The sequence below is a fragment of the Nicotiana attenuata genome, chromosome 10 (assembly GCF_001879085.1).
Source record: "Nicotiana attenuata strain UT chromosome 10, NIATTr2, whole genome shotgun sequence".
NCBI classification, from domain to species: Eukaryota; Viridiplantae; Streptophyta; class Magnoliopsida; order Solanales; family Solanaceae; genus Nicotiana; species Nicotiana attenuata.
Window position 1 is genome coordinate 13,986,247 of NC_031998.1, and position 72,089 is coordinate 14,058,335.

At 39.3% G+C, this 72,089-nt stretch overlaps 2 protein-coding genes across 6 annotated transcripts; both read left to right on the plus strand.

The window, feature by feature from the left end:
* LOC109233042 (B3 domain-containing protein REM2-like) lies at nucleotides 15,603-32,056 on the plus strand. 4 transcript variants are annotated; one of them, XM_019398784.1, is made up of 11 exons: nucleotides 15,603-15,878; nucleotides 18,615-18,921; nucleotides 21,281-21,355; nucleotides 21,962-22,092; nucleotides 22,173-22,401; nucleotides 28,705-28,779; nucleotides 29,385-29,515; nucleotides 29,596-29,824; nucleotides 30,541-30,615; nucleotides 30,720-31,047; nucleotides 31,772-32,056. In XM_019398784.1, exons 1-10 carry the CDS (start codon nucleotides 15,813-15,815, stop codon nucleotides 30,815-30,817), a joined length of 1,416 nt encoding a protein of 471 aa, XP_019254329.1. In that variant the 5' UTR covers nucleotides 15,603-15,812; the 3' UTR covers nucleotides 30,818-31,047; nucleotides 31,772-32,056. The 4 variants fall into 4 exon arrangements, with proteins under 4 accessions (XP_019254329.1, XP_019254330.1, XP_019254328.1 ...); XM_019398783.1 differs by having other exon boundaries at nucleotides 15,604-15,878; nucleotides 30,711-31,047; XM_019398785.1 differs by lacking the exon at nucleotides 28,705-28,779 and having other exon boundaries at nucleotides 30,711-31,047.
* On the plus strand, nucleotides 35,455-43,331 carry LOC109233043 (B3 domain-containing protein REM17-like). Of its 2 annotated transcripts, XM_019398787.1 has the most exons (10): nucleotides 35,455-35,720; nucleotides 36,459-36,756; nucleotides 36,986-37,060; nucleotides 37,447-37,577; nucleotides 37,736-37,964; nucleotides 39,522-39,596; nucleotides 40,254-40,328; nucleotides 40,581-40,711; nucleotides 40,863-41,137; nucleotides 43,039-43,331. In XM_019398787.1, the coding sequence occupies exons 1-10, from the start codon at nucleotides 35,655-35,657 to the stop codon at nucleotides 43,040-43,042; spliced, it is 1,359 nt and encodes a 452-aa protein (XP_019254332.1). In that variant the 5' UTR covers nucleotides 35,455-35,654; the 3' UTR covers nucleotides 43,043-43,331. The 2 variants fall into 2 exon arrangements, with proteins under 2 accessions (XP_019254332.1, XP_019254333.1); XM_019398788.1 differs by lacking the exon at nucleotides 36,986-37,060.

Below are 72,089 nucleotides of genomic sequence, written 5' to 3' on the forward strand. Positions count from 1 at the left end.
ACTTTCTTAGCATAAAAGAACAAAAATAAATTTAAGGATATATGTTTCATACTACGATTTTTCGCACTCATCAAACACAAAAGGACAAACTTAATTAAAAAAAAAAGAGGGGAAAAAATAAGAAAGTGATAAAGAAAAACATGAGTGGGGGAAGGGGTTTCACAGCTGAATGGATGATCAGATTCCTAAGAGTTGATTCGTCTTTGTCATTAATACCCACTTCACGATTTTATGTATAAACACTAGTGCATCTGTTATAAGAAAAAAATTGAATTGAATGGGTACAGTGAATTCAGCCTTTTATGGATGAAACAGAAATATTTTTGATACGAATTGGGGTAACATGTTTACTCTTTAATGGGTACAGTGAATTCAGAAATAACATGTTTTAGAAAAAAAATGGGTAAATAGTTTGGGCCCCATGGTTAGGAGTAGTAAATAGTTTGGGCCTGAACATTAAAGGGTAAATAGTAAATTACCAGCTATGTCCATTTATAAGTAGCTCACTACAAAAATTGGCCAATTGATAAAATATTACTAATATTAGCCAAATTAGCCAATTAGCTATTTGTAGCAAAAAAATATCAAATTTTTGCTTTGTTTTGAGTGGGTGTTATTAGAATAAATTGGGCACAACTTAAGGAGCTTGAATCTCAGTTTTGGGATGATTTGGTAAAGTTTTGAGGTGGTTTGAATTGAAAATTCGAAGTAAAAGTTGAACATGAAAAAAAAAATGATATGTGTATCACACTGTGTATCATTTGTGTATCACATATGTATCAATTGTGCATCACATGTATATCCATGTATACCTGTGTGTGAGATACATGCGTGATTTCATGTTTGATACATGTGTCGCAGAAGACTTTTTTTGAACTCGATTTAATTACGAATTTTGATGCAAAACTAGTCCAAATCACCTCCAATCTTTCTCAAATTTTGTATATTGACTTATTTATATATTTTTAATGAATTTCAACTATACCCACTGAAAAAGTTCCTTTTTTGTTTAGATTTTTGGAATATTGTATAGATTTTTGTATTTCATCACCTTATTTGCTACTCCGTCCATGAAATTTCCTTTCCGTCTTGTATCTAATATTGCTAATCACGCTTAAAAATATGGAAGGTGATTTTTGCATGTGATTCTTTGAGAGAAAGAACCCTATTATTTGGTTTTTTAATTTTTGTTAGCTAGTTTTGGTAAATCTATGACTAATGGCTAGCGGTTGGTAAGTTGAGATTTATTTGGGACATTTATATAAGTTTCCCTTAGAATTAATAGGCATAAAGTGAGATTTTCTCTTAAAAGTTGTAGGCAAATAATCTTGTAAGGTGCATCATAGCCACTGGCAAAATTAGCGCTGAAGCATATGAATGTAATGTTTCCTGATCAGTTCATATTTTATTTTTCTTAGTTGTTACATGTAATGCAAATTAGTCCCTTTTAACGTTTATATCCTTAAATTGGAAATCTCTACTACCACAAATAAGATGCTAATAGAAAAATGCCAGTTATATATCAAAAATAAAATTATTCATATTAGTTCACCATTGAAGGAATGGTGAAATACGAAGTACCTAAAGGAAAAATCAATTAGTCCAACAAGCTACATCATGAATTTTCATTACTGCCACGAGAGCGTTTTTGAGTAGTTTGTTTTGAGTTTTAATTTATAATGAATGGAATATAGTTTTCTTCTTTTTGTTTTTATTGTAATATATTGAAACACTATTAAAAGTTATTAAGTTTTATAAACGCTTTCTGTCTAACAAAATATTTTTAACTTGTAAATATTTTGTCACGATTCTAAACTCAGATCCGGTCGTGATGGCGCCTCTCGTGAAGACAAGGCCAGCCGACACATTTCCAATTCGAAGTTAAACAGCTAAACAAAATAAAACAGACTAAAAACATGATTTAATAATACTAAGTAGCAGATAATATCATAACAATGCGGAAGTACAACCCAAATACAGCCCAAACCGGGGTGTCACTAGTCATGAGCATCTACGAAGTCTAAATACAACTGACATAATCTGAAATGTACTCAGTACAGTCTAATAGAATGAAGAGAGAGAAAGCAGTGCTTCGAACGCCGGCAACTACCTTGCTAACTCCACTGACAACTGCCACCAAGCTCAGAAAATACCTGAATCTGCACACAAGGTGCAGGGAGTAAAATGAGTATTGCCAACTCAGTGAGTAATAATCATAAATAAAGACTGAGTGGTAAGAAATCACGAAAAGAGTATCAACATGCTGTATAGAAGCAGTTTCAAAACCAGTAAGAAAGCAATGAAGCTGTAAAATCCTTTAAAACATCTTAGCTCAGTTTAAACTCTTTTAAAAATGACTATTTCAACAGTTGCGCAAATGAATGCAGAACAACTAGTGCAGATAAGCACAGAAATCCGCCCCTCGGGCACAAATACACAATTAAGCAAGTAAATGACAGGCAAATAAGAAAGATAAGCACATAAGGTTCGCCCTTCGGGCACAATATCCACAAATCCGCCCCTCGGGCAATATCTCAGAACAGTACCAGCCCCTCGGGCAATCACATAGAACAGTATCAGCCCCTCGGGCAATCACATCGAACAATACCAGCCCCTCGGGCTATATCTCACATCACACTGGGTACCCGCGCTCACTGGGGGTGTGCAGACTCCCGGAGGGGCCCCTTAAGGCCCAAGCACAATAACAAGCAATCTCGTGGCATCATAAACAGGCTCTCGGCCTCATGTCAACATCAAGCCACCTCGTGGCGTACATATCTCAGGCCCTCGGCCTCAAATCAGTATCAGTGTATCACCGTTGCGGCGTGCAGCCCGACCCAAAAGATATCCTCACAACACAGGCCCTCGACCTTACTCAGTCAAAAATCACATAAGCCTCTCGAGCAACAGTAAAACAGTGTTTCTCAGCCCAAAACATCATTTAAATATCATTTGAGTATTAAAAACTGAGTGAACATGGCTGAGTTTTAAAAATAGTGGAAAATAACGTGACTGAGTTCAAGTATAAAGTCAAAACAGTGAGGAAACATCAACAACAATCCCTGAAGGGTTCAAATAATTGGCACGGAGCCCAAATATGGCATTCAGCCCCTAATGATGATAGAAAATAGATTTCAATCAAATACGCGGTAAAATCATCAATCGGGACGGACCAAGTCACAATCCCCAATAGTGCACGACCCCACGCTCGTCATTAAGCGTGTGCCTCACCTCAATATAGCACTACGATGTGCAATCCGGGGTTTCAAACCCTCAGAACATCATTTACAACCATTACTCACCTCGAGCCGGCTAAATCTCTAGCTCGCGACGCCTTTGCCCCTCGAATTGGTCTCCACATGCGTCGAATCTATCCAAAATCAGAACAAGGACGTCAAGACATGCCAAGGGAACAAAGCCCAAGCGAAAACAATCAACAAAGGGCACAAATCCCGAAATTAGCAAAACCCGAGCCCCGGGACCACTTCTCAAAACTCAGAAATTTTTACATCAATAGATTCCTTGTCTTCCCACGAGTTCATACATATCAAAAATACTAAAATCGGAGTCCAAATGACCCCTCAAATCCCCACTTAAAGGCCTCTTAAACTCAAGCCCTAATCCTCCATTTTTGCCCTTTAATTCCTTTGATTACAGCCCTAAATTCATGAAATACAACCATAGAATTGAGTTTTAGGTCCAAAATTCCTTACCTTAACGAAGTCTCTTGATTCCTCTCTTCAGAATCGCCCAAAAAGCTCCAAGGTCGAAGACAACAATGGTGAAATAACCCAAAATCGCGAAATGAAATAACATATATGGTCTGCCCAGGCCTTTCTGCATCTGCGGTCCAAAATACGCTTCTGCGGTACCGCATTTGCGGCCAAACCACCGCTTCTGCGGTTTTTCACTTAAGGCCCCAAAATCGCATCTGCGATAGAACTTCCGCATCTGCAGCTTCGCAGATGCGGCCATCTTGACCGCTTATGCGGAAACTGCTCATCTGACCTCTTTTCGCTTCTGCGATAAACAACCCGCATTTGCGGCGCCGCATCTGGGGTCCCCAATCCGCAGATGCGAAAATACCAGAAGCAGTAATATCAGCTGCTGCAACAAAATTCCAACCTCTCCGTTGACCACCCGAAATCACCCGGAGGCCCCCGGGACCTCAACCAAAAGCACAAACATAACCCAATACCTTATTCAAACTTGTTCCAGTCTTCAAAACACCTCAAACGATATCAAATCAACCAAAACACATCGGATTCAAGCCTAAGTTTCTAAAATCTTCCGAATTTCGCTTTTGATCGAAAATCCAACCAAACCATGTCCGAATAACCTGAAATTTTGCATACACATCCCAAATGACACAACGAAGCTACTGTCACTCTCGGTTCCATTCTGACCCTCTTATCAAAATCTCACCTAACAACCGGAAAACGCCGAAATCTCAATTTCGCCAATTCAAGCCTAAACCTTCCACGGACTCCCAAAATGCATTCCGATCACGCTCCCAAGTCTCAAATCACCTAACGGAGCTAACCAAATCATAAAAATTCCGATCCGAAATCATATACAAACAAATCAAATCTTGGTCAACCTTTTAAATTTTAAGCTTCAAACTGAGAACTGTTCTTCCAAATTCATTCCGATTACCCTGAAAACCAAAACTAACGGTTTACATGAGTCGTAATACATCACACGGGGGAAGTCATGCCAGAGAGCTGACGATCAAAGTGCAAAAGCTCAAAACGGAGGTCGTTACATCCTCCCCCACTTAAACATACGTTCGTCCTCGAACGTGCCCAGAGTTGTTCAAAAAGCCAACCAATCGCTGAATAACCTTACCATGCATATACCCGGGGGTGATCCCACGTCACCCTATCTCATATAGGTCCGATAACACAATGCAACTGAAATTTCACAATCCAACCTAGCCCATAAACCTTAGAACCACATTTTCACTCCTGACCATCCACAAAATCCAAATCTCACGTCTATACTCTGCACGAGCCCGAACAAGCTGTAATAACCCATACTTGCTATCTCAGGTGTAATCACATGATATACCACATAACTCAAACGCTTGCAGCGATAACCTCTAATCACAGCAACTGCACACAACAACCGAATACCGATAGAAAACCTCTTATCAACTAAGGCCTCATTTCCAACACTTTCATGCACTGCCAATGATAAAATGAAACACGCACTAAACCATAATCATTTCTCAGATCCACAATTCATGGAGCCACTCCTCTTTTGGCCAGGACCATAGCAAATTTCTGAGCCGAACCTCGATATTTATCCTTCCAACATGCTGAAATCAAATCCGTTCATATTCATTAATGATCCCAATGACCTCATCTAATCCAACACAACCACTCTGGTGATGACACCTCAATACAGGCTAAAGCCACAACTTGCGCAATACGCGCACCAATAAGCAACAGTCCGAACATACTCAAATCATGAAAAAAAAATGACTCAAATGAAAGAGTTGTACCTCAAGCTCACCACTACCACCACAATACAAGGCTGAGAACCCGTCTCACATCATAGGAACTGAACACACGAATCTAACCCGCAAGGTCATACCCCCACATAACTTTGCTGCAATGTGCGATCCTATCCAAACACTGCTCCACATGAAACACCTCAGGTCACTATGCTCGAAATCGACAACCACGCGCAATTTGATGTCTGGAATCAAAGCAAAACATCATACCCACGGTGAAGCAAATAACATACACCACACCAACTCGAAAGGACATAATCGATATGCCATTCACCGAGCAACACCCAATTACTCTTCCCGCTCGACTTCCACTATGAAACCCCAATAGAACCGCACCATATGTGCCTATAACCCACAAATCATAACACCTCGCAACACAGAAAGGTAACTCATAGATCTCCCCAGATTACTAATAAGCTCAATAACAATCGAATCAACACATCCCTCAACAATACAATCCGGAGCCAACCAAGCCGACTCAAGTTAGAACACACATCCACATTGGCCTGCCAACGAACTCCTTATCAAGGAAATCCTGAAGCTGCTCATTCCACTCCTTTAACTCCATTGGTGCCATACGATACGGTGCCCAAATAAGGAAGACAATCCTTCCCAGCCCTCCGCTGGGTCTTCGAAACATGAAACCACTCTACCAAGAACATAATCCATCGAACTTCGCCACTCAATCCGCTGTATTCCCGGCATAGCCAACATTGCCGCCTTAGCGCAATAGTCCAGAATAACACAACACGAAGACAACCAGTCTATACCCAATATTACATCCAAGATCTAACACACCAAGCAGCAAATGATCCACTCGAGTCTCTAACCCCGATAGTCACTATACAGCGCCGATACACACGACCCGTAACCACAACACAGCCTGAATACGAGAACTCCCAATCTCCAAGTCCATAACGCACATGAATTACCATATCTGATCCCAGTTTCGCCGCTCGAATATACAACACACCTCTAATACTCAATCATCCCACGAGAGGTACACCTATAATTCTTCTGTGCCACCTAGCAAACTCGCATATCATCAGTCGATAAGATAAGATAGTGCCACAATATCAATAAAGCATCCAAAACTCAAACACATCGCCCTTTCTGAAATGTACACCCTCATCAAGCCACACCAATCGGCAGTACCTTTTTCTTAATCATCTGAAATTGCCCGTGCTGCCTAAGAATTTGATGACCTTCCCTTCAAAACTGAACCGCAACCTTGCACGCGCAGTCTCAATCCTCCACTCATACCGCATATACCATACCATCCTAGGATAACATGAGAACTTCATATCCCTTCCGAACCACAAGCAACTATGTACTCAACCAACCAAGAACTGTCCATTGATCCCATTCTAGAAGAAAATCACTATACATCCCAAGCTCCTCATGCCAGCAGAAAATATACATCTCTAGCCACAATAGAAAATAACAAGAACTCTCTGACTCCCCTTGCACAAACAAGCCTGTCAGGACTGAATCTTCCTAGCTCAACCAACCTACGCAGGACACTAAAACCCAAGAGCATTACCGCGAAATACCTGAAGAAACTCATTACCTCGTAAACACCCAAAGAACTAATCATATCCTTACCATACCGATCTGGCCTACTACCAAGCTATCCCATCTATCCGTGCTCCCTTCTGATTTACCTCCACTTGATAATCCTTCTTGCTATAACATCACAATTTCTCAACCCAGACTTACCACACGAGACCCAAGCACAAAACCACACCGTCTAAGACTCATAAGCCGCTGAATACTCTCTTAAATATCCCTAAAAGCACCACCTTCAAAATACTTTACTCTGAAGAGACTTCCTACGAATCTAAATCCGTTACCTTTACCTTCCTAATACTGATACATAGAATCCCACAATTTATAGAAAATACCATAAGTCTTGATATCTTCCAATGAAAACTCAGTTTCTAACCACATATGCAACTTTACAATACCCAATTGTTATGTGTAGAATCTTGAACACATTAGAACCATTCTCGCAAGTCATCCACTGTACTCAAACCGCAATCGATCAAAAGAACCGAACACTCTGTGCCTCATTAGCACTTCAGACACTGCAGAATGCAACCTCATCCCAATACAACCAAGCAACTACCTGCTCTATGCACCGAGCATCTCTTACCAACAACAACTCAAGACATTCTGAGATTCTCTTACACCGATAAAGCATGACATAGCCTTTGTCAAAGTTTTCCTTTACTCGAGACATCCTCGGTCTCAACCTCCATAAGCCATAACTGATTCACCAGTACGCTTCAAACTAGAACTAACATAGCACATAACCGTACAATCGCCTAATCAATAGCAGACTCCCCCACTTGGCTCGAAGCCATAGACCAAAACACACACAATAACTCATAACGCATATACTTAATTACTGCCATAATACCACAATGAGATTAACTCAATCCTTCATAAGCTCGTGGAACACAGACCATCTGGTACTCCATATCTTCTGCAACTCTCGCATTTCCTCACGTAACAATTAAACCCACTCTCTTAAGCGACCCAATTTTAAATTTCAACACATATATTTCACTTGTAAATGGGATCTTCTAACAGACAACATAAGGATCACACAACTCCAGAACACTTCGCAAGAGATAACTCACCTGTTTCGCCTTAAACTAACATTTATGTATACCTTCCACCGTCATAACCGTTACACAGTCACTTAGTCTTCCTGAGTCTGAACTCATACAGAAACATGAAATTTACTTTACTCCCAACTAGGAAACATGAAAAGATTCTTCACACGCCCATAACTCGGGGCTATACATCCAATCCAATGGAAATCAAACACCTAATAGATCATCTATCCTCTAGCAGACCCTTCTCGATACATCTCGCGGTACTATCATACTCGTCACATAATCATCCAGCCATCACTTCCACTAATAGGGACACCACCAAACATATAAGTTCAAAAGCACTTGCTCACACAATTAGCACCTCAGTGCTCAAGCTATAGGAAAAAATCCGGCCTCAAGTCCTCCATACTGGCCCAACATCAACTCACATAGATCACATCTCGCCCCTCGATCGGGGGAATCACAAGCCATCGATGCACATTTGACACTAAGCGCTCGTTCGCGCATACGAATGCGTGGAAGGAGTTCAAAGAGTTATGTTTCCAGCTGAATCAAAGACGCACGATAAGAATTTCAAGAATATGGAGTTTTCCTAAAGGTTCTGCAGCCTCTCGAGGATAAATACACACGTCTCTGTACCGATACGCGAGACTCTACTAAACCTGCTCATGACTCGTGAGACCTATGTAACCTAGGCTCTGATACAAACTTGTCACGACCCTAAACCCAGACCCGGTCGTGATGGCGCCTCTCGTGAAGACAAGGCCAGCCGACACATTTTCAATTCGAAGTTAAACAGCTAAACAACAATAAAACAAACTAAAACATGATTTAATAATACTAAGTAGCAGATAATATCATAACAATGCGGAAGTACAACCCAAACACAGCCCAAACCGGGGTGTCACTAGTCATGAGCATCTACTAAGTCTAAATACAACTGACATAGTCTGAAATGTACTCAGTACAGTCTAATAGAATGAAGAGAGAGAAAGCAGTGCTGCGAACGCTGGCAGCTACCTTGCTAACTCCATTGACAACTGCCGCCAAGCTCAGAAAATACCTGAATCTGCACACAAGGTGCAGGGAGTAAAATGAGTATTGCCAACTCAGTGAGTAATAATCATAAATAAAGACTGAGTGGTAAGAAATCACGAAAAGAGCATCAACATGCTGTATAGAAGCAGTTTCAAAACCAGTAAGAAAGCAATGAAGCTGTAAAATCCTTTAAAACATCTTAGCTCAGTTTAAACTCTTTTGAAAATGACTATTTCAATGGTTGCGCAAATGAATGCAGAACAACTAGTGCAGATAAGCACAGAAATCCGCCCCTCGGGCACAAATACACAAATAAGCAAGTAAATGACAGCAAATAAGAAAGATAAGCTCATAAGGTTCGCCCTTCGGGCACAATATCCACAAATCCGCCCCTCTGGCAATATCTCAGAACAGTACCAGCCCCTCGGGCAATCACATAGAACAGTATAAGCCCCTTGGGCAATCACATCGAACAATACCAGCCCCTCGGGCTATATCTCACATCACACTGGGTACCCGCGCTCATTGGGGGTGTGCAGACTCCTGGAGGGGCCCCTTACGGCCCAAGCACAATAACAAGCAATCTCGTGGCATCGTAAACAGGTTGTCGGCCTCATCTCAACATCAAGTCACCTCGTGGCGTACATATCTCAGGCCCTCGGCCTCAAATCAATATCAGTGTATCACCGCTGCGGCGTGTAGCCCGACCCAAAAGATATCATCACAACACAGGCCCTCGGCCTTACTCAGTCAAAAAATCACATAAGCCTCTCGGGCAACAGTAAAACAGTGTTTCTCAGCCCAAAACATCATTTAAATATCATTTGAGTATTAAAAACTGAGTGAACATGGCTGAGTTTTAAAAATAGTGGAAAATAATGTGACTGAGTTCAAGTATAAAGTCAAAACAGTGAGGAAACATCAACAACAATCCCCGAAGGGTTCAAATAATTGGCACGGAGCCCAAATCATTCAGCCCCTAATGATGATAGCAAATAGATTTCAATCAAATACGCGATAAAATCATCAATCGGGACGGACCAAGTCACAATCCCCAATAGTGCACGACCCCACGCTCGTCATTAAGCGTGTGCTTTACCTCAATATAGCACTACGATGTGCAATCCGGGGTTTCAAACCCTCAGAACATCATTTACAACCATTACTCACCTCGAACCAGCTAAATTTCTAGCTCGCGACGCCTTTGCCCCTCGAATTGGCCTCCAAATGCATCGAATCTATCCAAAATCAGAACGAGGACGTCAAGACATGCCAAGGGAACAAAGCCCAAGCGAAAACAATCAATAAAGGGTACAAATCCCGAAATTAGCAAAATACGAGCCCCGGGACCACTTCTAGAAACTCAGAACTTTTCACATCAATAGATTCCTTTGTCTTCCCACGAGTTCATACATATCAAAAATACTAAAATCGGAGTCCAAATGACCCCTCAAATCCTCATTTAAAGGCCTCTTAAACTCAAGCCCTAATCCTCCATTTTTTCCCTTTAATTCCTTTGATTACAGCCCTAAATTCATGAAATACAACCATATAACTGAGTTTTAGGTCCAAAATTTCTTACCTTAATGAAGTCTCTTGATTCCTCTCTTCAGAATCGCCCAAAAAGCTCCAAGGTCGAAGACAACAATGGTGAATAACCCAAAATCGCGAAATGAAATAACATATATGGTCTGCCCAGGCCTTTACGCATCTGCGGTCCAAAATCTGTTTATGCGGTACCGTGTTTGCGGCCAAACCACCGCTTCTGCTGTTTTTCACTTAAGGCCCCAAAATCGCATCTGCGATAGAACTTTCGCATCTGCGGCTTCGCAAATGCGGCCATCTTGACCGCTTATGCGGAAACTGCTCATCTGACCCCTTTTCGCTTCTGCGATAAACAACCCGCATTTCCGGCGCCGGATCTGCGGTGCCCAATCCGCAGATGCGAAAATACCAGAAGCAGCAATATCAGCTGCTGCAACAAAATTCCAACCTTTCCGTTGACTACCTGAAATCACCCGGAGGCCCCCGGGACCTCAACCAAAAGCACAAACATAACCCAATACCTTATTCAAACTTGTTCCAATCTTCAAAACACCTCAAACAACATCAAATCAACCAAAACACATCGGATTTAAGCCTAAGTTTCTAAAATCTTCCGAATTTCGCTTTTGATCGAAAATCCAATCAAACCATGTATGAATAACCTGAAATTTTGCACGCACATCCCAAATGACACAACGAAGCTACTGCCACTCTCGGAATTCCATTCCGACCCTGTTATCAAAATCTCACCTAACAACCGAAAAACGCCGAAATCTCAATTTTGCCAATTCAAGCCTAAACCTTCCACGGACTCCCAAAATGCATTCCGATCACGCTCCCAAGTCTCAAATCACCTAACGGAGCTAACCAAATCATAAAAATTCCGATCCGAAATCACATACAAACAAGTCAAATCTTGGTCAACCTTTCAAGTTTCAAGCTTCAAACTGAGAACTGTTCTTCCAAATTCATTCCGATTACCCTGAAAACTAAAACCAACGGTTTACATGAGTCGTAATACATCACACGGGGCAAGTCATGCCCGAGAGCTGACGATCAAAGTGCAAAAGCTCAAAACGACCGTCGGGTCGCTACATATTTATTCTTTTACACTTTTAGATTTTAACTTAAATTTAAAAAAATGTTTATAAAGAATTGTGGACCGGCCCGTCGGAGCCCGTGCCCCACATAGGAGTAGAAATGGCGTGGGATAGCCACTATTTAGCATGCTTTTTAGTTTTTATCCAGTTTTTTTAATGTTGTGCAAAAATAGCCACTACTCTATTAAAATTAATACGTAAAAAAGATATTTTTACCCTTTCTTCATGAGTGCTGTGAAATATTAAGGATATGGTGTCCTTAACATTTACACTGCACACATGAAGTTAAGGATGCCATGTCCTTAACATTTGCACTGCACATATGAAGTTAAGGACATGATGTCCTAAAGTTTAACAACGGAAGGTGCAAATACAGGGTACTTTGTCCTTAATATTTACATAGCATTCATGAAGTTAAAGAGACCATGGGTGTGTTTGGTATGAAGGAAAACATTTTCCGGAAAATATTTTTAAATTTTCCCATGTTTGGTTGGCTTACATATTTTGGAAAATATTTTCCTTATGAACTCATTTTCCTCTAATTGGAGGAAAATATTTTCCTTATCAAGAGAAGGGAAAACATTTTCCAAAACTCCTTCTCAACCTTCCGCACCCCACACCCCCACACCCACCCACCCCACCCCTCTCTCCAAAAAGGCTTTTTTCTTCAAATTTCAGTTTTTTTTTCTGTCACCACCCACCTTGCTACCCCTCCCTCCTCCCCCCGCCCCCACTGGGCCCCCTCCCCCCACAAAAAGACTGTTTTTTTAATAATTTTCAAACTTTTATTTTTTTATTTTTCTGCACCACCCATCCACCCCCGCACCGCACAAGATATTTCGTTTAATATAATTTCACTTTTAGCTTTTTCATCTTTTGGTTAATAGGTTCGAAATTTTACAAGTTCCAAATTTATGAGTTCGGAGGTTTATGTGTTTGAAAGTTTACGGGTTCGAAAGTTCGCGGTTCCGAAAGTTTATAAAATTTGTGGGTTCGGAAGGTTGTTGGTTCGAAAGTTTATGTCTTCATGTTTATTATATCTAAATTATTTATGAATACTCTTGAGAAGTTATTTTCCTTAATTTTCGTACCAAACACTAGAAAATGAATAAGATTACTACTTGTTTTCCAAGAAAATATTTTCTTGAAAAACATTTCCACGAAAAGCATTTTTCGTTATACCAAACGCACCCCATGTCCTTAATATTTACACAACACGCATAAAGTTGAGGATGCTTTGTCCTTAACATTTACACTGCACACATGAAGTTAAGGACACCATGTCCTTAATATTTACACTGCACATATGAAGTTAAGGACATGAGGTCCTAAAGTTTAACAACGAAAGGTGCAAATACATGACACTTTGTCCTTAATATTTACACAACATTCATGAAGTTAAGGACACCATGTCCTTAATATTTACACAGCACCCATGTCTAGCACAGAGGTATTTTCGTCCGGACGGGTAAAATTTAAACACTGGCTAAAGAGTAAATACATTTTAAACAGTGGCTAAAAAATAAAGACATCTCTAATTAGTGACTAACTGGGGGCATTTGCATCTATACCCAGTTTTAAGGTTACTATTGAACATATACCCGCTTTGCATAAAAAATTACAAGTCTACCCACTTTTCGGATAACTTCAGACATAAGGGCCTGAAGTAGCAAAAAATTATATCTGAAGTTTGAACTTCATAATTTTTGCCCAAAGTGTGACCTTATCAAAGTCTTCAGATATTTTCGCCTCGAGTTTGGCCTGATTTGCAAAGACAATCGGAAAACTTCAGTTCATAGTGCAAACTTCAGACAAATTAGTGTGAAGTTCTTCAGTTTGTGGTGCAAACTTCAGACCCGAAAAGAACTTCAGACTTGGAATTAGCTGAAGAACACAACCAAATTAGATAAAAAATCAAGATTTTTTCTAACCCCTTGAATTCATTTCTTATTGTAATACTACAATATAATCATACAAAGGATTACAAATTCTGTGTCTTCCTCCTTAAATAGCTTCGCGCATATCCCTCTGTATATCCCAAACACTACCACTTCTTTAAGAGCATATCTCTTTCTCTCCGAGCAAAAGTGAAAGAATCGAACTCAAGACATCGTAGCAATTTTTTTCTTAATCACGCCCTAAGTTTCATTGCCTCCTCTAATGCGCAGAGGAAAAGTTTGACTTTGATCACGACATGGGCATCGTACAATGTACTTAATGCAAAACTGTATATTTCATATTCAATCAATAATAATTACATAGAGTCTCATGTGTTTGAGAGAGAAAGAAGAAGAAGAAGAGGAAAAGAATTGGAGGAAGAAAGGGGCGCACATGTCGCAAGAAAAGAAGAGGAGGCGACCACTAATCTGAAGATGTAAAAATTAAGGTATAGATTAAACAATTTTAAAAATATGGGTAAAGGTTAAATGGGGGCCACTAAATAGGGCGCCCCGTGCAATTTTTACGGCTAACTGTGCACTTCTCAGGGGATTTGCATCTATACCCGCTTTTTTGGTCATGTTTTATCTTGTGCCCGCTTTGCAAATAAAATTGCAAGCGTACCCACTTTTTCGCGTAACTTCAGCATACGGGACTGAAGTAGCAATGACAATCATGCAAAACTTCAGCATTCTAGTAGACGGGCAAAACATCACGCTGAAGTTTTTTTGTCCTGGATAAGATGCTGAAGTTATTTAGTTCATTTGCAAAAACTTCAACACTAAAATAACTGAAGTTTTTTTGTCCTGGATTCATTAGTTTTGTCATAAAGCTTTTTCAAAAACTTTAGCAGAAGATGCTGAAGTTATTTAGTTCATTTGTAAAAACTTCAGCCCTAAATAAGTTGAATTTTTTTTTTGTCCTGGATAAGCTTTTTCAAAAACTTCAGCAGAAAATGCTGAAGTTATTTAGTTCATTTGTAAAAACTTCAGCCCTAAATAAGCTGAAGTTTTTTTGTTCTGGATAAGCTTTTTCAAAAACTCCAGCAGAAGATGCTGAAGTTATTTAGTTCATTTGTAAAAACTTCAGCACTGTATAAGCTGAAGTTTTTTTTACTGAATTTAGGTTTTCTCCACTTTTACACTGACCTTCCAAGAACCAAAACCAGGAACTAAATACATTGCAAATTGTTGCAAAACACAAAGCAGATGAACAATCTCATCCAAAAACCAGTAAACTACTACAACGTACGCTTGCTCCCAAATCTGAAACAGTTTCTACTATAGATGAAAACAGTTTCTGCTGTTCATGAAAGATAGAGATCGAGTATTTAGATCAATGTCTTCCAAACTTTTTTCCACATTGTTAAGATTTATGTATATCCATACACGAAGAAGTCTTCACATTGTTTTATGTGATTTATAATTTATTGTCTACTAACTTACATAATTATTTATAATCTATTTTTAAATAATTTGATAAATATACTTATGACAATCATCCCATGAACTGAAGTTTTATAGCAGCACCAACAACAACAAAAGAAAGAAGAAGAAGAAGAAAACGAATGAGGAGAAGGAGGAGGAGAAAGGGGGCTGAAGTTGTTTAAAAAGTGGGTACAAGATAAAACTTTTAAAAAAAATAGGTATAGGTTAAATGGGGCCGACCAAATAGAGCTCCCGTGCAATTTTTACCCACTTCTCCCCCCACACAGGACTGAGTTGAAATTTTAAGGCCCATAGAAATGTTGGACCGACCCGGCCCCAGTCCGTCAAATACAAGGCCTGCATAGGCTAGCCCATATTGACTGGTTTACCCGCCAGTTCCCAGTTCCCACGCCTGTAAATAAAATATTTATCCCAATTGCTTCGGGATTCATTGAAAATTTCGTCAAATTTCACACAGTCCCACAGTGAAAGCTGACAGTCCTTTCAAGTTTCAGTTACCAAATAATTGCATCCTCTCAACTGAATTGAAGTTTCAATCTTTCAATTCTATCAATTACAAAGTAGAAAAAGATAGTTAACTGCATTTTTGTGACAGCTGGCTATGAAAGTCCGTCCAGCGAAGCCTCAATTTTTCAAGCCTATTCTGCCAGGCTTCAAACGCGCTCTGGTGAGTCAAAATTAACCGTTTTTAGTAATTATTTCATCTTTGCTTATATATTTATATACTACTATATGATATGGATGTAACAATTTGTCCCAGAAAAGAAAAACATAGTCCATATGAACATGCAAAAAGGTTAAATTTGCTCATGAACTATGCAAAAATGTCTACATATACCCTCCGTTGATAGTTGGGGTCAATCATGCCTTTGCTGTTAGTTTGTTACAAAACTGGGTTATATTTAGCCTCAATGGCTAACTGAACTGATTAGCACGGTTTGCTGTCACATGTCCAAATTTTAATAACAGGAGAAGGGTCAAATTTTGCCCGAGAACTGTGCGAAATGGCCTAGATATGACATTCGTGGCTTAAAAATTAACTATCCCTTTTTATCCTCTCCGCCTTTAAACACCCCCACCTATTTTAATCTTTTAAACCGACGAACAACGACAAATTGGAGATATGGAAATAGTGAAACAATGTTCCACTGCAACAGATAATTTATACCATTCTCGGGCAAAACAGATACCGGCTAAGGGATAAGGAGTCTGGGTAGTGGGCGAAAATGACCAAATAATTGGGGTTTGATAGCTGAGACGGTTCTATCGGAGTAGCTAGGGGGAGAGGAGATGAGACAAGACGAGGATGGTCATTGAAAATTCAGGCAACTGTAAAAGTTACTGGTAGCAGTGTTGTCAAAGGCGCACTTAGGCCTTGATGCGAGGTGCAAAACATGTTTTTTGAGAATGGTAACAAATTTTATTCATCAGCACAAAGATTATGCTGGCAACAGTATTTACAAGGTACTATCCTTGTGAACTTTACAAGGCTTCCAAAAATTGTAGAATAGATTCTGCATCTCCTACAGAAAACTGTTTACACCAAAAGTGAAAATTTAAAATACAATTCATTTTAACTACTTGTATGGAGCTACTCCTTTCTTCAAAACATCTGCTATTTCTTTCCTTCCATATGGTCCACCAGATGCAAGCTGGGATAATCCTCCACCATTTTTTCTGACTGACCATTTTACCAGCATAGTTCCAGAGGAAGCATCTGGAGGTTAATTGCATACCCCTTCTCTGAAGAATATCCTGAGTTAGACAAGCCCTCCTTGCTACTAGCCATGTAAAGCAGTTAACCTTGTAAGGTATCTTCATCTTCCAAATTTGCTTCCAAGGCCAGTTGATGATTTGTTGTCCATTATTGGAGAAATAAGTATATGCATCTCTTACTGTGAATACCTTACTGCCCCTACCATTCCATACCATGGTATCCTCACTATCATTGGGTCTTCTTAATCCCTCCAAAGTTAGATAGAATGCAGTCACTGTCCCCATTTCCCAATCATTTAATGCTCTCCTGAAAGCGAGATTCCATCCATGTTGGCTCCATACTTCACTGATTGTTGACTTAGGCAGAAGTGCTAACCTAAATATTTCTGGAAACCTATCTCTTAAAGGTTCATGCCCTATCCATTTATCAGACCAAAATGCTATTTTTCTACCATTCCCATGGCAGAATTCAGTATTAGCTGTAAAGTCTTCCCATAATGCTCTGATGGACTTCCAATTGCTCATCCCATAGGCTGTGTTGATAGGTTTGGTGCACCAATGACCCATTTTCCCATATTTTTGAGTTACCACCTCTTTCCACAGGTTATTTTCTTCCCTGCCATACCTCCATACCTCCATAGCCATATACACATTAAGCTCTTGTTATGAATTTTTAAGTTCCTTATTCCCATGCCACCTACTATCTTACTTGTGCTTTGCCTCGCCTAGTGGGCACTTGTCGTCATCAAGGCGGTAAGAAGACATACTTTCCTTGCCCAATGAGCTTAGTCCGGAGGAAGCGACATTAAACAATTGATATTTCACTTTATCGTTAATATTTTTCAACTTCTTTGCGCATATATTTATTATTCATGCTGTAAACTTGTAATTATTTGTCTTCGACGACACAGACATATTTGTATATTTTTCTCCATTTACATCTTTCTTAATTAAAACCCACGCTGTATTTGCGCTTTGCGCTTAAAGCCCCAACGAATCTTAGAGCTTGTTTGCATTGGTAGTGGTAGTTCTCAGCTGTAATGGATCTGAAAATTCACTGGGCTGGGTCTGAATATTTTCAATCGGAAAGATACTTGATAGAAGAGCTCCGAAAAGCAGCACATCCCAAGGTCCACCACAAGGGTGGTGTCAATGGACGATCTTTTTAGCAGATTAACCATATCATGCAATGAATCTATTACCCTCTCATTCTCTTGTTCATCAATTTGTGCGAAGGGTATGATGAAGAAGTCCTTATACCTTCTTCCTCAATTCCGTGAAATAGAGCAGCTCTCTTGCCACGTTTCCTTCGAGAATTCATATCTACCGGCATGATTGACCGAAACTATTAAAGGAGGCAATATCTAGACCATTTCGCTTAGTTCAGGGCAAGTTTGACCCTTCTCTCGTTATTAAATTTTGGACACGTAGCAGTAAACTGTCCTAATCAGTTTCATTAGTCAATAAGGGAAAAATATTACCCATTTTTGTTACGGCAAGGGCATATGATTGACCCCGACTATTACCAAAGGCAGACATAGACCATTTCTCATAGTTCAGGGGCAAATTTGACCCTTTGCCCTTTTTAATTGTTGATCTGGGTAGAAAAACATTACTGTTTCACTTACTAAACAAAATTGCTTGATGGTTTCTAACAAGACAACTCTAAGTTGATGTTGTACTGCAGAAAATTCCTAAAGGTTTTCTGAAGTATCTAAAGGGACATGAGCATGAACATGCAGTACTGAGAAGGGGTAGTAAGAAGTGGCTGGTGAAGCTGAATGGCCAGCGACTGGAAGAGGGTTGGGAAAAGTTTGCAGAAGAGCATGATTTACGGTTAGGAGATTTATTGATTTTCAGACATGAAGGAGAGATGGAGTTTGAGGTTACCATCTTTGATTCAAGTCACTGTGACAGAGAGTATGCGGAGTATTTGCAAGACGAAGAAGAAGCGCATACTGTTAAAGATCCTTCCAAGAAATTTGAAATCAAAGGTGATATCTTTAGAACCCATTAGCTTAAACTTGATGAATTTGCAACTTAATTCCCTTAACATTCAATTTGTTTAGATTAAAAATTAGCTCAAAGATGGGGTGGATGTTTGTATCTTATTCATGTTTTGATCATATTTAATTTATTGATATGGATTTGTCTACAATTGACGATGCAAGACTTCTCCCCATGCAGAAGCTGCTCCTCAAAACCCTATTGGTCAATCTCATGTTGTATGCACAGTTAGATCCTATTGCTTTTCGAAAGGTTACTTTGTAAGTTTCGAAATTCATTTCGCCCTAACCCTTCAAGAATCTTCGGGCTAAAGGAGACTTGTGCACCATTTTATTTTTCTTCCCCTTGGTTTATTGGCGTTATTTACTGCAAACGGCTTCAGAAACAAGAAATGTGGTTTGATTATTAGAGATGAAAGACAAAGGTCATGGAATTTAAAGCTATATACCTCCTATGTCAAGTCTATATTGGAGGTAAATGGGGTGAATTCCGTGATGCAAATGACATAAAGGTTGGAGATCATATAATGTTTAAGGTTGTTGCTAATGGAGAAAGACCAATATGGAAATTCCATCGTAAGTTTTCTCATTTAAGCTATCTCTTAATTTTCAACAATCTTTTTACTTTGTTATATATACCATAACACTGTATTACATCTTCAATCAAATTATTTAGCACCCGTTTGGCCATAAATTTTGGGTATATTTTTTCAATTTTTTTTTTTTGAAAACACGATCAGTTTTTGAAAAAAATTTGAATTTTTTTCTCAAGTTAAACCAGTTTTTGGGTGAAGTTTTTTCTTCCACTCACAAAACTTCCATTTTTTTTCAAATAAAATGCATGTCCAAACACAACTTCAACTTCCAAAAATTATTAATCAGCACAACTTCAAAAACTTTTTTTTTTCAAGTTTCAACCAAATTTATGTCCAAACACTATCTTAGTGTTTGATTGTCCAAACTCCAAACTGTAAAACATGATTCTCATATCAACTACACTTCTAAAAATTTACCCAACCAAACAGTTGGAAATTTGATTTCAAATGGTAAAGATCTTTAGAGTCACATTAGAGATGCAGTGTAGTCCTCAACCTTTCCGGAGATATATTGATGACATGAGTATATACTAAAGCAGTAGTTTATGATCTTCTAAAGGAAATTAGAACTTTAAACAGTAGCACTATACTGCTACTACACTGTAATTACTGAAACAAACATCAATAGCATCACAAAATTAATCAATTGATGCTTATTATAGTACAATCAGTTTATACTTGATGAATTTGCAAGTTATTTCTCTTAACCTTATAATAAGTTTCAACTTTTATTAGATAAACAATTAGCCAAAAGCTGAGGTGCATGTTTAGATGCTATTCATACTTTAACTGTAATCTTTTCAGTCATATTTAATTTCTAGTCATGTATTTGTGTATAATTAATTATTCATATGTTCTTTTGTTCGTATATTGGAAGTATCAGTTCCACAAAATATTTCTATTTCTTACATGGCTTTATGTGTAATTAGCAAATGTAACAGAAAAACCAAAGTCCAACCTCATGACATCACACAAGGCTTTCCTTAACGTAGAAGCTGCGAAGAGCATGCCTCTCTCTCACCCTATTTTCATTTGTACCATGAAACCATATTACCATATTACCTCATTTCATTTGAGATAGTTGCCAGTGGAGAAAAACCTATATTGAAGTTTCATGGCAAAATTTTCACCTAAGCCCTTCTCTTAAATTTCATCCAGTTTTCACTTTTTATCTATTTCTTTCTTTGGATGATAAATACTTTAAAACTCTCGTGGTTACTGTTCTTATCTTCATATTTAGTTTCTATGGTTTGAATTTTAAAATACTGGACATACATTTTGTTGGTGAACAGTAGTGTCCTGGTGAAACAGACCACACCATATCTGTTCATTTTTTAGTAATATATCTTTAATGTTTTCTCAAATATATCTTAAATTTAGTATTTTACTAAAGTATCTACAAAAGATTTTCCCCTTTCTTGAGAGTAACAGTTACTGAGAAATGTTTTGAGTTTCGTAGAAGGCCTTTTGAACTATTTACAGCAGCTCTTCAAAAAGTTCTTTCTCAAGTTTTGGCTTATTCAAGCACTTCACTGAGTAACGCATACTACGAGATAGGATTTCCTAACAAAAAAGCTATATGTTTCTGAGAGTCGCATTAACCCTTCTAAAATAACTTTCATCTCTCCTTTTCCCCTCAATTTATTTTCTTTCTTTAATGTGATTAAAGAAATTCTTTTCTACTTGATTTTAGATTCATATTCTGTTGCAATTCTAACAATGTTGATTGTTTGTGTCGATTTAAAAACTAGATCTGAGAAAAAATGCATCATTCCAGCCCGAGGGAAAGAAGACTAATTCGGATACTGAAAGAGTTTCCACTCCAGGTCTGGATTTAACGAGCAAATCCTTCTTGTTGTATCTACTACGTTTTTTGCATTTCATTTCTAATACCTAGGCTAATAGTAATGGTAACTAGAGTTAACTCCTACCAGATGTGTGATAGTAGAACATAGCTAGTACGGTCTTGTTTGAGCTTTCCCATAGATCTGATACACTACAGGTATTACATGATGAAAAATGTTGTGCTAAGATATGATTCACAATAACTAATTGAGAATTTGATTTAACTTACATGACTTTTTTTCTTTTCAGGAAGGATGTATTACACAATGAATACTGTATATAGTTGATTAACCGAATTGAGAAAATATTCGACTTTTTCACAAATAATAAGCATTTGAATTTGAATAAAACCATGATCTGATAGTGCAAGAGAGAATATGGGAAAGTAGATTCATCGTCTTCATAGCTGAAAAGTAGTTTTACTATGCAAGAAATCTGCATACAGTAGGATAGATCTATAGCCTCCAAGACAGATTCTATCATGTTGAGCTATTGATATGTTCTTCTGTTCGTATCTCGTAATTCGTAAGTATTCTTTCCATATATATTTCTTACATGACTTTTTGTGTAATTAACAAATGTTACAGGAAAACCGAAGTCCAACATCATATCATCATGCAAGGCTGTTCCCAATGTAGAAGCTGCTAAGAATTTGCATCTTGGTCATCCTCATTTCATTTGTACCATGAAACCCTATTACCTTTCAAAGTGCTTTCTGGTGAGAACTCATCTCGTTATGAGAAAATTCAGAAAAAACATATGAACTGCTTATGTGAAACTGGTTATAAACTGTTCCAGCGTGTTCCTAGCCCATTCGCACGACAACATGGTCTCAGAGACAGGAAATGTACGATAATGATAAGAGATGAGCAAAGGTCATGGACATTTACGCTATATTCATGTGGCATAGTCACCTACATTGGAGGTGGATGGCATGACTTCTGCATTGCAAATTGCTTAGAGGAAGGAGATCGAGTAATGTTTGGGATAGTTGCCAATGGAGAGAAGCCTATATTGAAGTTTTACGGTTAACTTCTCATCTAAGCCCTTCTCTTAAAGTTAATCCAGTTCTCCAATTTTTTGTCTAGTTCTCTTTTTTTTTTGGGATGAAGTAAGATAATTTCATTAAATGGCATCATCTTGATGCGTAGCAAAAATAGACAAAAGAGTGACCGCGCACATACAAAAACTTACTGAATAACTAAAGAGCAAACACAAAGTTCAATGCTAGTTACAGGAACTTGGTTGAACCAACTAAATAAATTGTTTAGACAAATTGCTTTAACAGAGTGACTAGGAGTTGAAATTCAATCTGTGATTCCTCTCATTCCAGATGCACGAAAAATAGTAGGCACCATTTGCCAAGTTTGTTTTGATGTTAGTAGTATATCTTTTATGTTTTCTCAAGTTATTATGAAGTCTTTCAAATGACCAATTCCATCAACTGATAATAAAATACAAACTCATCATTGATGTTTTTATTTATTAAAGAGTCTTAAATGTAGTAATTTTATTAAAGTATATTTAGAAGTATCTATGAAAGAGAGAGTACTATTTGCATCTTCTTGATGCCAGCAATACAACACCTTACTTCATCAAAAAAAAGAAAAGAAGTATCTATGAAAGGAGATGGAGGATGATCCTGCTTGCATTTGGTGGACAATTTGGGAAGAAAGAAATCACATATGTTTTGAAGACAAGGCCAGTAGCATCCAAAAATTGAAAATGAAATGTCTTGTCCTGTTCTATTTTTGGTGTAAACAAGAAGTCTTGAATCTATTTTTGATGTTTTAGAATCCTTATGAGAAGAACAAAGACTAGGGGTTTGTTTTGGTTCTTGTAAATATGGGGGACTACACACCCTTTGTGTAGTGTGTTTTTAATATTTTTTTTTTGGTAAATAAAAGATTTTATTACCAAAATGGGTGTTGAATTACAAAGCATTTGGTGACTGAGAGTTGGATAATAGTCCCAACACTCCAAGTCAGGCTCATGATCAAAATCACCTATGAACTAACCTACGTAGGGTAGAAGTCAAAATTTGCTAACCACCTTGCTACTTTGGGTTTCTGACTACCTCTAAAATACACCTCTCGGATTATATGTTTGGTCATTAAATTCACAGGCTGTTGATTACTTTGAAATACTCTCATATTCCTTTCTCTCCATTTAGCATAGACTGCAACTGCAAAACACATTCTGTACACCTCTGCTCTCGCACACCTTCCATTAGCAAACTTGATTGCCATTGTAGTTCATCTTCCCAGTTCCTAGGCCTCCTGTTGATACCTTGACATTTGAGAAGTTTCTGCCAGATTTGAGCAACCACTTCACATGCAAAGAACAAGTGGGAGTGACTTTCATTTTCCTGGCCACACAAAGGGCATGTTGTATCGCTAGTCATCCCCCATTTACTTAGCCTATCCCTTGTATATAGCTTGCCATGAGCTGCTAGCCTTAATACAAAGATCCATTTGGGTAGTCCAAGGTTGTTACATACCATTTTCCTCCAGGCCACCTTTGGAAACTCACCTCTTAGCCTCTGGTAAAACTCCCTTGAAGAAAATCGATCCATATTGTATATGTCACTTAGTTCATATCCTGCTTCGATATAGTACTTTGATGCCTTCATAATCTTCTGAATAATCCATGAAGTCTGCTTTGGAATGTCTTCCAGGAAGTTGCTATTAGCCCCATAATAACAGTGTATCCATTTAACCCATAGTTTGTCTTTCTTTTGGCATAAGTTCCACAGCAATTTACTAATAGCCATTTTGTTCCAAGCTGTGATGTCTAAGATGTTTAGGCCCCCAGCAGTTGTTGGTTGACATACTCTGTCCCAGGCCAATAATGCTTTCTTTAAGAGTTCAGCACCACCTGCCCACAGAAAACTTCTACATGTAGCTTCTATGATTTGCACAACTTTCTTAGGGAGCACAAAGATTTGAGCCCAGCAGACTTGTACAGAGAATAAGACAGACTTGATGAGTTGTGCTCTACCAGCATAGGACAGGAGCTTGATAGTCCAAGATTTGATTCTCTGTAGAATCTTATAAAGCAGAGGTTTACATTGCTCACATGAAATTCTTTTAGAGCTAAGGGGAATCCCTAGATATTTGAAGGGAAGTTCTTTTTTAGTGAACCCGAGCATCTGCAAAATTTCTTGTTGCACATCAGTGTTCATGCCTCCAAAGTAGATTGAGCTTTTGGCAGGATTAGCTATGAGTCCAGAAACATTTGAGAAGTGCTGAAAGTGCTCAATCAAGTACCTTACTGATGTAACATCACCTCTACAGAAAAGAAGTAAGTCATCTGCAAACCCCAATTGGATGATATTCAACTTGGCACAGTTGGGGTGGAAGTTGAAATCCGGATTTTGCCCCAGTTGTTTCAATACTCTGCTCAAGTACTCCGTCACTAACACAAATAGGAAGGGGGACATAGGGTCCCTTTGCCTTAAACCTTTTTTGGCATCAAAAGGTTTAGAAGGCTTCCCATTTATAGTGATTGAGAAAGAACTGGCCTAAGGCATGTCATTGTCCAGCCCACAAATACACTAGGGAAATTCAGACCAATCAGCACTTGTTCAATAAATGTCCACTCCACAGAATCATATGCTTTCTGCTTGTCAATCTTGATCATACATCTTGGAGAGATGCTCTTTCTCCCATAGCCCCTTACTAGTTCATGGCTCAATAAGATGTTATCAGTTATAACCCTCCCAGGAACAAAGGCAGCCTGGCTACTGTCCACTAGATAGTCCATGACATTCTGCATCCTCTTTGTAATAACCTTAGAAATCAGTTTGTACAGTATAGTGCAGCAAGATATGGGCGTAAACTCCTTAATAGTAGAGGGGGATTGTACCTTAGGGATCAATGTAACAGTGGTGCAGTTGATAGCCTTATACATCCGTGTGGTTTGAAAGAACTGGATCACAGCATCAGAAACATCCTCACCAATAATAGGTCATGCTTTCCTGAAGAAGCAGGCATTAGAACCATCACATCCTGGGGACTTTAGATCAGATATATCTTTCAAGGCTAAGTAAACTTCTTCTCTTGTGACTGGAGCTATAAGGGACAATTGTTGCTCTCTATTCAGAATGGGGCCAGCAGCTAGCACACTAGGTGTAGTTGCAGGTAGTTGTGTAGCACAAGTGCCTAGCAATCCCTTGTATAATCCAATGACCTCTTCTTCAATTGCCCTGTCAGTGTATACCACATCTCCAGTAGTAGTGGTCAGCCTATTAATGTGATTCTGAGCAATCCTATTCTTGAGACAAGCATGGAAATAGCTTGAGTTGGTGTCTTCTAGCCTCAACCATTGAACTCTAGATTGTTGCCTCAGGATACTTTCCTCTACTAGGATCCATTTCTCTATATTGAGTTTAAGTTCTTTCTCCATATCATATAAGTTTGGATCACTGTAGCAGGTTCTTAGCTTCTCTTGAATATCATATAAGTCTTGCCTGGTATTTTGTATCCTCTGCTCGACTTTACAGAACCCATGGTCGTTTAAAGTTTTCATCCCTACCTTCATTAGTTTGAGCTTATGCCAGATTTGCTCCATATACTCCCCTTGCACAATACAATTCCACACAGTAGAGACAGTATTAAGAAAATCAGTACGAGCAGCCAAGTGATTCAGGAACCTAAAAGGTCTTGCAACCATTCTTGGGTTCCTACTGAATGTGATGCAAAGCATGGAATGATCAGAAAAATAGGGGTCTTTAGCTTCAACTGCAAGCTGGGGCCATAGAGACATCCAAGAAGGATTAACTAGAGCTCTATCAATTCTGCTGTGAATGTGTGAGTTAGTCCAGGTATAGAACCTTCCCACTGTTTTCATCACTGTTAGGCCAGTTGATTCCAAGAATTCCTCAAAATCTTTCACCTCTGTATCTTGTATTGCACTTCCTCCCATTCTGTCATCAGGTTGAAGTACTGCATTGAAATCTCTCATAATGAGCCATGGGCTCTGAATATTGGGCTCCATTCATGTCAGATCCTGCCATAGATGCTTCCTATCAACAATTGTATGAAGGCCATATACTGCAGTGAATTCAAACTCAACAGTACAATCTGCACTTCTGATAGCATAGTGAATGAACTGAGAGCTAGTACAAAGCACTGTAACATCAACCTGCCTGTGATCCCATACTAGCCAGATCCTTCCTCGCCCATTAGTATCATAGTTATCATGCCAACTCCAGGTAGGAAAGACTTTCTTCATAATCTTTAAGGCATTTTGTTTAATGACTCTATGTTCTGTAATGGCTAAAACTACTATTTTCTCTTTATTTACTATCTTCTTCATCTCCTTGTGCTTAAAAAGCTTATTGAAACCCCTAATATTCCAAGTATCAATAATCATTGATGATTGCTGTGGGGGTCAGGAGGCTTTCTTCCTTTGCTAGAGCTGCATCTTGTGTCCATCTTTCCTAGGGCTGCTTGAAACACCCGCTGGAATGAGGTTCCTCTCATAGGGGAGAAACCATTCTCATCATCCACCAGATAGTGACTACTTTCATTGACTACCTGGGGCCTTGCAACTGGTTTCCCTTTTACTGTTGTCCATCCATCTTTTTCATTTTTCAGGAACACCCTCCACCTCCTTAGATGGCATCTCAGGTATTGGTTGTATTGGGGCATCCTTGCTTTTCCAAACTTGCTTAGTCTTCCTTGTCTCAATCTTGGCTTACTTAAGTTGGTTCTTTACTTGCTCGGCTTGAAAGATATGTCCAAGTTGGCAGCATACTGGACAATACTGAGGCCACCATCCATATCTAACTTCTTGATCATAGGGCTTGCCAGATGAATCCAACACTATGACAATTTCAGGTAATGGGACAGTGATGTCCATTTCAATTAGTACTCGGGCATACGAGATCCTCTCTTTACGAGAGGTGCATTCATCAGCACATAGAGGAGTGCCTAATACACTAGCTAGTCTGCTCAGAGAGTTGGGGCTCCAGCAACTCAGAGGTAAATTAGGAAACGTTACCCATAGGGGAATTGTTTTGAGTATCTCCTCACTGAAATTGAAATTGGTACTCCAGGGTTTGACAATCACAGGTTTACTATTCATCATATGAGGCCCAGACATCAAGACATCATCCCTATCACCACAGCTATAGAATCGTATCACAAAATAACCGTCATTATGGTAGTATATGTGAGGCTTATGCTGAAACGTCCACTTGCTCCCTAGGAATCTGGTGATTGCCCCAATAGTTGGAGACTCCCCAACCACGTAGAGTATCAGTGCATATTTCCAAGTCTCTGATTCCTTTTCGATCTCAGCTTTATCAAATTGGACCATTTTAACACCATTTTTTATTATCGGAGCAATAAATTGAAGATTGATACCTTTTGAAGCTAGCCGATTCCCTGTAAATAAATTCGCCCACGTCTTCTTCTCTTCCATAGGTGGTGGTGGCTGCTTTGTAAGCTCAGATTTTTGTGGGTTCACAGCCGCAATCTGCAGAGAATTGAGTTTCCCAACGAGTGGGCCTGTTTGCATCTTAGCCATTCCGCTTTGATTCACCATGCTAGGGTTTCCCCTCGAAGTCCCACCATTAGGTGGAGTAAGCATCACACCTAATCGTTCCATTTCCGCCTGAGCTTCGAGTATACTCGATTGTTCCACTTGAGCAGTGGCCACATGCATAGCAGCAGTGACAATCTCATCCGCAACACCAGCTGGTCTTCGTGTTCCCTTAGCCAATTGAACCGGAGCCTGTGCCGCGTTCTGTATCTTCCGTGACCGGCCTTTCGCCATGCCGGCGTCGGTGGCGTATGCTGGTTGCACCACTAACGTGCGCCTATATAGTGAAAGAGTACTCTGTTATCGTGCGCCGAGAGAATTTTTTGCTTACAGGAGAATTTTGTTCATTCAATTGGCATCTTAGTGTGTTTTTAATATACAAATATGTTACCTTCTCAAAAAAAAAAAAAAAAAGAAGTATCTATGAAAGATTTTCCCCTTTCTTGAGAGTAACAGTTACTGAGAAATGTTTTTGAGTTTCGTAGCACGCCTTTTGAACTATTTACATCAGCTCTCCAAAAAGTTCTTTCTCAAGTTTTATGTTGGGATTGTTCAAGCACTTCACTGAGTAGCGCAAACTATGAGATAAGATTTCCTAACAAAAAGGCTATATTTTTCTGAGAGTCGAATTAGCCCTTCTAAAATAACTTTCATCGCTCCTTTTCCCCTCAATTTATTTTCTTTTTTTATTGTGTCTAAAGCAATTTTTTTCTACTTGGCTTAGATTCATATTCTGTTGCAATTCTAAAATTGTGGATTGTTTATGTCGATTTAAAAATAGATCTGAGAGACAATGCATCATTACGGCCCCAAGGAAAGAAGACTAATTCGGATACTGAAAGAGTTTCCCCTCAAGGTCTGGATTTCACGAGCAAATCCTTCTTGTTATATCTAATACGTTTTTTTCCTTTCATTTATAATACATAGGCTAATTGTAATGGTAACTAGAGTTAACTTCTAACAGATATGTGATAATAGAACCGAGCTAGTAAGGTCTTGTTTGAGCTTTCCCATAGATCTGATACACTACAGGTATTACATGATGAAAAATGTTGTGCTAAGATATGATTCACAATAACTAATTGAGAATTTGATTTAACTTACATGACTTTTTTCTTTTCAGGAAGGATGTATTACACAATGAATACTGTATATAGTTGATTAACCGAATTGAGAAAATATCCGACTTTTTCACAAATAATAAGCATTTGAATTTGAATAAAACCATGATCTGATAGTGCAAGAGAGAATATGGGAAAGTAGATTCATCGTCTTCATAGCTGAAAAGTAGTTTTACTATGCAAGAAATCTGCATACAGTAGGATAGATCTATAGCCTCCAAGACAGATTCTATCATGTTGAGCTATTGATATGTTCTTCTGTTCGTATATCGTAATTCGTAAGTATTCTTTCCATATATATTTCTTACATGACTTTTTGTGTAATTAACAAATGTAACAGGAAAACCAAAGTCCAACATCATATCATCATGCAAGGCTGTTCCCAATGTAGAAGCTGCTAAGGACTTGCATCTTGGTCATCCTCATTTCATTTGTACCATGAAACCCTATTACCTTTCAAAGTGCTTTCTGGTAAGAACTCATCTAGTTATGAGAAAATTCAGAAAAAACATATGAACTGCTTATGTGATACTGGTTATAAACTGTTCCAGCATGTTCCTAGCGCATTCGCACGACAACATGGTCTCAGAGACAGGAAATGTGCGATAATGGTTAGAGACGAGCAAAGGTCATGGACATTTACGCTATATTCATGTGGCAGATTCACCTTCATTGGAGGTGGATGGCGTGAGTTCTGCGTTGCTAATTGCTTAAAAGGAGGTGATCGAGTAATGTTTGAGATAGTAGCCAATGGAGAGAAGCCTATATTGAAGTTCCACGGTTAATTTCTCATCTATGTCCTCTTAAATTTAATTCAATTCTCCAGTTTTTTGTCATTTTTTTTTTTGGTTTTGATGAAGTAAGATAATTTCATTAAATGGCATCATGAAGATGCGTAGAAAAAATATACAAAAGACTGAAAGAGTGACTGCTCACATACAAAAACTTACTGAATAACTAAGGAGCAGACACAATCCGAAGAAGTTCAAAAGGCACCAGCTCTCATAAGCATCCTTGATACCGTAAGGCATGACTAACGCAAGTCCAGAAATTGATAAAAACATATTCCAAATGTCATCTGCTAGTGTACGTCTATTTCTTTCTTTAAATCGTAAATACAATGACATAATATTAACTTATAAGGTCCTTCTCTAGTTATTAAAGCTTTTCTAAGGACGACATTTTTGCTCATTTATTGGTAGCATATATTTTATGTTTCTCAAGTTTTATGAGTTTTTCAAAAATTCCATCAACTGAGAATAAAATCTGGAGCTACTTATGGTCAAGTTAGGCTTTGGCTGCAGTTGACCTTTTTCAGGTCCTTGAAAGAAGCCCTATAAGTCTGGGAGTTGAATAAGCCCTTCCTAATTTCTTTTCATATCTTCTTTTCCGCTAAAAATTTATTTTCAACCTTTAATGTGACAATAACATTTCTAACCAAATTCTCTTTTTGGTTTTAGTTTTGTTTCTTATATTGTTGTGTCTTTAAAAACTAGATCTGAGAGGAAATGCATCACTTCAGCCCGAAGGAAAGAAGATCGATTTGGATGGTAAAAGTGTTTCCACTCAAGGTCCGGATTTCAAGAGCAAACCCTTGTTGATGTATTCATACATTTTTTCCTTTCATTTCTCTGATTCTGTCTTTTCCTTCATGTACTTTTAAAAGGAATAACAGGCCTTAAGATTCATACCTCAAAAGTGACTGCTCCAAAAGCACAAGTACCTGCTTCAACATCTGTTGATGATGCTAATGCTAACACGACATTGGTCTAAACAATGTGATAAACTTGAGCAGTATCTTCCATTGGCTTTTGTAAAATCAGATGGCTTGATGAATAGACGTTGTGAGATAATTCTCGAAGTTCAACTAGGGCCAATGACAAATCATGTTTGGAGTAACAGGGGATGGCAACAGTTCAGAGAAGCAAATGATGTCCAAGTAGGAGATACTTATAAGTTTGAACTCATCAACAACGTAAAAGTGCCCGTGGTGTATTTCCGTTGTGAGTATTGCTTTGCTTCCCTATATTTTCATGATAAGAACTTATTTGCACAAAGTGTTTACACCAAACCAAAAAATGCATGACAAGTGTCTTTCATACATACAATTATCATTAACCACGGTTAAGTGATTTGTATTTTCACTTTATTTTTTAATTGCTTAGGTTAAATACCTTGATTTTGTGTAAAAAGTAAAAATTGGGTGCGGGTAAGTATTTACTTATTTTCACAATCTTCCTCCATGCAATACCTGCTGTTGTTTTTCTTCTTTCCTGTCAGGCTATTAAAATGGAGAGAATGGAATCGTGAACAAATTCTGTGTTAGTGATTTGAAAATATTATGCCACGCTTTGAAAGAATTAATCCCTGCAAGTTGTATTTTCCGTCGAAATAGTATTCTTGCTTATTTCAATGATCCTCGCTACAGAAAGATTATTTTTGATATTAAAAGGATTTGGAAAGGTTTTAAATAATCTGGATGTACTGCTTTACAAAATCGGATTATTTGCACTATATGGCCTTTTTTTATGTCTACTCTTTAAATACTACCCCATTAGTCTAGTGGCGTAAAAAAAGGCCATTTCTGCAGATGCCCCGACTAAATCTACCCCCAACCCCAGAGAAAATCTAGCTTAGGGTATTAGACTTTTATTATTATATAGTGGTTGTCTACAAAATTTTGATTCATTGTGAAGAGAGTATGTTATGTTAAAAGAAAATTTTCAGGTAAATATTCTGGGAAGGATGCCAAGCAAAGCCCTTGACAAGTTAGTGAAGCAGTTGGTGATGGGCAAGGAAAGGAAAACTGAAGAATATGATGTTCTTGGATTTACTACTTGTTGCCTAATCTCAACAGAAGATTTAGTTTTTTTGTTCTTCAAAAGCCAACCCTTTTTTTATATGCTGTATTATATTTGCTTCAGTTGCCTTTCATTTGATTTGACATGTACATGTTTCTTCAAAATTGTAGTTGTATTCAATGATGGTATAGTTGTCTTGTAATTTAACCGATTTTAATAGGTTACTTGCATACTTTTTTGGGGTATTATCACTTTTAGCTGCGCCAGAAACGATTTATATTTGGTAGTCGAAAAAGTATATAAAATTTGTATTGTTTTTTTATATAACATACAGAATGTGTGTATATATACAAAAAAGTATACAAATCTTATATACTTTTTTCGACTATTATTTTTATAGCGGCTGTACAATGTCATTTTCCTTATTGTGATATCAACTCACCTTTGGTATAAACACTTATTATAGTTGACTTAAAAATGACTTAGTTTGATAGATGTTTTTGTACATTTTGAGAAGCTAGATTATGTCCTACCTTAGGAGTGACATTTACGTTTTGCCAAAATAAATTCAACGTGATTTGTTTTTTGACTTGTAAAGTAAAATACAGTCAAGCATTTTAGTAAAAATGCAAAAAATTCATAGTCATTTCATAAATGAGCTCAATCTTATTCTACTTCTGTTTCAATCGCCCTTCTTTGATCACATGACATGCACATGTTTTTTCAAGATTTTAGTGGAATTCAATGATCATGTTGTTGTAATTTGACCCATTTTAACAGGCTTGTTACGCACTTACATATATTTTCATACTTTTCAAAAGGCAAATTCAGGATTTGAAATCAGGGGCGGCTCAATCACATGTGTGACCTAAAGCCAAAGTTTAATATGACGCTTAAATTTAAAAAAAATATTATAATATATATTTATATTTGAAGTCCATTCTTCTAGATTTTTGAGATGCAAAGTTGAATAATACATTTATAATCATTTTTTTTTCAAATAGTATCTTTTCAACTAATATAGCCAACCCATTTAATCTTTTTGATACATTATTGATCATCGCTAAGATTTTTCTATTTTATTTTGAAAAACTTCTTTTGCTGAGACAATTATTATAGAAACCGTCAACATTATTCTATAAGCAAAATAAGCATTTGGAAAAGAAAGTCTTTTTATTTGATTGGGTATATCGATTTGAGTAGTATCTTCTACTTGTACCATTTTCCTTGTCGAATCAATTTCACCTTAACTTTCCATACTACCCATTTTTAAGTAAGCTAAACAATTACTTTATTTACATAGCTAAAAAAATTCTTTCCTTCTATATGAGAAACTCTACTTTTGTACTAAAAGTACTAAATATTTTTTTTTAAAATACCTATAAATCATTATTCTAAAAAATGGGGCCTCCCAAATTTGGGGGCCTAAGGCACAAGCCTTACTAAGTACAACATTAGAGCCGCCACTGTCTGAAATTTATAGGATTTTACAATACTTAATAATAATTGAGTTCAACATTATATATTTATAGATATTTAGTAGTTTTTTAATACATATACAAAATTTGGACAAAACTGGGAAATTCACGTGAACCTATAGATTACAGGGTGGACTTTTATATGAAGATACTCCGTGTCATCTTGCATTTTGATTTGTATAGTACATTCTACCTTTTTTTCCGAAAAGTGCGAAGATTTCATCCTGTCTTTTCATAAATGAGCTCAACTTTGAATAACTTTATGAGAAAATGTTCTTTATTTATTCAGCTATTATCATTTCGATATAATCAAGGTTTTAAACTTTCTTGCTTTATACTTAAAAGTACTCCGAAGGAGTCTTTTTTTTTTTTAAAATTATAATTTTGATAAATGTTCCACTTTATATGATACTATTAAGTTTAGGAAATCAAATAACTTATTTTTTGTATTACAACAATTTAAATATATAATTTAATTGAGAATTATTCTTTTACTTTGGAGGACTTTCTGTCTAATTTCTATTTATGTAAATTTTATTTCTAAAAATATTAAAAAAAATATTGCGACTTTACAAGGTTTAACCTTTCTATTATGTGCTCTTTCATTCTCTTTAAAATGAACGTAGCAATTTTTCATGGCTTTCACTTTTTCATTACCGTCAAAAATTCTTTTAAAAGATAAAAGATAAGGTGATTAAACCTATAGTAAGTGATATTAGTGTCTAGCAAAATATATAGGTGGTCTGCCTATGTGTAAAACAATATAGTGATAGTTTAAATACTTTATACTGTATCCGTGTCAATCAAATTATTTATTACTATTCATTTTGCCCTTATTTATGCATAAGAATAGGAATAAAGATACCGGGGAGAAGGTGGGCGTGGCTCCCATTGATGACAAGATGCGGGAAGCGAGACTCAGACGGTTCGGACACGTACAAAAGAGAAGCCCAGATGCTCCAGTAAGGAGGTGTGGGCGGCTGGTTTTGGAGGGCACGAGAAGAGGTAGAGGACGACCTAAGAAGTATTGGAGAAAGGTGATCAGACAGGACATGGCGAGACTTCAAATTGCCGAGGACATGGCCCTTGATAGTAAGCTGTGGAGGTGTATTAAGGTTGTAGGTTAGGAGAGACTTGAGTCTTTCCTTACTTCGTCCCTTTGTGAGGCTAGTCTGGTAGGTTTTTTTCCCCCTAGTCAGCTAGTGGTAATGTTGTGTTTTACTACTGTTTTACTACTATTTCGTTTTTCATAGCGCCGGGTCTATACACTGTCTATCATTTCTCCTTTGCATCCACTTTTTCATTTTCATGATGTTATTTTTCCTATGTTTCTATTGGAGGTACTGATATTGTGTCTTTGTGTTTTCGTAGCCGAAGGTCTTTCGGAAACAGCCTCCCTACTTCTTCGGGGTAGGGGTAAGTTCTGCGTACACACTATCCTCCCCAGACCCCAGTAGTAGGATTTTACTGGGTCGTTGTTGTTATTGTTGTTGTTGTTATATGTGGCACTCTATTCTTTTTAGTTTGTTCCAAAAAAAAATCATTTTACTTTTTATATTTAGAAAAAATTCTTCTAACTTTTGATGAGGTGGTTTTTAGCCACAAATGTGTAACTCTTGTTTTAGACGATACAACAACAACAACATACTTAGTATAATCCCACATAGTGCGGACAGCGGATTTGGGAGAGAATGTGTAGGCAGACCTTATTCCTACCTTGTGAAGTTGTGAAATAAAGACAATGTTTCCAATAAGCCCTCGCTTCAGAAAAGTATAAGCACAACATTAATAGAAAGAAAAAAAAGCAAGAAACAACAATAAGGAGCCTTGGAAAAGATGCGTTAATAACAACAAGATAATAGGATGGTCGAAATGAAAGAAATAACAACTAGTAATAGAAACCTAATACCAATAAAATATGAGAGTATGTACTAATACTATTGGTGTGAACAAGGAGAACACTATGTTACTTAATCTTCTACCTTAATCCTCGACCTCCACACTTTTTTATCAAAAATTAAAAAACTTCCGATTTATTTATTTCTTAAATTTCAATGATGCCACATAAATTAGGGCAATGGGAGTACAAGAATTGCTATAGTTGAGACAAAATTGTAAATGATCTTTAGCTTTACTGTGCGAATACTGAGAATAGCACATCAACTTAATACTTAAATGTTTTAGTTCATAGTACTACTTGTTTACAGAGTCCCCTAACATGAAAAGACCCCTCTACAACTCTATTGTTTCTCCTAAATTCTTTCTTTTTGCATGTAATGGAAAACAAATAGAGCACTTTTTCTCTACAATAACTACCTTTCCTTGGACGCCATGAAAATCCCTCCAAAGAAACCTCACTTTTTCAAACCAATTATGCCAGGTTTCAAGAATGGCCTTGTGAGTACTTCTCAATTTTTCATCTTTAATTTGTCTGCATGTGTGATATAAAGGTTGTGTGTGTGTGTGGTTTGGGGGGGGGGGGGGGGGGAAGGTGACAGTTTATCATAGAAGAAGCTGAACATCAAAACCATAATCTAAAATGAATCTTCTTTAATTGATTAGTTGGGTAGATAAAGTATTGTCACAGTAGAAGGTACCAAAGTTTAAACTTTACGAGACCAACCTTTTAGGTTCTTAGTACTGAGCTCACATCACCTAAATCAGAAGCTAATACCTCTTCGTTTCAATTTATATGATAGTACTTTAATTTAGCACCCGGTATAAGAAAGAAAGACAGACTTTTGAAATTTGTGGTCTAAAACAAACCATAAATATTTGTGTAGCTTGAAATGGGATAGACTAAAAAGAATATAAATTGAGACAGATGGAGTATTTGCTAGATATTTTAGTAAATTTTCACATGTATATATACTTTGTGTCAAAAATGTTAGGTTCGGTTGAACCCAATCAAATGCATGCCCCATTGCCATTGCACTTTTGAATTTATGAGTCTAGAGTATTTAATATTTGTTGTAATATTTTACTAAATTCTTACATGTATATTTGGATGTTCCGTAAAAAATGATGGGTTCAGTTGAACTCGTCAATTCAGCCTCTGGATTGCACTTCCCAAATAAGGATGTCAGTCATTCCGGGACAAGGTTGTTCTAATTTTACATATTTGTTATATTGCAGAAAATTCCTTTAGGATTCTTGAAGTATCTCAAGGATCACGACCATATTGAACATGCAATACTGAGAAGGGGTAGTAAGAAGTGGCTGGTGAAGGTGAACGGCCGACGTCTAGAAGAAGGTTGGGAAAAGTTTGCAGAGGAGCATGATTTGCAATTGGGAGATATGTTGGTGTTCGGACATGAAGGAGATATGGAGTTCGAAGTTTCCGTATTTCATTCTAATCAATGTGATAGGGAATATGAAGAAGAACAAAAAGTCCACAATGTTGAAGAGACTTCCAAGAAATTTGAATTCAAAGGTGAACTTCTTTAAGGCACATTTGTGATCCTGGTTACTTATTAAACATATACTGGATGCATAAACAGAATGATGTTTGAAGACTAGAATAAGTGAAGAAAACATAATTTAATTGGTTTAATTAGTTTCCTGTAGAAAAGAAATAGAGCGACTACAATACTCAATCCCTTGTTACTTCAATAATGTTCTTCGGTTTCAGTTTTGATACTGTTGTTTCCTTTAAAAACTAGATTTGAGGGGAAATGCATCTCTTCGGCTGGAAGGAAAGACGACTAACTTGCACGCTAAAAGCATTTCCACTGAAGGTCTGAATTTCAAGAGCAAATCTTGTTGCTGTATCTTTGTCATAGGATTAAGACCTTAATGTTTAAGATTTTAACATCTCCTAAAGCTAATCCTCCTATCTTTTCTACTATAGTTAACCTTCATCCATCAGTAGCTCTGTTTTGGTAAGTAGTCTCAATTAATTTTAGGTGAGACTCACAAGATAGTACAAGAGAATTTGAAATTAGTTGATTAATCAAATTTGTAGACTTAAAAGTAATTGTATTGTACAAAAAATGCACATATAGTAGGAAAGTTAGCCGTTCAGACAGGTTCTATCAGGTTGAAGTATTGATATGTTCTTTTGTTCGTGATGTAGTTTTCAAATCTTTGACATGAAATTTTGTGTAACTAACAAATTCTACAGAAAAACCAAATCCCAACATCATGTCATCGCTCAAGGTTTTCCCCAATGTAGAAGCGACTAAGGACGTGCCTCTGGGTCGCCCTCATTTAATTACTACTGTCAAGCCCTCTTGTATTTCAAAGTGTTTGATGGTAAGTGCAAATCTATATTCTACTTTAATTGTAACACTTGAAAAAAGGAAAAAAAGATGAACTCATTTTGTTATCAGAAATATTTTTTCCTTAATAATTCGAAAGTGTGAAGTATAAATATGAACTATATACGTGCAACTGGTTATAAACTGTTTCAGCATGTTCCGAAACTGTTTGCATGCGAAAACGGCCTCAGCAACAGGAAATGTACAATAGTGATAAGAGATGAGCAAAGGTCATGGGAATTTAGGCTGTATTCCTGTGGAGGCAGCACTTTCATTGGAGGTGAATGGCGTAAATTTTGCGCTGCTAATTTCTTAAAGGAAGGAGATCATATAATGTTTGAGATATTTTCCAAGGGAGAGAAACCTATATTGAAATTTTGCGGTAAATTTCACATCTTAGCCCTTTTCTTATATTTCATCCGCTTTTCCACTATTTATCTACTTCTTATAAATCAAGATTACAATGAAATGACATTCTGTTTATAAGGATCCTGTCTAGTTATTAAAGCTTCTGTTTGTAACTGTTGCTATGCCATAGTTTCTCTGTAACTGATTTATAAGTTGTATGCTATAGTAGATGGACACCTGTTCCATCATAAATATCTGAATCTGATACTGTTTTATGTGAACTGGATGGACTATCAAGCCATCAATAATAATCTGATACTGTAAAACTAGACTGGATTGGACGCTGGCCATCCTCAGTCACCTGATATTGCTTTCATGCTATCGCAAATGTGTAGGAAATCTACATAGTACTTGTATCTATGCATCTCATATGGTCTTAGGCATCCTTAACTCATGAGTTAACTTTTGAAATTGAGTTAAGCTCGATGTCCATTTCTTATCATGGTATAAGTGCCATGCCCATCTCTATGGGCCCTCATGAAATTGAGTTGGCAGGCATGGGCGTGCGGGAGTGTTAGTAGTCCCACATCGTTTGTGGGATAAGCAATGAGACTCTTTATATGATCTTGGGCAATCCTCACCGTATGAGCTAGAGTTAGGCCCAAAGTCCATTTCTTATCGATATATATCATGCACAATCAATTGAGCTGTAATATATATCACCACATTCATAGAGTATATGATACATATATCTGAAACTAAAAACTAGTACTCATAAAGTCTCCATGTATACACTCATCTCCTAATGTACATTTCACGCAAAATTTAATCATACATATATAGCTATCTGGTACGCTTATCTTTAGGGAAACCTCTTTTTGAGATCTGCACTTACCTTGCATCCAGCTAAGTGTACAGCTTCTCAACTATTTTCGTCTCCAACCTTAATTGAACACCTCCAATCTTAGTAGAAAATAGTAGCTTCTCTACTGGTTTCAAAATACTAGCTAGACACGAGTTTTGTTAGTGAAAAATAGCGTATTCCTTAAACAGACCACACCATGTTTGTCCATTTATTGGTAGTGTATCTTTTATGTTTTCTCAAGTTTTTATGAAGTCCTTCAAATGCCCAATTCCATCAACTGATATTAACATGTCGAGCTCGTCTTTGGTAGGTTTTTATTTAAAAGAGTCTTGAATCTAATAATTTTTTAAGAATCTTTGAAAGTAAAGCTTTTCCCGTTTCTTGAGAGTAACAATTACTGCGAAATGCTCTTGAGTTCGTCGAAGGCCTTTTTGAGCTACTTATAGCTCTTCAAAAAGTTCCTTCTCCAGTTTTTTATTTCGCTTATTCAAGCACTTTACCGAGTAGTATACCGTGAGATACGTCATCCTCTAAAAAAAAAAGCTCTATATATGTTTCTGAGAGTTGAATTAGCTGTTCCGAGATACTATTCATCTCTCCTTTCCACCTCAATTTATTTTCTTTCTGTATTGTGACAATACCAGTTCTTTTCTACTTTATTGGTTTTCGATTCATCTTCTCTTTCGATTTAACATTGTTGATTATTTCTGTCGATTTAAAAACTAGATCTGAGAGGAGAAGCGTCACTCCAGCCCGAAGGAAAGAAGACTAATTTGGATTCTGAAAGAGTTTCCACTCAAGGTCTGTACTTCAAGAAATCCTTGTTGTATCTAATACATTTTTTTCCTTTTCATTTCTAATGCCAAGGCTAAATGTCTAATGGTAAATAAAAAACTTCTGTTGAATGTGTGGTAGTAGAGCAGAGCTAATAAGGACTTGTTTGAGGTTTCCCAAAGATCCGATACTCTACTGGTATTACATGATGGAAAATATTGTGCTAAGGAATGCTGTATATAGTTGATTAACCAACATCAAACCCAGGGATATCCCACAAGTGGGGTCTGGGGAGGTAGAGAGGTTGTTTCCGAAAGACCCTCGGCTCGAGAGGAAGAGAGAGATATATACAAACAGTACTTGTACAAAGAAGAACTTCTGGAAAAGATATCTCGATGCAGCAATATGGAATCGAGGCTTCAATATAGTTGATTAACCAAATTGAGGAAATTATATGACTTTTTCCACATATAATAATCATTTGCAATTTAGCAAAACCATGATCACATAATGCAAAGAACCTGCAAATAGATGATTAATCAACGTAATGGCTCGAAAAGTAGCTTTAATATGCAAAAGATCTGCATAAAGTAGGAAAGATAGAAAGCTCCCGAGATAATGTTCTTGTGGTTTTAAATCATCTTCATCTTCTGATCTGACACTGTTGTTTCTTTTTAAAACTAGATTTGAGGGGAAATGCATCTCTCCAGCCGGAAGGAAAAAAGGCTAATTTGCACACTAAAAGAGTTTCCTCTGAAGGTCTGAATTTCAAGAGCATATCCTTAGCTTGTTGCTGTATCTTTGTCTCATATTTAACTTCTATTCCTTTTTCTGAAGTGTAATTTGTCATATTTAACTTCATGAAGAACAAAGGTGGGTTGGATATGTAATTTGTCAAACAACAACTACGGATCGATTCCTAGTAAATTGGGACCGACTATATGACTTTTCAGTGTCTATGCCACATAGTTTAAATCATTCAAGAAACTTAATTTATTGATGATGTAACAGAAAAGCCGAGCCCCAGCATCAAGTTGCCAAACAAGGCTTCTGCCGATGCAAAAGCTGCCGCTCACCATCCTTTTGGCCATTCTAAATTTGTATGCACTATTAGACCATATTGCCTTACATATGGTTTCTTGGTAAGTCTCAAAACTCATTAATTTCACCCTAACTTTTCAAGAATCATCAGTCCAAAGGAAGCATGTGCCCCATTGTTCTTACTTTTATCTTAGTTAACTGAAAATATGAAGAATAGTAACTGTGTGTGTAACTGATTATACCCCATGTCAGAACGTTCCTAAACATTTCGCATGCGCAAATGGTCTCAAGCCCAACAAGAAGTGCATTCTGATCATAAGAGATGAAAGGCAAGGATCGTGGACTTTAAGGCTAAGTGTTTGCAAAACTCAAGTCTATATTGGAGATGGATTACGTAAATTTATTGCTGATAATTGCTTAAAGGAGGGAGATCGTATTATGTTTGAGGTTGTTACTAGTGGAGAGACACCAATATGGAAATTTCAGGTTGTTACTAGTGGGAAAGACTCCAATGAGGAAGTATCAAGGCAAGTTTTCTCATCTAGTATGAAAATCGTTGTTCTTTTTAAGTGAATTCTCTGAGAAATACTAAACTAGCATAAACGCCCAATGCTAGGATGTTTTGTGCATTATTTCATTAAAAAGATTGTGTAATGGTCAATTGAACTAGTGGACTGACAGTGTTAAACTTCAGAAACATATATAGAACGAAAAGTGTGTCAACTGTTCTTTCTGCACTCACTTTTCATGTGAATATATATCGACGTGTTTGTTTCACACTCCAAAACTAGTAATCCTTGAAGCAGCAAAACTTAGTGTTTTTATATCAATTAGGAGATACTTATAAGTTTGAACTCATCAACAACGGCAAAATACCTATAGCCTATGTCCATTATGAGTATTTCTTCATGACCATCCTATTTTGGTATATGTTGTTTTTCTTCTTTTGTCTATTAGTATACTGGAGATGTTTTGGAACCAAGAATTTTTTCACTGAGAATTTTGAAAATGTATGAGCTACACGAAATCTTGTTGTTGGTTAATTATATTTTGACTTGATCAAAATTTACTTGTCCGTGTTAGCTGACACTGACTGGTGAGAGAGTAATTAATCGAAGGGAGTTCGGGATGTAATTTTATGTAACTCGCCTATATCTGATATGAAAGTTCATTCAACTTTGAGTGAAAAAAGATAGAAGGAATTCCAGATAAATTTTATGTTCCCTTTGTTTCATGACCATCCCGTGTTAGTATATGTTGTTTTTCTTCTTTGTCTATTAGAATATTGTAGATGTTTTGGAACCAAGAATTTTCATTGAGAATTTTGAAAATGTATGTAACTTCCCTTGTGGTCTGGCCCAATCGACCCTTGTGGTCCGTCCCCTTCCCCAGACTCCGCGCATAGTGAGAGCTTATTAGTGCACCGGGCTGCCCTTTTTGTATGTAACTTTATAAGCTACACGAAATCTTGTTGTTGGTTAATTTTGACTTGATCAAATTTTACTTGTCCATGTTAGCTGACACTGACCGGTGAGAGAGTAATTGAAGGGAGTTCGGGACGTAATCTTGTAAAACTCCTATATTTGATACGAAAGTTCCTTCAACTTTGAGTGAAAAAAGATTGAAGGAGCTCTAGACATTTTCTCTCCATCTCTCCTTTCTGTTCCCTACATGTTAGAAACTTTTGTTGATATCTAAGTATTTAGATTGTGAAAGGACTAGTTTATTTTCGTAAAAATTGCATGGGGCGCCCAATTTGGTCGCCCCCATTTAACCTATACCCATTTTTTTAAAAACTTTTAACTTGTACCCACTTTTTAAATAACGTCAGCTCCCTTTCTCCTCCTCCTTCTCCTCCTTCATTTTCTTCTTCTGCTGCTGCTGCTATTTTCTATCTAGTCTACTAGTCTAATACCCTAGAAAAAGATGATCTACTCCTGGATGATGAACTTCAGGTTTGTATATTAATGTCATCGTTCCATTGAAAAGAAAAGGAACTGAGAACTGGGCCATAACAATTGCAGTAAAAGAATCCAGGTAAAAATTACGTCAAAAGAGTGTCATTTGGGGTAGTAAACATACAATGAACTAAATAACTTCAGCTCTATAGCTGAAGTTTCCCAGTTACAAAGACAAAAACTTCAGCTCTAGAGCTGAAGTTTTCCGGTTACAAAACAAAAACTTCGCCAGTTATAAAATAAAAACTCGCCAGTTACAAAACAAAAACTTCAGCTCTTCGCCAGTTATAAAATAAAAACTTCAGTTCTAGAGCTATGTGTCAAATTTCCTAACAATTGATTTATGATGAAACTTTCCATATAAAAGATCTACCAGCTTAGACTTCTATGATTTTATAATGGTTTTATACCATCAAGTCCCGAAATTTCGATTAATAATTGAGGGTATGTTTGTTTTGGAAAAAATGTAGGTAAATATTCTGGGAAGGGTGCCAAGAATCACAGAAGCCATTGACAATAATAATGAAGCAGTTGATGATGGGCCAGAAAACGAGCGCCGAAGCAAGTGAAAATGTAGTGTTGTTGTACATGTTGCTAAATCTAAGAAACCCTACGTTTTGTATGATCTGTTCTACTTAATTAAGTATTGAAAATATGCTTTCATATATGATTAGCAATTAGAGGAAGTGCACAGTTAGCCACTAATTAAAGCTGTATTTACTCTTTCACGACGTTTAGAAAATAATGTCCTAATGTTTACTTATTTCGCTTAATGTCCAGAAGTTAAGGATATTTCAGAAACTGAATTTGATTCTCGTTTAATCCCCACAAAACAAACTCAAGTAAGGAATACAGCTTCCAAATAGCAGCATAAACACATCACAATAGCTAATTTGATTCAATTTTCATGAAATCAACAAAGCCCAGGTGGTCGTCTTCTCCAAAATCGGCTTTGCAAATTATCGACAAACCCTAGCAAATTAGACCACAAATGGTCCAAATCTGTAGAAGCAACTCACAAAGTTGTTTCCCAACAAATATTGAAATAAGCAGGAAAATCTTGCAACAAAAATTCGAAGTCGCTGGAGAAGTGGTCTGCAGCATCGAGGAAGTGTTCTGCAACGTCGAGGAAGTGGTTTGCCTTTCGGTTTAGGAAGTAGGATGAAGTTGGGGAAGAACTTGCTGCATGGGGAAGAGAAGTAACGAGAGGAGTTTGCGAAATTTTGATCGTAAGAAAGGGTTTTGAAATTTTGATAGAGGGTTTGGGAAGGAAAAGAGATAGAAGAAAGGTGACAACACTGTCTTGTCTTTTCATATTAATTTTAATAGAGTAGTATCTACTTTTGCTCAGCATTAAAAATGCTGGATAAAAACTAAACATCACTTTAAAAAGTGACTACCCACACCATTTCTACTAGATTAAGCTAGCCTTTGGGTTCCTGCCTATTGTAATTCGGCCCTTGAAATCACTAAATAGTTATGACCATCGGCCTGTAATTTCCCTTAGCAACGTGCTTTCTACTATGATCAATAATTTTAACATTGAGATCAATAATTTTAATACGGAGCAAAAATTTATGTGAATGATTAGGACTCCCTTCGTCGCATTTTAATTGTCTCTTTAGCTCAAGAAAATTATCCCAAAGTAATTGTCACTCTAGGAATTCAAGACTAAATTTTTGTTAATTATTTTTGATTATGCCACTTAATTTTAAAGAAATAGTAGTTCTTTTTAATATTGCTCGATTCTCAAAAAATATTTAATAGGGATAACTTACTAAACTATATCTTGTACTTGTATTTATTATTTTCTTAATAACCATGAAAAATGCTAAAGCAACAATTAAGGTGGGACGAAGGGAGTAATATCTTAAGAAATATTAAATCCTAAACCAAGAATTTCAACGAATGCAATAGTAAAATTTTAGAGGTTGGACCCATGACCCATCCAATCTAAATTTTGTATATCCGACACAAATTAAAGTTAAGCACCCCCATTAGTTCTAAGTCTTTCTTTATGTCACGACACAAAATCCATTAAGGGTCGTGATAGCGTCGGACACCACTATCAGGCAAGCCAACACCAAATAACTAGTAATTTCTCGTATTAATATTTTTGAAATCATCTCCTTTAACATTTAAACAATAAACTTCACTCAATCAATAACGATATATTTACAAAATTTAACTACTGAATAATCCCATAATAACTCCAGATCCGGTGTCACAAGTGCATGAGCAATTTCTAGAAAAAACAAGATGTAATACAATAACTGTCCGGAATACAAGTAGACAGAAGGGAAAATACAATACAGTACTCTGAAGGAGACTCTGCCGGCTGCGGGTCTTCTTGAGAGGTGCAACTCACCTAAGTCCCCGTATCGAACATGCCGTTGCGCCTGACTAGGCCACTAGTCATACAGGTGCCTGTGCAACAAAAATGCACAGCAAGTATAGTATGAGTACAAAAACAACGTGTACCGGGTAAGTATTCCGTCTCACTCGAAGAAGTAGTGACGAGAGGTCTACTCCGACGCTTACTAGTGGTCCAATAATATCGGATAGAGTAAAAGAGGGAATAAACATGAAACAGAGTAAATATGTGAAACAAACAAGTATAAAATACGTGATTCAATTCCCCTCTTTATAATTTAACTCACGCTCTCAACTAGCAAGTTCCCTCCGTAACCGGAGCATATATATAGATATAGTGGATTTCATTAAGGAAGTAGTCATAATTCAAATCAGGAAAAAATTCCTCAGATTTCACTGGCCAAATATCACGCACGTGTCCATGAGGATAGTATATGTATATATATATATATATATATATATATATATATATATGAAATGCCGAGGCGTACGGGCCGATCCAACATAAAAGTAAACTGCGCACTGCCAGATAGACGAATGGCGCGAACCATACATGCATCTATTAACCTGCCGAGGCGATCGACCCGCTCCCATGAGAGTAGTAAAAAGTAATACTCCGCTCGCGAATTATACGTGCGACGCGGTCAAACATAATTTAAGGGACTTCCCCGCTCGTGAATCATACATGCGACGGGGTCAATTATAGATTTCTTAAGTTATTATGATATTTATCATTTCTTTTCGAAAATACGAAGTTTAATGGAAACTCTTAAAATCTCAAATCCCTCAATTCAATTTTCTTTCAACCCAATTATTATGCAACCTTAATCTTGTTTCTTCTCAACAAACAATAAACATAAAATTAACAACAATATCAATCAAGGCATGATGTAAGCCTAAAACTACCCGGACATAGGCATAGTTAGTAGCTACGTACATGAATCCATCGTTTGGGCTCATAATAAATTAAAAGTTGCTCCTAGACTCTCGTCACCTCGTGCGTACATTGCCCCCTCAAATAGAAGCACATATTTAATTATTTCACCTATGGGGTTAATTCTCTCTTACAAGGTTAGAAAGGAGACTCACCTCGCTCCGAAGCTCCATAACCGGCTCCCAAGCCCTTCCGACGACTCAAACCGATGCGCAACACTCCAAAACTAGCCAATAATAATGCAAGCCCATTAATATACGCTCGAATACTCATTATAAGATAATTTATAATATTTTTTAACCCCGATCGAAAAGTCGGTAAAAATCACCCTCGAGCCCACGTGCCCGGATTCCGAAATTTTTCGAAGATAAACTTTACCATACCCTCACGAGCTCAAATATATAATTTATTCTTAATTACATGCCCAAAATCGTGGTCAAAATCCAAGAATACCAATTTCTAGGTTTTTCTTCAAAATCCCAAATGTCTACCAATTTTCATGCTAAAATCTATACATAATCAATGTATTTAACTCACGATAGGTGGGGATAGCTTACCTTGCCATTGATGATGAAAACCCCCACTTGAAACTATCCAAAAATCGTCCAAACAAGAGTGAATGGAAGAAAATAGGCCAAACCCCCGTTTTAAAGAAACCTCACTGCCTCCAGCATTTTCGCACCTGCGGTCACACGACCGCTTCTGCGGTCCCGCAGGTGCGGACCAAATACCACTTCTGCGGTCCAAGGTTCCCAGCCCATTCTCGCTTCTGCGCCTTCTCTTTCACATGTGCGGTCCCGCTTATGCGGTGAGATGACCGCATCTGCCTTCCCTGCTCTCCCCCACCAAAATCGCACATGCGACCACATGGCCGCTTCTGTGGCTCCGCACCTGCGGCCCAAGCCTCGCAGGTGCGGTTAAGCCAGAAGGCAGCTGCTCAATTCTTCTTCTAACTCCAAATTTGATCCGTTAATCCCCCGAAATCCACCCTAGTCCCCCGGTACCCTGTCCAATCACGCCAACCATCCTCATAACATAACGCGGACCTGCTTGAGGCCTTAAATCACATCAAACAACGCTAAAATCACAAATCACACCACATTTCAAACTTGATGAACTTTAGAACTTTGAACTTCTTCATTCGACACCGAAACCTATCAAATCACCTCTGATTGACTTCAAATTTTGCACACAAGTCATATTCGATATTACGGACCTACTCCAACTTCCGGAATCGGTATCCGACCTCGATATCAAAAAGTCCACTTCCGGTCAAACTTCTCAAAACCCTTCAAATTTCTAACTTTCGCCAAATGACTCTAAAATGACCTACGGACCTCCGAATCCACTTCCGATCGCGCTCCGCATACTAGAATCACCACATGAAGCTATTCCGGGAGTCGGAATCCCAAACGATCATCGATAATACTAAAATTCACTTCAACCCAAACTTATGAAATTCTTCCAAAATGCTATCTTACACAATAAGCGCCGAAACGCTCTCGGGACATCCAAAACCCGATCCGGATATACGCCCAAGTCCAAAATCATCAAACGAACCTATTGGAACCTTCAAATCTTGATTCCGAGGTCGTTTACTCAAAAATCTAATCTTAGTCAGTTCTTCCAACTTCAAGCTTTTGAAAGGAGAATTCTCTTTCCGAATCTGATGTGTGGCTATAATTCATGGTTTACCACATTATATGCTTTGAGTTTTACATGATTTAATGTTAAAATACACTTTGTTTGAGCGTGATGGAGTCTATTTTATGTGTAGGTGCATCGGAAATGAAAGTAGAGCTAAACGGATTCTTAAACGTCGAAAGTGCGCTCGAGAACGTTGAAAAGGAGAAGCCAGCCAAAAGCCAGCTCGACCAGGCTTTAGCCTGGCGAGGCCAGCTTAAAGCCAGGCCCAGCCAGGCGTTAGCCTGGCGATGCCAGCTTAAAGCCAGGCCTAGCCAGGCGTTAGCCTGGCGACGCCAGCTTAAAGCCAGGCTGAGGCTAGCGTTAGCCAGGCGGTGCTAGGCCTAAGGCCAGGCCCAGTCCTTTTTGGGTTTTAATTGTTTCCCGTCTTGACTAGGAGTTGACCTACACATTTAGGGCTTGTCCCAAACATATAAATAGACCCAAAAATGCAGTTTGAAGGACTTTTGCAACCGAAGGCAAGAATAGCTCATGGAACACTACTTGGGAGTTGGAAACATTGATTTCTACATCTCTATATCCTTACTCTATCATTTAATTATGAAAATTACTTTGGATATTTGTACTATGAGTATGAGTTGCTAAACTCATAATCTAGGGTTTTGATGGAACCTATTGAAGGATGATTTTCTCGTTATGTTAATATAGATTTGCCATAGTATTCTCTCTATTTGTTCAACTACATGCTTATTGCTGTTGATTGAAGGACCCTCAATTAGCTGTTCCTATTTAGTGGGCATTACTCGGGAGAGAGAGTGCATATTTAGGTAGTTGTTGAACATCATCACTCCTAACGTATATGAGGGATCAATACGAAAGGTTTAAAGGTGGGATTAGGGATAACGAAACCTTGGGTGCGATCTAAGTGAGCTGTACTTAAAGCTAGATAGCGTAATTCGGGAGAATATGTCTAGTATATTGTTGTAATTACTCGGGAGAGAGTTATGACAGTCAGAGTGATCATGTTCGATTGAGAAGACTTAGGCAAATTTATACCAAACATAGCGGAAAGGATTCCGACAATAGAGAAAATCAGAACCTTAGATCATTTTAATTCTTGTTTAGAAATCGTTCATAATTAGTTCTTAATTACTGCATTTTCATTACGTAATAGTTAGTTAGTAAACATCCAATCTGTTACTTAAATATCTCCGAAGATTGAATACGTGAATTTGTGTAAGTCCGATAACTGTAATTGATAGGTTAATTCCCTGTGGGATTCGACTCCGGACTTGTTAATCGGATTATATTTGCAACGACCGCTTTGTCCTTTTTATAAGGCATTGTTGGGCGCGATCAAATTTTGGCGCCGTTGCCGGGGAACTAATGGTGTTATTAATTGCAGTTAAAAAGAAGTGCAAAAATTCTTACTGTAGCCAATTTTCTTCAATTTAAATTGATCATTGAAATTCTAACGTTTGTAGTCTTGGGTATGCCTAGAAACTCCTCAAGAACTGGTGAGTTGTTTGAAGCATTATTGGATCCTGAGAAAGTTTTCAAGGCATTGAATCGTGCAAACAAGAAAGGCAAACCACAACAAAACTCATCAGAGCAAATCGAACCAGATATGGAAGACGATCATATAAATAACAGAAACAACGAGAATGACCCAAACAATCAGGGTGTGTACTTCTTGTGCCAGAAGCAGCACTGCATGATTGGGCGCAACCTACCGCTGACAACTTGGCAACTACCATTGTAGTCCCTCAAATACAAGCAGATTCATTCCAAATCACAAATAACATGCTACATTTATTGCAGAACAAGGTACTATTCTCTGGGTCATACGTTGAAGATCCACAACAGCATCTGAAGAATTTCCTGTCAATCTATGCCATGCAGAGGCAACATAACATGACACCGGAAGCAATACGACTGTTATTATTTCCATTCTCAATGACGAGAGCGGCTCAGACTTGGCTTAATTCACTCCCCATAAACTCCATCACTACTTTGGAGGAATTAGTCAAGCAATTTGTAAACAAATTTCACCCACCCAACAAGACTGCTCAATAAATTGATGAGATATTGAGCTTCAGACAGAAACCAACAGAGACGTTACAAGAAACATGGGAGAGATTCAAGGGTCAGGTTATGTGTCTACATCATGGTATTCCAGAGCAGATGTTGGGGCAGAGATTTTACATGGGTTTGGCAGATAGCTTGAAGGCCAATGTTGATGCTTCAGCAGGTGGAGCATTTTTGAGCAAAACCTTCAGAGAAAGCAAGATCCTACTCGACAAGATGGCACAAAACTCTGGGTGGACGACAAGAAACGCTCCAATCACTCCTGTAGTTCACTCAGTGGCGTTAGACCCAACTAACTCCATAGATGAAAATATGGCCACTCTACTGACACAAATGAGCATCCTCACCAAAAAGGTTGATGAATCAGGCCAGAAGCAGCAGGTACACATAGTTGATGCAACTAATGGGGGTTTATCTACATCATGCGTTAATAAAATATATGTCTGCTCATGGAGTGCTGAAGGTCATAACCAACAATATCAGGAGAACATGAATTATGTGTCCAACTTTTGGGGTCAGAGGCAAGGTGGTCAGAATTGGGGTCAGCAGAATCAACAATATAGACCAGCCCAGTAGTAGTACAACAACAACAATAATCTTGGGGCTATGCGACCATAGGGTCAAGTGGTGCCTTACCAAAGGCAACAGGGTTATAACCAGCTAAATCAGCAGCAGACTTATCAACAACCTCAACAACAACATACTATGAGACACGAAGATGGTTTTTCTAAACTTGAGGGAATGATTCAACACGTGATTGGGTCCATTGGAAAGCTAACTGACAGAGTAGAATCACATGAATCAGCGATAAAGAATATTGAGATCCAATTAGGACATATTTCTATGGCCTTAAATAATCGTCCCCACGGGACGTTACCTGCAGATACCTAAATCAATCCAAAAGAGCAGGGCCCGAAGCAGCTGATGGCAGTGAGTCTCCGAAATGGTAGAGACTTAGATCTGGAGCAAGAAATTGCTCGCAAAAGCAAACCGACTAAGACATTGGTGCTAGTACCCATTGAGATAGATGATTCAGTAAGGTTAACTGAGGTGACGGTACAACATGCGCAAGAGAACACTAACAAAGAAGAAGAGGTTGTGAAAGAGGCTGAGGTTGCACCGGAACCGACAGTAGAAGCAGTGCCTGAACAAGAAAAAAATCAAATCACAAGGAAGAAGCGACCTCCAGCACCATTCCCATAGAGATTGGCCAAGTATCAGAAAGATGAGCAGTACAAGAAATTCTTGGAGATGTTGAACCAAATTCAGGTAAACATTCCATTGATTGATGCTTTAAAGGAGATGCCTGGTTATACAAAAATGATGAAGGACTTGATGTCCCGCAAGTTCGACTTTCAAGACTTGGCCACGGTTACACTGACTCAGACCTGCAATGCTGTTGTGATGAGACCTATAGTTGAGAAGCTGTCTGACCTAGGGAGTTTCACAATCCCATGCACGATAGGCAACTATGTATTTGCTAAGGCACTGTGTGATCTGGGGGCAAGCATAAACCTCATGCCCCTAGCTATCTACAAAAGGCTAGGCATTGGGAGAGCTAGACCCACATCGATGTTACTACAGCTAGTTGACTGGACAGTGAAAGAGGCCCTCTGGTATTCAGGATGATGTGTTAGTACAAGTTTGGAAGTTTGTGTTCCCAGCAGATTTTGTTATTCTAGACTGTCGGGTTGACGAGGAAATTCCCATAATTTTGGGAAGACCATTCTTGGCCATTGGGAGAGCTTTAATTGATTGTGAAACTGGAGAGCTCAAAATGAGATTAAATGATGAAGAGATAACATTCAACGTGCAGAAATCTACGCGGAGACCAAGTGAATTTGCTAATTGCTCTCTAATAGATGCGGTGGATGTAGTTTTGGAGGAGGAAGATGAGGCATTGAACACTAAAAACCCTCTAGCAGCCTGTCTCATGAACTAAAATGAAGCTAATGGTAAAGACTTTGCAGAGTAGGTACTTGCTCTTGAAGGCCAAGGTTTTTGGAGAAGGATCTCGAATTTGAGCCTTTGCACTTAGAGGAAAGAAAAACTCCCCCAGCTAAGCCATCGATAGAAGAGCCACCAAAGTTGGAACTGAAGCCACTGCCATCTCATCTCAGGTATGTATTCATAGGACCTAACTCAACTTTACCTATTATTATCTCAGCTAGTTTGTTAGATGTGCAGGAAGAACAGTTTTTGCAGGTACTGACTGAGTGCAAGACTACAATTGGGTGGACTATTGCAGATATTAAGGGGATCAGCCCAGCCTTCTATATGCATAAGATTTTACTGGAAGATGGGTACAAACCTTCCAGAGAACATCAAAGAAGGCTGAACCCCAACATGAAAGAAGTGGTGAAGAAAGAAGTGATCAAGTGGTTAGATGCGAGAATCATATTCCCCCTCTCTGACAGCAACTGGGTTAGCCCAGTTCAGTGTGTACCAAAAAAGGGAGGTATGACGGTAGTGAAAAATGAGAAGAACGAATTGATCTCTACACGAACAGTCACAGGTTGGCGAATCTGTATGGATTACAGGAAGTTGAACTTGGATACCAGGAAGGACCATTTCCCGCTACCATTCATTGATCAGATGCTAGATAGATTGGTCGGGAGGTCTCACTTTTGCTTTCTGGATGGGTACTCGGGGTATAATCAGATTTCTATTGCCCCGGAGGATAGAGAGAAAACGTCGTTCACATGCCCTTATGGAATCTATACTTTTCGGTGAATGCCGTTTGGCCTATGTAATGCACCCACCACATTCCAAAGGTGAATGATGGCCATCTTCACGGATATGGTAGATGAGATAATGGAGGTTTTAATGGATGACTTCTAAGTGGTGGGGAACTCATTCGATGATTGCCTTGTGAACTTGAGAAGAGTTTTGAAAAGGTGTATCGAGACTAATATGGTACTCAACTGGGAAAAGTGTCATTTCATGGTACAGGAAGGTATAGTCTTGGGGCACCTAGTGTCAAGTAAAGGTATTGAGGTGGATCGTGCAAAGGTTGATGTGATAGAAAAGCTTCCATCACCCACTTTCGCCAAAGCAATCAGAAGTTTCCTTGGGCACGCCGGTTTCTATAGGAGATTTATAAAAGATTTTTCCAAATTTGCTAACCCCTTGTGTAAATTGCTTGAAAAAGATCACCCTTTTGTGTTTTCTAATGACTGTAGGGTAGCTTTTGAGGAATTAAAGAAGAGACTGGTAATAACACCTATCATAGTTGCCCCCGACTGGGAGCAACTATTTGAGCTGATGTGTGATGCGAGTGACTATGCTGTGGGAGCGGTTCTTGGGCAGCAGAAAGATAAAATCATGCATCCAATATACTATGCAAGTAGAACGCTGAGTGGAGCCCAGCTAAATTACACTGTGACCGAGAAGGAGATGCTGGTAGTAGTGTTCGCATTTGACAATTTCAGGTCATACCTGATAGGTTCGAAGGTAATTGTTTATACTGATCATGCTGCTCTCAGGTACTTAATCGAGAAGAAGGAGTCAAAATCGTGCCTGATTTGATGGGTGGTACTGCTGCAAGAATTTGATTTGGAAATCCGTGACTGAAAGGGAATGGAGAACTAAGTAGCTGATCATTTGTCCAGGCTGGAAGGAGCTGAGAAAAAGGTTGAGGTAGAAGAGATTCTGGAAACTTTCCCAGATGAACAACTACTAGCCACGAGCCTTGAGGAAACTCCATGGTATGCAGACATTGCAAACTACCTGGCAAGCGGTATTATTCCTTATGACCTTTCCTCTGTCCAAAAGAAAAAGTTCTTTCGTGATTGTCGTATGTATTATTGGGATGAGCCTTATCTGTTCAGGATTTGTATTGATAACATGATTCGTAGATGTATCCCTGAGATAGACCATTCTTCTATTTTGCAGGCATATCACGCGTCACCATATGGTGGGCACTTCGAGGGAGTAAGGACAGCTGCGAAAGTCTTGGAGTCGGGCTTCTACTGGCCAACATTGTTCAAAGATGCACATTTATGGATAAAGGGGTGTGATGAATGCCAACAAACCAGGAATATCTCCCGCCTACATGAGATGCCTATGAACCCAATTTAGGAGGTCGAAGTGTTTGATGTATGGGGGATCGATTTCATGGGGCCTTTCGTCAGCTCATATGGCAACAAGTACATACTCGTCGCTGTGGACTACATGTCCAAATGGGTGGAGGCTGCAGCACTCCCTACAAATGATGCAAAGGGGGTAATTGGTTTTTTGAGAAAGAACATATTCACCTGATTTGGCACCCCAAGGGCAATAATCAGTGACGGAGGCACTCACTTCTGTAATCGAGCCTTCGCGAAGTTGTTAGAGAAGTATTATGTACGCCACAAGGTGGCCACCCCATATCATCCACAAACAAGGAGTCATGTGGAAGTCTCGAATAGAGAAATAAAGAGTGTGTTGACTAAGACTGTGAACGCTACTAGAGCAGACTGGCGAGGAAGTTAGATGATGCACTTTGGGCTTATCGAACCGCTTTCAAAACTGCAATCGGCATGTCGCCATATAAGTTGGTGTTTAGGAAGGCATGTCATTTACCGGTAGCGTTGGAGCATAGAGCTTGGTGGGCGTTGAGACAGTTGAATCTTGATATTGAAGCTGCGGGAACAAGTAGAGTAACGGAGTTGCACGAGCTTCATGAGTTCAGATATAACGCTTTTGAGAGCACAAGATTATACAAGGAGAGAATGAAGATGATACATGATAGAAATATTATTGAGCGGAATTTTAAACCCGGAGATACGGTATTGCTATACAATTCAAGACTGAGGTTATTTCCGGGCAAAATTAAATCACGATGGTCAGGGCCTTTTCATGTGGTTGAGTTCACCTCACGGGTGCCGCAGAGATTGTTGCGAGTAATGACTCTCGCGCGTTCAGAGTCAATGGGCAGAGATTAAACATTATGTGGGCATGGATGAAGCAAAGGTAGTGTCAGTGACCCATTTGATCGAGCCCCCAATGTTGAGCATACTTTAAAAGCGCTTATCTACATCGTGCCGCGACATTAAATCGGTCGCTTCATGGGAGGAAACCCATCGATTTGTTGTATTTGTCGCGCCACGACGTTAACTAACGTGCTTGTTAGGAGGCAACCTAATTCATAGTTGATTTTTAGTGTAGTTAGAATTTTTCTTTTTGTTTTTAGATCCTAACAAGTTTGCCGGTGAGTTTAGGCGAATCGAGCAAGGTTTCAACGTCATGTGAAGTCACGAAAAAGCCAAGGATAGGACGGCCTTAGGCTGGCGTCGCCTGGCTAATGCTAGGTCAGCCAGGCCTTAGGCTGGCGTCGCTTGGCTAAAGCCAGGGTCAGCCAGGCCTTAGGCTGGGGACGCTTGGCTAACGCAAGGGTCAGCCAGGCCTTAGGCTGGCGATGCCTGGCCAACGCCGGGTAGGTATTTTTTTGCCCTCTTTAAGTTATTCTGTCTTATTTTGGTCATCACACACCTCATAAACACGTCCTCACTCACTAAACACTCTTCAAAGGAAACCCTAACCTCACTTCAACCAACACACACCAAGCTCTACAAAAAATTTCATAAGCACACAAACACATTGCACAAATTGATTGATCATCCACACACAATCACCATCCACATATCAAGCTTCGTCTTGCTAGCCCTTCACACTCATCCGAAACTCTAAGGCAATCTACTCCTCACAAAGCTTCAAAGGTATGATTCTATCTCTTTTCTTGGTAATTTCGAGTTGGGTACAGGTGTTGAGTGGTGGTTGTTCTTCATTGTTGGTTATTCTTCATTGTTGGTTATGCTTCATAATGGGTGGTTGTTCTTCATGGTTTTATTGTGTTTGTGTGCCCCAATCCCATGAATCCCTTAGGAATGGTGCTGAGATTGTGAAAATATGTGGGAGTACGAAACTCCCAAGCCGATTTGGGAGGATGAGGCATTCCCTCAAGTCTGTAAGAACTCCCATGGCACTAGTGCGTGTCAAGTGTTTGATGAAATGCCTCAATGGCATTCCTAGTCCCCTTTGGAGCCCGAGTTTCCGGGATTAGTAATCTAGTGTTATGTAATCGTGCACCACATTAAAATCTTAAGTGTGGGGTGGTTCACGGGTAGCCAATGTGTTGTTGTTTGATTCTAATGTTAAGAAAATGCGAGGTGAAGTCTGAGTAACCTTGGCAAGTTGGGGGAGATTATGTGTGTAGTGTGTAATGTAGCGTTATCTGACTACTGTTTATCTGTGTAGGAATGAAGATGCCTCCCAGAAAAGACACAGGCAAGGGAAAGGCCACTTCAATGGTCCCAAGCTAAAGCAAAGTCAACCTCCGCACCTCCTCCAAAGAAAAGAAAGGGGGGAGAAGCTGCCTCTAGTATGACTGGTGCCCAAGCAGTGGCAGCTGTAGCTTCCATGCGTCGACAACCCCCAGGCCAACGAGAATTTGGCATAAACAGCATACCTCCGCAGACGAGGGACTGGTACAAGTGCTGTAGGCCTAAACATATCCATCCGGAGGGGGCTATCCAGGAACGCAGTATGAAAGCAAAGTATCCTGCTATTTGGAAAGGCATCCAAGATCTGGGGTTAAGCTATGTGTTTAAGAACACAAGGGACATCAACCTCAACTTAGTCAGGGAATTCTATGCAGGGTTTGACCCGCTGGACACTGAGGAGTTGGTGTCAATCCGTGGACGCCTGATTGATTTTTCAGCCAAGGTCATATGTGATTGTTTAGGTGCTCCAAATGTTCCTATGGAGCCACTGGAGCAATTCATTCGCAGGCCTACTTATAGAGAGCTGAGGCACACACTCTGTGGGGTCGACTCTACTGCTGCTTGGGTTCGGGACAAGGAAACGAATCGTCACAAGAGGTTCCCCAAGAAGAAGATGAAGGCGGAGGCTCAGGTGTGGCTCGAGTTGATAAAGGCACGGCTCCTATCGTACAATCATGATATGCTTGTAAGCCGTGTGAGGACCTGTGTGCTATATTTCCTTTTGACAGGGCAGAGGGTAAATGTGGGTCACCTTATTCGCCACCAGATGGCACAAGTGAGAACGAGTAAAAAGATTGATCGAATGCCATTTCCTAATTTCCTGACTCGGTTACTACTGCATGAGAGGGTTGAGGTAAAGCCTGAATTTGATCACACTATTAATCAACTCATACGACAAACAGACATCACTAATCTCCGGCTGAAAGGCGAGGCTGGGACACTGACAAGTACTGAGCGTAATGCGCGTGATGACAGTTTCATGGCCCATCTTTATGGGATGATGGATTTGCAGCTGTGGATAAAGGGTCGCCCAGCTACATCTGAGGAGAGGACTGATTTGGAGCTGCGATACCCGCTCAATGCTCATGCTTAGCAGCTGGTTGGTGTAGGAGAGGAATTCAGACTCCCCGCTGATGAGGATGTCAACACACCGGAGCAGTCTGATGCTGAGCCAATGCAGTCCGATGATGAGGGAGATGGTGATGATGAAGATGACGAACATGATGAAGAGTGGAGAGCGTCAGAGGATGACGACGTTGTTTGACCAGGGAGTTTTCTTGCACCCTACTCTTTTTATGTCTTGTTTTGTCTAATTGTGAATGCGCTGAGGACAATGCATGATTTAAGTGTGGGGTGAGAACTTGTAGCTATTGTTAGTTGTTAGCTTGTTTTATTTGTGTTAGTTGTTAGGAGTTGTTTAGTTTTGGTTTTATTGTTATTGAGTTTTCTTGTTAGTAGTAGATATTAGTAGTTGTTAGATTGTTTTTATTTTTAAAATTTGTTAGAATCTGTCTTGTTTTGTTTTAAGGCAGAAATATAAAAAAAACATAATAGGTTGGACTCTTCCCGACGATGGATCTCCTAGACAATTTTCTTGAGGGAAGCAAGTCTAAACAAAATACCAAAAAGTTTTTTTAGGTAGTGTAGTAATTCCCCCTTGGTTTTTCTTTGGTCCGCGGTTCTTTTCCAAGGGTTTTTAGTTGAACCAGGTGTAGGTAGTTTTGATTTCACTTAATTGCAGCAATATCTTTGAGCTTTGTGATGCCTTGAGAATAGTTAGTACTCTGGTTGAGACGCTTAGGCTCAATTTTTGACTCTAGGATAAATAACTTAAATGGTGGATTTTTAAATTTGCTTAACTGCTTTGACTAGAGTGTCATGATAGAACCAATTCTGAATGAGTTATGTGCCATGTCTGTGTGAGGTTTGCATGTATTCTGTGCATTGCATTTGATGTCTAGAACTTGCGCCTTTTGTGTGCAAAGCGAAATAGTAGTCTTGTTCACTCTGAGAAGTGATATATGCAGTTCTTTGTTAAACCAGATATATATAAAGTACCCACCTAAATGTTATGTATCGTAGTTAACCCCTTTGAGCCTATAATCCTGTTCCTTTGGTAACCACATTACAAGCCATACCTCGTTGTTTGAATAGACCATATATTTGAACCTTGTCACCTCTCGTAAGCACTTGAATTGTGATGAATTATGGAAAAGTTAAAGTGTGGAGTAGTGGGTTGGCTTTTGAGTGGAAAAATGAAATAAGGAGAAAGGTGCACCGGATGAAAGAAAGAAAAAACAATGTGTCAATAAAAGCCATTGAAAAAAAAAGAAAAAAAAAGAGTGTTTACCGTGAAAATGGTAATAACAATTAAATTTGATTTTGTGAGGTTCTAAAAATACGTGCTCTATTTTTATGCTAGTTGTTAAGCAGTTGATGCTATGTGAAAGACTTAGAAGTGAGATAAGAGCTTAAAAACGACATATTAACCAAACCGAATCACTGTCAATCGGGGCCTCGAGGTTTCTTATTCGGGGCCTCGAGGTCGAGTCGGATGCTCGGTTGAGAGCTATCGAGGGTAGTCGATGGAGACTAACAGTTGTAATAAGATCAATGACGGCTCTTTATATCCAATTATAAGCAATAAATGAAGAACAATAAATAGAACACAATGAATGTAATCAATAAATGAAGCAATGAATTCAAGAGAATATGTTAGAGAGCACAGAGAATGTTCTTGTATATTCAGTATTGAGCATCAGGTGTTTACAAAATGATAGGGATCACCTTTATATAGGAGGGGGAAATCCCCAACATAGTACAAATTCACTTATTACAAAGATATGGAGATGGGACAGCTAGTTACTGCCATGATGCGGGCTCAAACTAGCCTGACAGACTTTGTTGGCTCTAGCTACATGCCTTGGGAACTCACCACTTTCTCCCTGTAACCGTCGGTCCGTACTGCTCCGAGGTCGACTGTCGATGGACCTCGGGGGATGAAACTCGACCGTGGTTTTGAGCCTTCGAGACGTCATAACGATGGAAAATTGGACCCTCCGATTTTACCGTTTACAGATAGTCCCTGCGTTTCTTAGAGTAGAACGATTAGAAATGACCTTGATAACCATCTTTCCGAATTTCCCGCGATAATGTTACACTGATGATGTCATACTTATGACATAAGCCTTTATGATAACCGAGGCGTTTCGCTAACCCGTCTTTTCAGCGTCATTCAATGTACTGCCGATTCTGATTCTCCAAAGTAGCAATATCGCCGTCGATTCAGTTCCCATAAGACGCATTGATTGCGCTTGTCGATACGTCTTTCAATAACATTAATGGGGCCGTTGGTTATACTTCCACCCCCTATAAAAGGGAACCTCATGGAACCATTTCCTCATTCAAGTGTTTTCCAATATCCATCCATTTCTTCCTTCTCTTCATCCTCATCCATTGTCATCTCTCATGTTTGAGGCCCGCGGCCTTCCTTCAGGGCCTTCCCTTATCGAGCGGGATTGTACTGACCTGTCGTTGTTGTTGTTGTCTCGAGATGATGGAACCGATTTTCTGAGTATCTCGAAGCCAGTGTTTAGGAGCTGACATGGTCGAAGCTCTTTTGCCTATGTCGAGGGTAGCCTGTTTAACCGGTTCTTTTCGAAGTAGATTCGAAGTAATTGAAGGCCTGTGATTTTGTAGCGACGGTCGGGCATCCCCGAGTCGCGTTAGTTTGGCTGGTACAGCCTTGTGACCGTAGTCATGTGTGTTTGGTCGGAGCCATTTTTAGTCCCGAGTGAAGTATCTTCGGCGTCTATATTGAGGGTATGCCTTTTAGGGGTCTTACAAGTTCAATATATAGCCTTAACTTTGAGATCGGGCTTATGCCTTTAGTAAGGTCATACAAGTTTTACATGCCTTTGAGGTCTTACAATTTTGGATACTTGGTACAAGTATGGTTCTTGTCTTGCTCGAGGTCTTACAGATATTGTCACTTGGTACAAGTGTGGTTCTGCCTTGCTTGAGGTCTTACAGATATTATTGTTGCCTTATGTAGGTCTTACAAGACCGAGGCTGCCCATTTGGGGTCTTATGGCCTCGAATTTTGATAAGTCGATGGAGATGGCGATTGACGCCAGTCCCCGAGTTATCAAGGATTTCTCGGCTCGGGAGCCATTATGATGGAGATGGTGATTGACGGCGGTCCCCGAGTCGTGGAGGTTTCTCGACTCGGGAGCCATTACTTGCAAACTTGGTATTGCCTCATTGAGGGCTTACGATTCCGGAGTTTCCGACCCGGGGGTCATATGGACTTGAGTTTCGACGCCAGTCCCCGAGTGTTCGGGACACTTTTGGCTCTGGAGCCATTTTGTGATCTTAGTGTTGCCTCATTGAGGGCTTATGAGTTAGGAGCTCCAACTCGGGGGTCGCATTGTTTTGAGTTGTTGACGCCAGTCCTCGAGTGTTCGGGACGTCTTTGACAGAGGAGCTGTTTTTGCAAAAAATACCGAGTTTCATTTGAAGCGTGAAATGATTTGATGAAAAGTATTCTTCGATTACTTGGTACAAGTATACATGCCTTTGCTGTTAGGGGCTTGGTTGTTCTATGCGGACACGGTTCGTTGACCGTTTGTCCTGGTACATTATTTTCCTATCGAGACCCCATTCGACGTATATTGGCTTCTCCGAGTAGGTGACCTTCCGGGGGAATGCCCCCGAGTGTTCGAGGTTGATTGCAAAAGAAGCCTTGAATACTTGTTGAGTCTTCCTTAGGTAGCATGTGGATGTTGCCTCGTTAAAAACCTTCCCTGTAAAACCCTTTTTGGGATAAAAACCCGGTCGAAGGAAAAGAGTGCAACGCGTGCTTTTGAAACCTAAGGCCTTCTAGTTGGAGAGTGCTTTGGCCGTTTCGATCGGATATCTGCACTCAGGTCAGTGTAGAATGTAATTGAAAGAGAAAGGAGACCGTCGTACCTTAGTGTAAAATGTGCCGGCGATATTTCTAGCCCCGATATATTTCAGTCGCTTGTGATGAGGATGCGGTACAGACCTATGCTTTGTTTAGTCGGGGTTAACCGAGGATGTAGTTTGCTATTGCTATTTTACTTTTTGATAATCCTTTGGCTCCTTCGAGGGTGGAGGTATTGGTGTCGGCATTACATCGTGCACCGCGAACATTTCTCTTGCCGTATGTTGTTCCCCGTAGACGGTTTTAATCCCATCCTTTGTCGGGAACTTCATCATTTGATGGAGGGTGGACGGTGCTGCTCTCATGCAGTGTATCCATGGCCTTCCAATCAAGGCGTTGTACCTCATGTCTCCTTCGGTGACATGGAATTTGGTGTTTTGAGTTGTGCCGGCCACGTTGGCTTGGAGGGTGATTTCCCCTTTCGTTGTTTCGCTTGCCATGTTGAATCCGTTGAGGACTCGAGAGGCGGGTACGATTTGGTCAAGCAGTCCGAGCTGCTCTATCATCCTCGACCTGACAATGTTGGCCGAGCTACCTGGATCCACGAGTATACGTTTAATTTGAAATGTATTTACAAGGAAAGAGATTACCAGTGCGTCATTGTGGGGTTGAGACAAGGTCTCGATGTCCTCGTCACTGAATGTGAGGGCATCCTCGGGTATGTAACCCCGAGTTCGTTTTTCTCTGGTGATGGATATTTTTGTTCTTCTAATCGTGGGCTCCTGTGGTTCGTCGATGCCTCCCAAGATCATGTGGATGACATGTTGTGGCTCATTTGTTTTGCTCGTCTTTGTCGCCTCTCTTTCCGGGAATTGGTTTTTGGCTCGGCCCCTGAGGAATTCTCGGAGGTGACCTTTGCCTAGTAGTCGGGCTATTTCTTCTCGGAGCTGGTGGCAATCCTCGGTTCTGTGGCCGTGCGTGTTATGAAATTCGCACACTAAGTTATGATTTCTTTGTGAAGGATCCGGTTGTACAGGCCTAGGCCACCTGGCGTCTCCGATTTTACTGATGGCGAACACGATGTCTGATATGTCGACGCTGAAGTTGTATTTCAACAGGCGAGGTGCTTCCGCAGGCCTTGTATGCCTATCGAACCCGGCTCTGTTGACGAGTCCCCGAGGATTCTATCCTCGATCCATCCTTCGATCATTGCGGGGTATGTTGCACCTCGGGGCGTTTCTCCTGTCTTCGGTGTATGGCTGGTACCTTTATTTATTTGGCTTCGGCTCCTTCGCCAGAAGCCTGCTTGGGTATACCAAGCCCGAAGGGGCTCCTAGTTGGTCTTCCTCGACCCTGATTTTTGACTGGTATCAGTTATGAACGTCCGACCAGGTCACGACAGGATATTCAACCAGATTCTATTTGAGCTGCTTCAAAGCCACCGAGCTTCGTTCGTTCAGACCTTGAGTGTAGGCCTGCACTGCCCAGTCGTCGGAGACTAGTGGTAGTTCCATTCGTTCCATTTGAAAGCGAGATACGAACTCTCGCAACATCTCATTCTCCCTTTGCTTAATCATGAAAACATCATATTTCCTTGTTGCTACTTTGATGACACCAGCATGTGCCTTAATGAACGAATCCGCCAGCATGGCAAATGAATCTATCGAGTTTGGGACCAGGTTATGATACCGCATCATTGCCCCTTCAGAAAGCGTTGCCCCGAACTTCTTCAGTAGGACGGACTCGATCTCATCGTCCCTTAGGTCGTTGCCCTTCACTGCGCAAGTGTAAGCGGTGACATGCTCATTGGGATCTGAGGTTCCGTTGTACTTTGGAAGGTCTGGCATTCTGAACTTCTTCGAAATGGATTTCGGAGCCACTTCCTGTGGGAACGACTTCTTTACGAACTTCTTTGAATCCATACCTTTTAAGATCGGGGGTGCGCCCAGAATTTGGTCGACCCTGGAGTTGTATGTCTCGACCTTCTTGTCGTTGACCTCTATCTTCTTCTCGCCCGATTCGATCCTCCTTGTGAGGTCCTCGAGCATCTTTACGATGGCGGGGTCGGCTGCCAACCTGTTGTTGCTTGATCTCTTTGGTACCCACTCGGCTGGGGGAGCCATCCCCGGTGGTATCGTGCTAGGAGTTCGCTGGTGACTTTGCAGCTAAGCAATAGCGAGCTGTTGTGCCTGCAATATTTCAAAATTAACGTGAAGGCTAACCTTCCGTTCTTCCTTAGTTGGGGTTTTCCGAGCTCCTTGTTGGTCTCCTTGGTGCACGCTCCTGTTAGTGTGGGAGCTTATATCGACGTGTTGGGCCTCGCGCGAGACCTCGTCCATGAGAATTGATTCTGGTGCATCCTCAGGGTTTCGTGGTGGCACACCAACACCTGGGATGTCAACACCGTTTTCCCCATGGTCTTCGAGATTGATGTTTTCACGAGCGTTTACTGAGTTAGACATCTTGACCTGAAATCAAAGATCTTTGGACAAGAAAAAGTGTGAAAGATAACTTGCGTTACGTGGTTAAACCATCAAGAAAATAATCACTATTATTTTTAGCCCCACGGTGGGCGCCAAACTGTTTACCGTAAAAATGGTAATAACAATTAAATTTGATTTTGTAAGGTTCTAAAAATACGTGATCTATTTTTATGCTAGTTGTTAAGCAGTTGATGCTATGTGAAAGACTTAGAAGTGAGATAAGAGCTTAAAAACGAGATATTAACCAAACCGAATCACTGTCAATCGGGGCCTCGAGGTTGCTTATTCGGGGCCTCGAGGTCGAGTCGGATGCTCGGCTGAGAGCTATCGAGGGTAGTCGATAGGCGACTAATAGTTGTAATAAGATCAATGACGGCTCTTTATAGCCAATAATAAGCAATAAATGAAGAACAATAAATAGAACATAATGAATGTAAGCAATAAATGAAGCAATGAATTCAAGAGAATATGTTAGAGAGCAGAGAGAATGTTCTTGTATATTTAGTATTGAGCATCAGGTGTTTACAAAATGACAGGAATCCCCTTTATATAGGAGGGGGAAATCCCCAACATAGTACAAATACACTTATTACAAAGATATGGAGATGGGACAGCTAGTTACTGCCATGATGCGGGCACAAACTAGCCTGACAGACTTTGTTGGCTCTAGCTACACGCTTTGGGAACTCCCCACTTTCTCCCCGTAATCGTCAGTCGGTACTGCTCCGAGGCGAGCATCGATGGCATTCGAGGGATGAAACTTGACCGTGGTTTTGAGCCTTCGAGACATCGTAACGATGGAAAATTGGACCCTCCGATTTTACCGTATACAAAGAGAATAGAGAGAAAAGAAAAAAATGTTTATATACATATATATACACACAGTAGTGTATGAAGAAAGGAAGAAAAATGCATAAATCCTGATGGTGGGGGCTTTGATGTATTTGTGCTTAAAGAAGGAGGCGGTGAAATATAGTGAAGTTCAGGTGGAATCTTGGTTTGACATAAGATGGGATTGAAGGTTGAAGTATTTGTATTAAAAGTGCCTAAGGGAGGTGTAGTCACTTATATCCAAATGTATCCTACCCGACCCGCAACCTACATTACAATCAATGAAAGTCCTATTTGATCTTAGACTGAATGAACTCGATTAGTGAAGTATTACACTAAGGGCAATCTTATGGTACGTCATTTGGGGCATATGAATGTTATTTCTGAGAGCGAGTGAATTTTTTCTATCTTGAGTTCCTACGTTGTTAAAATTCATGGTGTGTGGAACTAAGCTCTTTGATTGGGTGAGGGCACATGATTCATAAAGGAAAGGTAATGTTGTTGACCTCCATGTTAGAGTAAGTAAGTGAATTATGAATAAAGCATGGTATTTGTGAGTCGATTATTGAGGCGAGAATGTCACGCCTTTGTGCTTAAACTATTTTAAAGATTCTTGGTATAATAAGTTAAGGGAATTGCTGAATAGGTTGTGTCCATAAGTGTAGCTTGATTGCATGAGGACGAGCAAATATTTAAGTGTGGGGTATTGATGTGTGGCTATAACTCATGGTTTAGCACATTATATGCTTTGCGTTTTACATGCTTTAATGTTAAAATACACTTTGTTTGAGCGTAATGGAGTCTATTTTATGTGTAGGTGCATCCGAAATGAAAGTAGAGCTAAAGGGATGCTTAAACGTCAAAAGTGCACTCGAGAACGTTGAAAAGGAGAAGCCGGGCAAAAGCCAGCTCGACCAGGCTTTAGCCTGGTGATACGCTCAAATTACACTTTAATAAATAGTGTAAGGCGGTCGGTGTCAAAAATAATAACCCAACAAGGTTGGGGTCGAATTCCACAGGGAATGTGAAAAGCTACTCGATTAGTGTGTCACTCGACTTAAGTCGTAATTCTATCCGGTTAATTGTAACAAGAGTATGGTGTAATTGTGATTTGAAGAAATAACTAATGTTGAGATTTAGAATGTAATTAATTGGATTAAAGTAACCAAGGTTGTGTCCTCTTCAATGAAATATAATGCTACCGGTGTTAATATGATATATTTCTAATGGAAAGTCCTTTTGATATGCAAATGATTTCTAAATGGCTACCCAATATTTTTCAATAGTTGGGTAGTATTTACTCTTTATAATTTTTCCAAATATAAAAGAGTTGCAATTAAGAACAATCAATATATGCCAAATAAAACCCACTTATTCCTAAGCGATTCTATTAAACAAGGGTTAACGCCTTGAGTCTTTGATATTTACTTCTACCAGATTCTAACCCACTTTCCCAAGCAAAGTAAGAATTTAATGGCATTTGTTAGTGTTTGCAACCACCAACAATAAATGAAGAATGAGAAGTAAATAAACATCAACCAACCATTATATATATATATTCAATGGTAAACACCCATTAACATTACACCCATTTAGAGTCCACAACCTTAGTATTTAAAGTTAGCTACTCATACTAAATACAAAATAAAGAGAATATTTAATGCCATAAAGCTTACAAAGTGAAAGATTCTTCAACCAAAAGCTTCCAAAAGTGAAGAATATTAAAGCCTTGTATTGTAGCTCCCAAAATCTGACAAGATGCCCCCACAAAACCCCAATAAATCTATTTATAGTGGGCCAAAATTCGGGGCAAAATCTGGACAAAAATACCTTTTTCGGTTAAATATGCGACCGCATATCTGTCGCAAAACAAACATGTGGTCCGCATTCTTGACATGGCCATCGCATAGTTCAACCCTAGTTTCCAGGCCTTCATCGCATTCATGGTTTGTGGTCCGCATTGTAGAAATGCGATTGCATTTCGCATCGCATTTTCTACCTTCAGCAACCTTCAAGTTGAGTTTACGGTTCATTGGGCGGCTCACATAAATGCTATGTGGTCGCAGACTGGAACGCATTTCTTGCGTTGGATTTTGCCCAGAACACTGTTGTGGTTTGCGATTCAAGTGCACATTCTGCGGCTTGCATGGTGGATTTGCAATCGCATATCCACATTTCCGATGCCTTTTTGCTCGTTTCTTGTCTTTTTGTGGCTTTTTGAATTCATTTCCATGATCTTAAGTCCTTAAACCTCATATACTGCAAAAACACTAAAATTACATAAGTATGAAAGATAATTGTATCTAAAACAAGCTAAAATCTAAGCAATTTGCATCAAATATGCCAAAATTCTCCGGCAGATCACCTGGCGAGGCCAGCTTAAAGCCAGGCCCAGCCAGGCGTTAGCCTGGCGACGCCAACTTAAAGCTAGGCCTAGCCAGGCGTTAGCCTAGCAACGCCAGCTTAAAGCCAGGCTGAGGCTGGCGTTAGCCAAGCGACGCCAGGCCTAAGGCCAGGCCCAGTCCGAGTTTTGGAGGTTTTAATTATTTCCCGGGTTGACTAGGAGTTGACCTACAAGTTTAGGGCTTTTCCCGAACATATAAATAGACCCCAAAATGCCATTTTGAAGGACTTTTGGAACCGGAGGCAAGAATAGCTCGTGGAACTCTACTTGGGAGTTGGAAACATTGATTTCTACATCTCTTTATCCTTACTCTGTAATTTAATTATGAAAATTACTTTGGATATTTGTACTATGAGTATGAGTAGCTAAACTCATAATCTAGGGTTTTGATGGAACTTGTTGAAGGATGATTTTCTCGTTATGTTAATATAGATTTGCCATAGTATTCTCTCTATTTGTTCAGCTACATGCTTATTGCTGTTGTTGAAGGGCCCTCAATTAGCTGTTCCTATTTAGTGTGCATTACTCGGGAGAGAGTGCATATTTATGTAGTTATTGAACATCATCACTCCTAACGTATATGAGAGATTAATACGAAAGGTTTAAAGGTGGGATTAGGGATAACGAAACCTTGGGTGCGATCTAAGTGAGCTGTACTTAAAGCTAGCTAGCGTAATTCGGGAGAATATGTCTAGTATATTGTTGTAATTACTCGGGAGAGAGTTACAACAGTCAGAGTGCTCATGATCGATAGAGAAGGCTTAGGCAAATTTATAGCAAACATAGCGGAAAGGATTCCGATAATTGGGGAAATCAGAACCTTAGATCATTCCTATTCTTGTTTACAAAACGTTCATAATTAGTTCTTAATTACTGCAATTTCATTACAGAATAGTTAGTTAGTAAACATCCAATTTGTTACTTAAATATACGTGAATTTGTGTAAGTCCGATAGCTATAATTGATAGGTTAATTCCCTGTGGGATTCGACTACGGACTTGTTAACTGGATTATATTTGCAACGACTGCTTTGTCCTTTTTATAAGGCATAGTTGGGCGTGATCAGAATCCAATCCGAACTTCCTGAATTTCGATTCTGACCATACATACAAGTCAGAATACCTGAAGTGAAACTACTCATGGTCTCAAACCGCAGAACGACGCGCTAGAGCTCAAAACAAACGGTTGGGTCGTTACATTCTCTCCCACTTAAACATACGTTCGTCCTCGAACGTGCTGAGAACTGCACTGGAGTTGTCCGAAATCACTGTTTAACACCTTGAGCACCTACCCGTGCTACCACAGCTCAGTTGAGCACATTAACTCGATCAAATATGAAGATATTCTCTTTTATTCAAACAAATAAGCTTAGAACCCAATTCCAACACCCAAAATTCTCTGCCAGTCCTGCTTCAAACCTACAAATACCGTATCAATCACTACACGATGTACCAGAACATGACTGCATACCTTTGCTGAATTCTCACCATGCACCACATCATTCACGGACCATAATGACCTTCTCTGATCATAATAACTTACATTTACCGGATCTGATGCTCACAATGCACCTCATGATATATATAAATCCTGTCCTAACTTTTGCAATATCGCCACGATGGAGGGGAGGTGTAGAAATTCATAACCAACTGCCGAGTCAGCAATTCATTGAGTCTATACTCCTAATAAGAACCATCACCTCATTCTGAACCAAATAATTATATTTTCTCTTTAATACACTTCATATAATCCGATTGCACTGATCCTAGATCCAATAATCTTGCCTCACCCAGTACGAACTGCTCAGGTAATAAGCCACCCCAGAATGACCAAAAGTCTCACATGATGCCACTAAGTGACAATAAGCTACCAACTCGAACGTGATACATAAGGAAAACGAACTCTGGAAGGGACTACTCAACTCACGCACTAATATAGACCTTCCTCCAAAAATGGGAAGCAAAACACACAAAATAGAATATAGGGAACTATACTCAACATCACACTGTTGCGGCGTGAAACCCGGTCCAAACAACATACCCGTGGCGTCGTGCCACTTGATCCACACATAAAATCCATATAAGGAGATATATACCGAGCTATAGTGCTCATTACCACAAAATACCAAATATCGGTCACAAGCACGCTAAGTGCATAATACCATCCCTAAGAAGACAGATAGCGCTGTACGCTACGAAGCTCAAGCACAACTGAGGTTCGATGTGTAATCTGAATCACAAGAGCCATTCCGCTCACATAACACCCTCGCAACGCAGAATCTCAACACATAAGAAATTTTTCGAGCCGTTTCACAATTCACACTGCACAATATAATATACATGAAATAGATGACGACGAAACGACATCCAATGTCTGAAGACAATACCAGCTTACTCCAAACATCCAAATCCCCTTCCTCCTCATCCGAGCTCGTGACATCTTTGTCAACAACGAACCGCAATCTTGATCCTCACTTTCAAATTTCATACCGCTCACTGCACCTAACATGCCAATATGCGATGGCGCCAGAATTTCATCATAACTCCTGAACCACTAGTAGGGTAAACACTTCATCACCTAGAAACTTTTTACTTAAGTCATTCCAAGAGAACCATAGCAACACGCAAATAACTTCTCATAACCGTAGAACATTCGAATCCTCAAGCAGTGGTCTAAACCACCATAGCCCTTCCGGGATCCGCCTACACATAACAGGCCATAATTCCTGAATACTTCCAAATAAAATCAATTACGGTGGACGTCAAGCCTCGCACGTACCGTCACGAATCACATGCATAACTTAATCACACTGAAGGAACTGGTCACTACCACCAATATGCCAATCCAACTATGGCTAACAAATCTAACTTCTTCCAATTCATCCTTGATTGCCTTAGAAATAATAATAACTCCATTCAACACATAACACACTCAATCCGCACTCATCCTGAGTGGCCTTGTATCATGAGACCATGCGGTCTCAAATCTCACGAACCATCTCATACCTTCCTTGTGCGCCTATTTGCATCCTCAACTGATACACCCATTCCGATACGAATCCGAAGTCTATTTCTTTCATTCACCCAAATTCTACAGTGCAAGTCAAAAATATCACAGAACATTCCGAGCCTCTTATTATAATCCGCTACAAAAGCTCGATTCTTAACCATACCGCGGGCTTGAAATCCTTAGGTGCCGCATTTAACCTTTGAATTCACTATGACCATTGTTGAGAGTCACCCACTTTGGCTTGGTCCTGAATATAATCAACTCCTAGGCTCCGCTGGCACATGACCACCCATCTCAATGAAGCACTCGATTGAATCACTTCCCTTGTAAATCACCTCTGGACGAAGCATAAATCCTGAATCTTCCCAAAGCTTGAACATGAGTCGATAAGGCCAGCTATAGCACACCTTTGACGATTCCTTTGCTCAAATTACCACTTATGTTCTTTTTCCCTTAGCTGTAATAACTTACCAATACGCTGATAACCCGAAACCTTACTAGTAGATAACCATGCAACTCCATCGTAGGCGGTGGGACTCTCCCACTTAGCTTAGAGGCACTTATTACATAACCCTGGAGAAAACCCACATACCAACATCTTCCAACATAGCTACACGGGGTCCAATTACTACGACATAAGTAACCCATCCTGAGCCCATGCTCATTCACTAGCTGCACAAGTCCGTTCACTCTTCATGGACATCAACTAAATGTGTGACAATACCTTCCAATCCAAACTCATGTTTTATCCTTCTTCATATCAAGCAACTCCTTTCTGTTGTATCAAATCCCCCGCCGTATAATAGCCGATATTTCAAATTAAGTCTATAAACCCAGTTACTGTCCACCCTGAATCTCAAATAACTCTAGACTTTTTCTCCGGGTGTGTAGCCATCCTACTACATGACCCATACGCTACTCTGCCACTCTCCCACTTTGGTCAAACTCACTCCCTTAAACAACTACTCGACTCCTGCTTCTCACACTTGGCCTTCTAGAAGTTTAATCACCACAAGACACTTCCCACGTGTCCTTCCTCATCCTTCGCTGCCCAGTTGTTGCTTTAAATAAAAATCTATCTCTGTAGCACCTGAACCAATAGATCGCCACTAACTTTAAACCCTTCCGAAGATCATCTTTCTCGAGCCGTCAACATTAGAAATACTGATTCGATCATGAACTATCGCACACCGCGATCTCTGACAGTCGTTCCCTGACGCCATTTCACAATACCCTGCCTAAAGGCGACTTGAAGAAGATCATAACACCGGTAAACTTAACACATTCAATCGAGGACGACGATACCACGCCGCAGATGAAAATTCCACCGCACTTGAAAACACCAAGTCTTGTTATTCTATCAACCCAACCTGAACATACATAGTCTAATTGTCTTTCCTCCGCCAGAAATAAAATACCGAATCTCTGAATCATGCACTGAGTAGACCTCCTTTCAAGTCATTCACTGCCCCGACACATGGGCAAGTATCCTACCATCATATTAATACTGTGCGATAATCGTTCATGAGCATCATAGCAACCTGTCCATAGCCTCAAAGCTCTCCGAAGTACAACTACTGAGCTGAAACGATAGAATATCCTTCCGCAAGGCGACGACAATAGCCCAAACAACCACGCAGAGAGAAATATCCCGCACCACATCTGTAGTACCATTACCAATATTCACTTCCCGATTTATAACCACCGCTTCGCATCGCATAAGATTGAATGGAAAGGAAATGAAGGCATAAGCCTCAAGGGATCAAATCGCACGATGAGGAAATCAAGAAGGGAAGTGCTCCTAACAGTCCTGTAGCCTCTCGAAGATAAGTACAAACGTCTCCGTACCTATCCACAAGACTCTACTAAACTCGCTCATGACTCGTGAGACCTAAGGGAACCTAGTGCTCTAATACCATGTTGTCACGACCCAAAATCCATTAAGGGTCGTGATGGCGCCGGACACCACTATCAGGCAAGTCAATACCAAATAACTAGTAATTTCTCGTTTTAAATTTTTTGAAATCATCTCCTTTAAATATTTAAACGATAAATAATAAACTTTACTGAATAAATAACGATGTCTTTACAAAATTTAACTACCGAATAATCCCATAATTACCCCAAAATCCGGTATCACAAGTGCATGAGCAATTTCTAGGAAAAACAAGATGCAATACAATAACTGTCCGGAATACAAGTGGACAGAAGGGAAAATACAATACAGTACTCTGAAGGAGACTCTGCCAGCTGCGGGTCGTCTTGAGAGGTGCAGCTCACCTAAGTCTCCGTATCGAACATGCCGCTGCACCTGACTAGGCCACCGGTCATACATGTGCCTGTGCAACAAAAATGCACAACAAGTGTAGTATGAGTATAAAAATAACGTGTACCCAGTAAGCATCCCGTCTACCCTCGAAAAAGTAGTGACGAGAGGTCGACTCCGACACTTATTAGTGGTCCAATAATATTGGATACAGTAAAAGGGGGAATAAACATGAAACAGAGTAAATATGTGAAATAAACAAGTATAAAATACGTGATACAATTCCCCTCTTTATAATTTAACTCACATTCTCAACTAGC

Excerpts from the sequence above, each read along its gene's own strand:
- LOC109233043 (XM_019398787.1), top strand. The coding sequence starts at position 35,655 with ATGAAAATCCCTCCAAAGAAACCTCACTTTTTCAAACCAATTATGCCA. Across the intron at positions 37,578-37,735 it reads GTATTTCAAAGTGTTTGATG|CATGTTCCGAAACTGTTTGC; the intron begins GTAAGTGCAAAT and ends AAACTGTTTCAG. Across the intron at positions 39,597-40,253 it reads TGAAAGAGTTTCCACTCAAG|ATTTGAGGGGAAATGCATCT; the intron begins GTCTGTACTTCA and ends TTTTAAAACTAG.
- LOC109233042 (XM_019398783.1), top strand. The coding sequence starts at position 15,813 with ATGAAAGTCCGTCCAGCGAAGCCTCAATTTTTCAAGCCTATTCTGCCA. Across the intron at positions 18,922-21,280 it reads CAAGAAATTTGAAATCAAAG|ATCTGAGAAAAAATGCATCA; the intron begins GTGATATCTTTA and ends TTTAAAAACTAG. Across the intron at positions 21,356-21,961 it reads TGAAAGAGTTTCCACTCCAG|GAAAACCGAAGTCCAACATC; the intron begins GTCTGGATTTAA and ends CAAATGTTACAG.